Source organism: Coptis chinensis, chromosome 5, assembly GCF_015680905.1.
Source record: "Coptis chinensis isolate HL-2020 chromosome 5, ASM1568090v1, whole genome shotgun sequence".
NCBI lineage: Eukaryota > Viridiplantae > Streptophyta > Magnoliopsida > Ranunculales > Ranunculaceae > Coptis > Coptis chinensis.
In genome coordinates, this window is record NC_141460.1 from 22,289,154 (window position 1) to 22,361,242 (window position 72,089).

A 72,089-nucleotide genomic window follows, 5' to 3' on the forward strand; every position below is an offset into this window, starting at 1 on the left:
AACCTTATCTGAAAATAATGGAATTGTTAAGTACAAGGACCACGGTCGCCCTCTTTGTCAATGCACCTTAGGAGATTCCTATAACGACAACGGCGTTATTAGACACGGGGGCTAGTGTTAACTTACTCCCATTTTATTTGTATAAACAAATAGGTCTAGACAAGATGCAACCCACTAAAATGACGCGTTGCAATTAGCTGATCGGTCTATTAAGTATCCTAAGGGTGTAGTGGAAAAATTTCTTTGGTAAAAGTTCAGGATTTCTACTATCCGGCTGATTTTGTAGTCCTCGATACAGAAGTCGCTAACGACTCTGTCCCGATCATTTTAGGGCGTCCTTTCCTGGCAACTGCCAATGCGCTCATTAATTGCCGTGATGGTTCAATGTCCATGTCTTTTTGCCATCTCTTTGTTAAAGTCAATGTTTTAAAACAAGGACACAGTTACCCGATTCGTCTATGGATGGAGAGGTAAGCATGATCGAGAGCTTCGCTCGAGATTATTTCAACAACACGTTCCCCGATAGTCATATGCCCAAAATTCTTTCCTTTGGAAAGTCAGACTCCAACATTTTCATCCCTACACTAGTCGATACACATATTATTGATGAGGGCCGGGATAGATGACTTCCTCAAAGATGTAGAGGACTACCATAGTAATGTGGATATGACCAATCTAGATGAGGAATTCGATGAGTTTCTTCGAGTAGGTGACGATTCACCCTATCAAGATCTAACTTGCACAACATCCACCTCGATTCCCTCCTTCCACCCTTTCAAAGGAATCTCGAAGTTTGCACTTTCGATCCTTTTGTTTCTCCCCGGCTTCATAATTTTTAAATCCTCCTAGCAAACAGATACTTGGAAGGACAAACTATTTGACACCTTCATCTTGAGAATTGAGGCAGTCCCTACACACACAATGAATGAATTCGGTGCTAAAACCACATCCTCATTATTATGTACGGGCTGTCTTTCTACAACTTATCCATATCCACCATATTCTCCACAACCATTCACTTTTCCACACTTATTTACTAAAACACCCACTCATTCAAAAATAAAAAGAAGGTGCATGATAGGTTACACAATAGGGTTATCCGACTTCGTTTTCATTCCACTAGGTCGCGCGTCGTAGGAAATCTTGGTGCTTGATTGTGTTTGGATATGTTTTCTGTGATATTTATTTATGGAATGATCCACAACTATTTAGGTTGTTGATATATGATCAACTGCATGTTCATACATATATTTTAGATAAAGTCTCGAAAGTATCGACTATAAAGCGACTCAAACGTGTTTGGTGCAACTCCTTTCACTTTAATATATTGGTGAGTGCACCATTAAGGTAACCGGCCCTCCCTATGGAGTGTGTGACTGTAAGTACCGGATCCTAAGTCCACGGTTCACATAGTTCACGTTTTTTCCACTCTTGCATGTTTTTTCGGATTTTTGAGTCATGTTTCTCTATGGTGTGAATTATGTCTTTATTGCTTATTGTTTTTCCTTCTTAAAAAAATAAATAAATAAATAAATAAATAAAAAATAAAAAATAAAAAATAAAAAATAAAAATAAACATAGTAATCTAGAAAGTCTCGAATCGATCGTAAAAGACCTCCATCGCTAAAACAAATTTTCTAAGCTTCGTTTAAAAAATTTGTTGGGGGTGGGGTGTTAAATGTTCCGCATACTAAAATGTTTTATGTCCCATTAGAGTTGCTTAGGCGTTTAATTGTATTACGATTCGGATTGACATAATCTATTAATTTAGAGTTCATTCGTTCAAGATAACTTACGTCATGCACGCACTTCGAGGCGTTTTCCACTATCTCGTATGTCACCTAAAAGTCGGAATAGAGTGTTTTATGGATCATTGGATAGGAAATTCTCTCCTGATCATTTCCATATCTCATTCAAAAAAATCGGACCGTAACGGCGGAATTTTGAATTGAAGTTCGCAAAAAAATCGAAAAAAATCAAAAATTTCGATTTTGGGCTTGGGCCCAACCCGTGCCCAACCCGCGCCCACGACCAGCGCGCTCGCGCCCTTACTTTCTCACGAACAGTTCATCGTTTTCATCTTCCATTCCGCCATTAACAAGCTCCAAACCTAAACAAAATAAAAATTAAAAAGAAAATACAATAAACCCACGCCCAAAATCAAATCCTAACCCCAAATCTTCTCTAAAACTAAAACCACACCACCTCCACCAATTTAACCCAACAAAAACCACCGAAATTTACAAATTTTGGTGCTGCCGCGCCACCACTCCACCACCACCACTGTTCTTTCAGTCGGTCAAGTTAAAACACCACCACCACTGTTCTTTCAGTCGGTCAAGTTAATACAATACAAACTCCCATTGTGTACGCCAGGCATCCCTCAAGACCAACCAGCTGGCTACAGCTCAGTGGATTGGTCGGAATGTCCTAGGAAAGGACAAGGTCAGCGACATCGGTCCGACCTGCCTCCATCGCCTTATGGGTACTCCAGAGCGAAGCACGATTTCGTATCTTGGACTTTTTTTCGAGCATGATTAGGGGGTCGGAAAGTCTTTAGCACCTCTTCCGTGTTAATCACCAAGATCATCTTTGAAGATGAAAGCGACTCCCCGTCGATAGGATTTACATTACCCCCCGCACCGTAACACGCTGCATATCTATAGGGAGTGTGTCCAACAAGTTTGGAGGAGAATGAGGGATAGAGAAGAAGAAGAAGAGGATGGTGGAGCCGAGAATGAAGAGGAGGGGGGACATCGGGGATGCCTCCAGGATGAGGAAGACTTGACCGCTTTGATCACGGATGCCTTCGGAGGTGTTGGTCTCGATGCGTAACGCATGGCTGTGCTTCAGGGGCATCGTTCACTAAACACTATATGTGCAGACCTCCGGACTCGACAGGGCGACTATTCATCACAACGAGATCCGCACCCGCAGAGAGGATGAGAGATGGGGAAGCAGGGCTGAGATGGAAGCCCAGCGCCCGGTTTAGAGTGGATATGCTTGCACGCTTCCCACCTCATCTGAGACTCTCGGCTCGAGGACACAGCCTACGAGGCATGAGCGCCGTCGACCAAGGACGGCTGCTGCTGGACCTTCCGGAGGAGCCAGGGGAGCCACCACTAGAGAGTGTGCCCTCCGCCACCGCTGATGGCGAGGTGTTTAGAGAGTCCGAGGATTGATAGTGGTTGTTGTGTTATTTATTTTGTTGTTTTATTGTAATGTAACTTTTATTTTACATTATTTTGAATTTTGTAGTGAAAGGTACTCGAATGAAATTTTAATATAAGGGGTTATTTTCAGTATGTGTGGTTGTTTCATATTGATCCCACCTTCCCAACTTGTTTGGGGGTGGTTTTATCAATTCAAGCTTTATTTTTTATATATAACCCTAGTGTTAGAATTTATTGCGGAGTAAGGTGAAAATATGGCCGTTTAGGCATATCTATGAGTGAGAATCATTGTAGGATGAAATCTAGATTAAATAGGTACATTCAATCATAAAATCAACCTAAAAGATCTTTGGGTTTGAATTAGAATAAAGAAAATGAGTTGTTCCGTTTTGGGTTTGGAAATTTTAGGATCTCCAGGAAACTGCCGTAATTAGTTTTGGCAACTTTCGACCCATTTTAGCAACTTAAAACCTATATAAACTTGATACAATCTATCCTCACAACTCACACTACACCTAAACTCCATCACGCACCTTTCACACCCGCGATTCCCCGCGTTTACGTCTCCATTTTTGCAAATCGCAGCTTCGGAGGCCAGCATTCGGAAGGGAGCGGAAGGGCCTCCTCTACACTTCGACGAAAAATTTTACTCAGAGCGCCAGCCCGGCAAGGCAAGGCAAAGCGACTTCGCGCTAAAACACTGGAATTCCAAAATACAAAGAGCGACTTCGCGCCCTAGTTTGGCCTTTCGCTACCGACTTCCGTGGACGAAAAATTTCAGGTTTTCCGCGAATTGCCGGTTGTTTTGGTACTGTTCCAGGCGTAGTTTTGAGATGACATCTCCTATAATAATACCGAACAGTCTTTGAAGATTTGTTCCAAAGCACTACTTACGGTGCTTGGTTTCAGCGAGGTGATCACATACGTTGGCCGGGAACCTCTTATGGTAACCGGGTGAACTTTATTCTCCAAAGACTTGCATCTTATTTTTATAATAACTGCATTTTCTTTGAGAGACCGGAAGTGTTCTCCATCAACATTGACGATGAACCAATGGAAATTACCGGGTTCTTGCTAGCATTTGTTCTTGGACTTGCTATGCCCGCCAATACAAGACCCATGGTGCTATTAGGGTCGATAATATGCATGTCTACACTTATGAGTCTTTGCACGAGGCTTATGGGGCGTGCATTTTCCGATTGAGAGGACCAAGGGGACTATAACGTTGCCCCTTGGCAGCTTTGTCCATGAACATAGGAACTGTTATGTTTTGGATTATGCTAAACATTTTAGGGGAATGGCATTTTTCTTCTGTGAATGACGCCACTTGTAGCGTTTTCCTTGCTTTAGCCACGGGACGCCGGTTCTATGACCTTCCCAGAACTTTGATGTCTAGTTTAGCACGAGCCCATACCATGAGGCATAAGTACCTTCTTATGCCCTGTTCTAATTTCACGATTATGCTATGTTTCTTTCCTGTTTTTGTACACGTTTCACGGATTGGATTAGGGTAGACACGGTCGCGACCCACCAATAGTATTATTCGATCTTTCCGGTGCAATGACTTGGCAAGGGTGGCGGATACAACCTCACCGGGTTGCACCCTACACCCCATCGGACCAAGTGGCACTTAATAGGTTAGCAACCATAGATGATAAATGGCGTGAAGCCTGGCAAATTATCATAGCATGGCGGGCCTTGAAGGAGCCTCACTTCTTTATAGAAGTAGAGGATGACGAAGATGACGAATACTGGCCGGGAGTGGAGGTAAATTTTAGTTTCGTTAGTGTCCGCTTATGTCCCAAGCAATTTAATTACGTTAACCCCATAATGGGTGGAACTCTTATAGAGTTAGCGTAAGTTTTTATTTCCTATATTAGTATGCGTTCTAACCTTGTTTTGCGGATGTTTCACAATTTCACGGCAGCTCAATGGTACTTTTTCCTACCCTCTTTATTTAAATGCTTTGAGGGAATGAGCATGCTTCTTGTTTGGGGGCATAGAAACACGCGTGTAATTAAGACATCTGCTAGGATATAAATATGTATAATATGCATTTGCTTTCTAGTTAAAATTTCAAAAATTTAAAAATATAAATGAATAAGTTATGCTATACACTTAGGAGTATTGGTATTGTTTCTTTCTCCATGCTCTTAACAATCTATAAGTCTCACGTAGCTGTTGCGTCAGAATAATTGTTAGAAACTTAGGTTAATATATAGGTAATAATCTTTACATCTATCTATAAATATATTACATGAGTATCTATGATTGTTAGCGAAGAAGTTTCGAAATCTAGGCTAGAGTACTTATTCTACAAATCCTGTGAGAATATAGCCTAAAGCCTTATATGAGTGAAACATTTGAGAAATGACACAAGGGAGAAGTAAAATCGGATAGAGAAATCACACGCCCACTTGCTTGATCACTAAACCATATCCTAAGTGAGAATTTAGGCCCTCTTGGATCGATATAGCGAAATTCAAACCTATGAATTATTTTCGCTAGTAAGCCTAATTGAGCCTTTCATTAGCCCTTCCATAAACCACAATTCCTTTACCTTGTTACAAAAACAAAACAAAATAAAAAAAAAAAAAAAAAAAAAAAAAAAAAAACCTACCCAATTTAGAATAAGTCTGAGAATAGAATGATGAAGAAAGAATAAGAGAAAAACCTGTGTAAACAAAAATTAGTTAGTGCTTCAGAAAATAAAGAAAATAAGTTTCCATCCAAAGAAAAGAAAAATAAAAATAAAAATAAAATAAAAAATCCAAAAATAGAATAAAAGGGAGTCAAAAGCCAAAGAAAGGAAAAAAAATATGGCTAAGGATGGAAACAAAGTGTAGAAGCAAAAGTAAATAACAAGGTTTTCTCTAGTTACATAATATGAAGACTCTATTATCTCAGACTTGTCCTTTTGAATATCCATTTCCTTCCTTCTTAAACCATCTCCTAATCCCCGTAACACCTAATAAAGACCTCTAGCTCAATTAGGAATAGGTTAGTGTGATAGTAAAGTGGCGGATGTGTTTGATCGACTCTCGGCTTCTGTGTGTCATTGAGATTGTAAGGTAAAGTGTGCCCATGTACCTTTGGAGTAGCTTAAACTTGAGTGGAAAAATCAGAGTGTTGTTTCTTGACTATTATTGTGAGAACCTACTTAAGGACGCTTATTCGAAGTTCTCGAAAACAAACCTGCTAAACATTTTATAGTACTACTCATTGTGTATATGTTTATTGTAGATGATAGATTATTATGCATATATTAGCTTAGGTTTCTGACTTGGTTATTCTTATTCAATTGCTAGAGAGATGTATAGATAGTTGAGCATGAATAAGGAAACAATAGTTTTATTTTCTTAGTCGTTGTAGTATAGATGAAGTTTGTGAGTACCTTCATTGGAAAACTCTCACGAGGCTATAACTCGTCCACTAGGGAATTCCTAGTGGTTTAAGGCCTTGTTGCATATGGTCAATGCAATCGCACTCAGCGAAACGAGAGTAGTTAGAACTCTTTTTTTTGGTCACTTATTCTAATTTTCATCATCTTTGCTTGAGGACAAGCAAAATCTTTGTTTGGGGTGGTTTGATAAGAGCCCAAAACTGTAGTTTTAACCCCTTAATAATCATACTGTTAGACCAATTATGTGAATAATAAGTAAGAGTTAATACTGATTACGTGTTTTTATTCATTTCAGGCTTCAAAGTCCATTATGTGCAGAAATGTGCCACTTTAGCGAGATAAAGGAGCAAAAGTTAGCAGAACTTCCGAATGCCATATCTTTGAACTCAGACCTCGGATTGAGACCTACCTTATGTCAAAACGACCGGCTCGGAAAGAGCTTCGCAATGGTCCAAGCCTTGATCCAATCAGAGGAGCAGAAGTGGACGAAAAGTCTGTAGAAGCCAACTGCAGCTGAAGAGGCCTTTTTGGACTGAAAGAATTGGGTTTTGGGCCTGATTCTCTGGCCCAAAACATGGCTCCAAGCCCATGCACGATTTTTGGATCTGGATGTATAAAAACAAAAGCTTGACTCATTGTTAATGGCAGTTAGGTTAGGTAGATAGTTAGACCTAGATTAGTTAGCCTCCATTAATTAGTTTTAGAACTTAGTTTAATTAGTTTCAATTCATTGTATTAGATTAAACCTTTGAATCTTGTTCTTCATTTGATTAGATCAATAAAGTAGTATTTTTTATTCAATTTCGATTTTGTCATTTCCATTTCTAGATCTAATTTCAATTCTTGTTCTTAATTCATTTTAGTCATTACTTTAGATTTCATTATTGTTTAATTAAGTAAATTTCAATGCCTTATATTATGTTTAGATTTAATTTAAATGGAAATGATTGCGGAATGATTCAAGGCTAAACCTCCATTAGAGGGGTTGATGAAGCCTTGATGAAAACTTAGTGGTTAGTATAGAATTGGTAGTAGAATCTATTCCACTCTAGAAGGTCGTGTTTCGCCATGAGAATGGGTGGACGACCTCACATGCTAGTTAGTATCCGGTAGGAATGCCATGAACACTAGGGATTAGACTCGAAATTCTTGCCGTGAAAACATAAGAATCGAGATACGACAATCTATACTAGGTTATTAAGTTGGATTCGAGGTGGATTTAATTCCCCTCTATTTCTTTATCTAGAGTCAACAATCGTATTTCGTGAGTAGCTTCAGTAGATTATCTTTAGTTTATATTTTATCTTGTTATTTATTATATCTAGTTATTTAAAATAACGCGTCTTGTTAGCATAACATTTCGTAAAGCTCTCATTGACTTAAGACTGATTTCTTAGACTTAGAAGACAATCCATGCTAGGGAACTAGGAGTGGAACGAACTTCCTACTCCACTTAGTGCAATTCGCATCGAGAGTAGAAGCTTTGATAATAGAGTGTAAAAGATTAGTTTTAGTTTACTTACGGATTGAATTCGTTCATTTCGTAGGTAGACTATACATATACAGTTATCAACTGCAAATAGGCTTTTAAAACATTAAAAGCCGCTTTAACACCTGCACCAATTATACTGCCTCCCGATTTGTCTAAACCTTTCGAACTTATGTGTGACGCTAGCGATTATGTTGTTAGTGTTGTGTTAAGTTAGGCTAGAAACTAGATGATAAGTCCACCATTATTTATTATGCTAGTAAGACTTTAAATGATGCTCAAAGAAATTATACTACTACGGAAAATGAATTTTTAGTTGTGGTTTATGCTTTAGATAAGTTCCTTCCTTATTTGGTTGGTTCAAACACCTTCGTGTATACCGACCATACAGCTCTTAGGTACCTTCTCACCAAGAAAGATGTTAAACAGAGATTGATCCGATGGATCCTTCTCCTACAAGAGTTTACCTTAGAAATTAAGGATAAACGAGGGGTCGAAAATGTAGTTGTCGATCACTTATCTACACTAACCAATGACAGTGATAGTGACTCTGAGTCCATACCTGATTCTTTCCTAATGAGCACTTTTATTCTATTTTTTCTGCACCTTGGTATGCCGACATTGAATATATTTTAGCTTCTGATATTATTCCTGATGTTTGGTCAAAAAGTCAACGTAAGAATTTTTTTGTCAGAGTTAACTATACTACTGGGATGAGCCCAACCTTTTTAAGTATTGTGCGGATCAGATTATTCGTCGTTGTATTCCCCAGTGGGAATATAATGAGATTTTATCCTTCTGCCATGATGATCACCCGTAAAAACTCATCTAGATTACTCTAACCTCATTCTTACGGTATCAATTATTTATTTCCTACTCTCACATATATATTTATGCAATATATAGAGTACGAAATCGTTCTACTTTTAACTCTCTAGACTTAAACGAATTCAACTAATCAAATACAAAAAACAATGGTGAGAGTAATGTGTGATGTGATTTATTTAAACTAAAACTAATTATAAATTAAACTAATTTAGCTAAGCAATTAAAAGGTGAATTTAATGAATTGGAAGAACATAGAGGGGGAAAATTCCACCATGCAATTCGATTGGCTATTAGTTAGTCATCGAATCGAATATTGATCCCTAGTGAATACCAAGTCCTCTCGAATCAAGATTCCACTAGCATGAGAGTTTAGCTCCACCACAAATCTCTTTGATGGTGGCTCTAAACTCTAGTTCATTATTATGAGATTTATCTCTAAACACTCATAATAATTAATTTGAAATTCTATTCTAAATAACAACTATTCTAACAAGCAATCATCCTCACATGGCTTCTTTAACCCCCTCTAATGGAGGTTTTAGCCTTGTTTCATTGGATGAACAATATCAAAACAATAAGATAAAGACATTAAAATAAGGAGACAAGAATTGAATATTAAACTAAGGGTTTTTATTGAAGGATTTAATGGAGGCTACAAACTAAACTATTTTAATCTAAACTAAACTACAAAAGGAAAGAGATAGAGAGAGAGAGAACCCTAATTTATTCTAAACTAAAGAGGGAGTAGCCAATCTTTGTTTTAGCATTAACCCTCTTTATATAGGAGAGGGTTAGGTTACAATTTCGTGCATGGGCTTTAGGCTAGGTTATAGACCCATAAATCAAGTCCATAACCCAATTGGGTAAATCCAAGACTTTCAATTCTGATTGTGTTACTATAGTACGCAATTTCACCAACCTATACTACTTTGATCGAGTCAAGGCCTAGAACATTGGAAAGATCTTTCTGAGCCGGTCATTTTGATATAAAATGGGCCTAATTCCAAGGCCTGAGTTCAAAAATATGGCCTTTTAAAGTTTTATTAACTTTTCTTCAGTTTTCTAATCCGGTTTGACTTTCACTTAACAGCTTTGACTTGAGCTTTTTAAGGGCTTTTTCTCCATGAAACTTGGGCTTTCTTCATAGAACATTCATAGCAATCACTTTAGCTCTTTTTAGTGCCTACTTAGTAACGAATTGACATTTATTCAACTCCGAAGCCTGGAATACATAAAAGCACGATAACAGTACTAACTCTTACTTATTAATCACATAATTGGTCTAAAGCAATATTGTTAAAGGGGTTAAAACTACAGTTTTGGGCTCTTATCAAACCACCCCCAAACAGCATTTTACTTGTCCTCAAGCAAATATGAGAAATTAGAATAAGTAACCAAAAATGTAGTTCTAACTAATCTCGTTTCGCCGAGTGCGATTGCATTGACTATATGCAACAAGGCCTTAAACCACTAGGAATTCCCTAGTGGATGAGTTATAGCCTCGTGAGAATTTTCCAGTGAAGGTACTCACAAACTTCATCTATACTACAACGATTAAGAAATAAAACTATTGTTTTCTTATTTATGTCTCAATGATCTATACATCTCAATAGTATTTAAACAAGAATGATCATTCTAAAACTTAGACTAATACATGCATAATAATCAAATCATCTTAAGATAAACAACTATACAATGAACTATGATATGAAATGCAATGGCAGGTCCGTTTCTGAAATTTTTAGGTAGTGTGCCTAAGTAGGTTCTCACAAGGAATGTGTCAAAACACATAACACTCTGATTTTTCCACTCAAGTTTGCTAACTCCAGTGTGCAGTAGGCACACATTTTCTCACAATCTCAATGACAATCCAAGGAAGCCGAGATCAATCAAACACATCTACCACTTACTATCACACCAACCTATTCCTAATTGAGCTAGAGGTATTTATTAGGTGATACGGGACACAATATAGGAGATGTGTGGCTAATGGGATAGAAACATTCGCAAAAATTAGACACTTTTAGGATGTAAATTACGCACTTTTATTCACACCAAACTTAGGCTTTCTTCATAGAACTTTCATAGCAATCACTTTAGCTCCTTTTAGCGCCTACTTAGTAACGAATTGACATTTATTCAACTCCGAAGCCTAAAATACATAAAAACACGATAACAGTACTAACTCTTACTTATTAATCACATAATTAGTCTAAAGCAATATTGTTAAAGGGGTTAAAACTACAGTTTTAGGCTCTTATCACATGACAAAGTGTGTGGTGGCCATTTTAGTGGTATGAAAATGGCAGCTAAAGTTCTTCAATGGGGTTTTATTAGCCTACGATTTTTAAAGATGCACAAGTACACTGCAGGACATGTGTTCGTTGCCAATAACTTGGGCATATCACTAAACATAATATGATGCCTTTAAATCCAATTATGGTAGTGGAAATTTTTTATGTATGGGACATTGATTTCATGGGTCCTTTTCCTGTTTTCTATGGTTTTATTTATATTCTTGTTGTCATGGACTACGTTTCCAAATGGATAGAGGTCATGGCTTGTCGTAGCAATAACCATACGACAGTTGTGTTTTTTGTTAAGGAATACACTTTCTCTTGTTTTGGCATCCCTAAAGCCATCATCAGTGATGGCGGAACGTATTTTTGCAATAGAGTTGTTGCTTCTTTAGTTAAGAAATACGGAGTTACCCATAAGGTGGCAACTCCTTATCATCCGCAAACTAGTGGCCCAGTAGAAGTCTCTAATAGGGAAATTAAAAAAATATTAAATGACAGTCAATCCTGATCGGAAAGATTGATCTAAGCGTCTAACAGATGTCTTATGGGCGTATCGGACAGCTTTTAAAACTCCTATAGGAATGTCTCCCTTTAGACTTGTGTTTGGAAAACCTTGTCACTTGCCCGTTGAATTGGAGCACCATGCTATGTGGGCTATAAAAAGCATGAACTTCAATATTGATGAGGCGGGTGTCAGGCGCAAATTGCAATTAAATGAGCTTGAAGAAATCCGTAGCGATTCTTATGATCTCGCGAAGGATTATAAAGCTAACATGAAACGTGTTCATGATAAACAGATTTTGTGTAAAGAGTTTGTAGTTGGTCAAAAGGTTCTACTTTACAACTCACATTTGCATATTTTCCTAGGAAAATTAAAAACCCGTTGGTCTGGTCCTTTTCTGGTTACTGAAGTCACCCCTCACGAGGCAATCACTTTAGTAAATCCCAAGGACAACAGTATATTTCAGGTCAATGGCCAACGTTTAAAACATTTTCAAGGTCCACAGATGTGGAGAATGTCCATTTACAGAACCCTGTCTATGAGGACTGACTTTGATGTTTGGTGTACTTCCTTCCATTTCCATATATATTGGTAAGTTCACCATTAAGGTAACCAGGCCCTCTCTTTGGAGTGTGTGGTTGTAAGTACCGGATCCTAAGTCCACGTGTAATGTAATTCACGCTTTCCACTCTTGCATGTTTTCTTATTTTTTGAGTCGTGTTTCTCTATGGAGTGATTTACGTCCTTATTGATTTATTGTTTTCTTTTATATTAAACCTTATTCATAAAAAGTAAAAATATATTAAAACCCAATAAACATTAGTCTAGTAAGTCTCGGGAATCTGACTTTAAAAACCCACGTTTAAAACAAATATTCTAAACCCTATTTTCAAAAAATTGTTTGGGGGTGGGGTGTTTGGTCTTTCCATTCTTGATTGCTCAAACTTCCTATTCTTGTTGGTTATTCCGTTAGTCGTACTTTTATTCGTTTTGACACTATCTATGAATTTAGATTTCTTTCGATCACATAACTTATGTCATTCACGCATTTTGAGGCATTTTCCATCTCCTTATTTGTCAACCACGGTTAGATTTAATTTTTTTTTTTATAAATCATTGGATTGTATTTTCTATGTTGATCATTTTCATAGCTCATTCACCAAAATTAGATTATTGATGAATCGGGAATTTTAGTTTTAAGTTATACGAGGCATAAGACAGGATGGGTATTACGGATTTGTTTTGGGCTTAGGCCCAAAAATTAAAAACCCTACCAGGTCACGTGCCACACACGTGACTCCCTATTTTAAAAACCCACGCATTTTTTCCCCTTCTCTTCCTCGCCTCCATTATAGGACACCGCCTGACCAAAGAAAAACATAGAGCGCGCACGCCCTTTTGTTCAAACCATCTTGAGCACGCCTGCGCCCTTACCTCCACACAGCTACCCTCCCAATTTCAACTGAGTTATTTTTTACTCTCCCACACCTAAACCATCACCACAAATTCTGTTTCCAGATCTCCATGGCTCCGAAAACCCCAAAAATTCTTCCTGAACAAGTTTTTTCCAGTGCACAGTTTGCACCTTTCTTCGATACCGAAATGCGTATTAGGAAGTAGGAAGGGTTGTGGTATTCAACTGATAATTTTTATTACCCTGATTTGGTGTTCTCTTTTTACAAGAAGAGGGAGATTAGTGGTCGTAGGATTTTTCTGGATGTAAATGGTAGTCGTAAGGAGTTGACTATAGCAGTATTGGCTGAGATTACTGGCATTTAGGAAAGAGACATCATAGTCACCATGCAGGAATCTCAGCTTGGGGGTATCGGTACGCTGATGACAGAGACCATGTTGGAATGACGTTACAATGCTGGGTCGCATTGTGTTCGTCAGTCGTCTCTGAGAAGAAACCAACTGGCAGTGGCTCAGTGGGTTGGCAGGAATGTTATTGCCACCACGAAAGCCAGTGACATCAATTTGAGTTATCTGCACATTCTCTTGACCCTTCAGAACAAAAGGTATGGGTTTTGCATCCTCGAATTTTTATTGAATGAGATTATAGCAGTTGGTCAACTTACCGGAGCTTTCCCTGCATTGATCACAAAGATTATGTTGTTTTGGGGATGTGTTTCGGATTCTAGTAAGGTTAAGTTGAAGTTGCATGAGAATGCACGTATTTATCAAGAGTGTATTCAAAAGGAGTGGAATATGCCTGAAGTTTTGGCTGCTGAGATGGAATCGGAGGAGGAAGAGGAAGAAGATGCAGCCTATTTTGATGCAGAAGCTTTGGAAAGGGCTACTACAGATATAGCCCGTTTCTCATTACTTCATCGTGGCCTGCGAACTCTCCATAACTAGTATGAGATGATTCGTACGGGCCAACATTCTCTTAGTGACCCCTGTGAGGCCAACCAGGCTAGGCAAGGTACCATTATCCGTAACCAAGATAAGCTTCAGCAAAATATTCAGTTGCTCAGTGATAGTTACAGGCTAACATGGAGACTCTCGCTCAGACTCATAATGAGCGTTGGGAAGCCATGGATATTTTAATGGAACAACAGCGCACGTTTCAAGAAGAAGTTCTACGATGCCTGTCACCTCATGATGGTTCTTCTTCTGCTAACTCCGGAAGGCGTGAGCATCATCGACATAGAATGGATGGCTCTTGCCCTTCCTCATCTCGTGGCTAGTTCCTTTGTATTTTTTGTAAGAATATTTCCCTGTTTTAGTAGAATTATTATTCCCAGTTGTTAGTTAAGTAGTTAATATTGGATTATGTAAGTGGTTGTTATTTGAGTTTCAAGTTGGTTTAATTTTTGTCCACGCATGCTATCTATTTTTCATGAATCTCACCTTTCTGACTTGTTTAAGGGTGGCATTATTTGTTTAGCATTGTATTTTACCATATCCACATGTTTTTGGAATTAATATTGAAATGTTTAAGGAATATAGTTTATGTGAGCATCCTGCTAATATGGTGTAGCTAGAATTAGCTACTGTTGTTTGGTGCAACCTCAAGGGTTAGAAGTATTAAGTTTGCTATTTGGATTCCATGCATAAAACCATATAGAATTGGTGTTGAGTCTACTCTCGGCTGTTTCTATTTTGGCTTTAGAAGCCCTTTTCTTATTCCATCTCTTTCCTTATCAATTTGGGAACCTTGGAGACCTTTGTTTAAGACACTACTATTCTATAAATACATGGCACGCCATGTAATTCACTCTGCACCTCTCACATTTATATCACAGGTCTCGCTCATAGCGCACACGCCATTATATTGCATTAACATAGAGTGCGCCCGCGCTGTAATTCCAGTATCATAGAAATTTCTTTTGTCAGAAGAGAATGTGCCCGCCCTCTGCCATAGGCCATTCTGAGCGCGCCTACGCCCTTACTTCAACATACCTCCAGTTATTTTTTCTAGGGTTTTCTGCAGTCACTTCCAGGAGTTCATTAGTGTGCTTATTTGCTATGAAATCTCCTCAAATCATACCGGAGCAGTCCTTTGAATAATTGCTCGAGAGTGACACCTATGGGTTTTGGATCCGCAACATGATTGTGCAGTTAGGATGGCAGCCTCAAATGGTAAGTGCTGATGAATCTTATTCTCCTACACTTACTGCTTATTTCTATGATAATTGTAGGTTTTTTTATCAACCAGATGGGGAACAAGTGTTCTCTGTCACCATTGATGATAAAACAATGGATTTAAGCAAGTTTTTGTTAGCCTTCGCTATTGGACTTTCTATGCCTGCTGCCCAAAACTCATGGGGATATATGGCTAATAATATGTACATCTACAACTATGAATATTTCCATGAGACCTATGGGGTGGAGATTTTTCGTGTAGAGGACCAAGGGCAATATAACGTAGCCGTTGGTAGCTTGTCCCTTAACTTTGGCACTATTATGTTATTTATTATGCTGAATATTTTAGGGGAATGGCGTTTTTCTTCTGTGAATAACGCCACTTGTACAACTTCCTTGTCATAGCTGAGGGACGTATGTTGTATGACCTTCCCCAGACTTTAGTGTCTAGTTTAGCACGAGCCCATAGTTTGAAGCATAAGTATCTTCTTATGCCTGTCTTGGTTTGCCGCATAATTAATACTATGTTTCTTTCCTGAGTTTTGTACCCGTTTCACGAATTGGGTTGGGGTTGACATTATGCGAGGCACTAATTGCATTGTACGCTCTTTCCTGTTATGATTTGGCCGGGGTGGCGGCTACAACCTAATTGGGTTGCCCCTTACACCCCATCCGACCAAGTGGTGCTCAACAGGTTAGAAAAAGTAGATGATAAATGGCGTGAAGCCTGGCAGATTATCATGGCTTGGTAGGGCGCAAAGGAACCTCACTGATTTATAGGAGGGGAGGACAACGCTTAGTGCTGGATATAAGGTAAGTTTTACTTTTTGTTAGTGTCTGTTTATGTCCCAAGCAATTTAATTCTTGTTATTCCCATAACGGGTGGAACCCATATAAGAGTTGCGTCTGTTTTTCTTTACCTATATTAGTATGTTCTCAATTTGTTTTGCAGGTGCTAAAATTTTCACGCGTTTCCATGGTATTTTCTATCATTATTATTTCTATACTTTGAGGACAAAGCATTTTTTGTGGGGGTGGGCATAGAAACACACGGAATTTAAGGCACCTATTAGGATATATATGTATAATATGCACTTTGCTTTCTAGTAAAAAATAAATAAAATAATAAAAATATAAATAAAAAGTATTTATACTATGCACTTAGGAATATTGATATTGTTTCTTTTTCTGTGATGATAGTAGTCTAGAAATTTCACGTTAACTCTTAAATTAGAATAGTTAGAATAGTTTTTAGAAACTTAGGTTAATATGTAGGTAATAGTCATTGCATCTTTCCATAAATATATTGCATGAGCATCTATGTTTGTATTAGCAGTAAGTTTTTGAAATCTAAGCTAGAATACTTATTCTACAAATCCTGTGAGAATATAGCCTAAAAGCCTTATATGAGTGAAATATCTGAGTAATGACACAAGGGAGAAGTAAATTCCAAATAGAGAAATCACACGTCCACTTGCTTGATCACTATACCATATCCAAAGCGAGAATTTAGGCCCTTTTTGGATCGATATAGCCAGAAATTCAAACCTATATGAAATTATTTTCTGCTAGTCGCCCCTCTAAGCCTTTCTTTAGCCTTTTTCATAAACCACAAATCCTTTACCCTTTTATATAAAAACAAAATAAAAATAAAATTAGCCTACCTATTTTTTAATGAGTCTGAGAAGTAGGATGAAATGGAGAAAAGAAAAGAGAAAGACCTGTTGAAAACTAAGAATTTGTTAGTTACTTCAAATAAGAAAAGAAAATTTTCATCCAAAGAAAATAAAATAATAAATAAATAAAATAAAAAGTTAGAACTCCAAAACAAAATCAAATGAGTCAAAAGCAAAAAGAAAAAGAAAAAAATGGCTAAGAATGGAAACAAAGTGTATAAGCAAAGTAAGAACAAGGTTTTCTCTAGTTACATATTTTGTAGATCCTATTATCTCAGACTTGTCCTTTTGAATATCCATTTTCTTCCTTTTTAAATCATCACATAATCTCCGCAACACCTAATAAAGACCTCTAGCTCAATTAGAAATAGGTTGGTGTGATAGTAAATGGCAGATGTGTTTGATTGACCTCGGCTCCCTTGTACGTCATTGAGATTATAAGGAAATGTGTGCCCACTACACACTAGAATGAGCGAAACTTGAGTGGAAAAATCAGAGTATTTTTGTCTTGACATATTTGTGAAGACCTACTTAAGGACGCTATTCCAAAGTTTCATAAACGGATATGTTATTGCATTTCATAGCATAGTTCATTATATATATGTTTATCCGTAGATAATTGATTATTATGCACGTATTAGTTTAGGTTTCAAATTGATTATTCTTTATTCATTGCTAATGAGATGTATAGATATCTGAGAATAAATAAGGACACATTAATTTTATTTCTTAGTCATTGTAGTATAAATGAAGTTTGTGAGTATCTTCTCTGTAAAACTCTCACAAGGCTATAACTCGTCCACTAGAGAAGTCTTAGTGGTTTAAGGCCTTATTGCATATGGTCAATGCAATCGCACTCGGCGAAACGAGATTAGTTAGAATTATATTTTTGGTCACTTATTTTAATTTCTTATATTTGCTTGAGGACAAGCAAAATGTTGTTTAGGGGTGGTTTGATAAGAGCCCAAAACTGTAGTTTTAACCCCTTATTAATATTACATTTAGACCAATTATGTTTATAATAAATAAGAGTTAGTACTGTTTACGTACTTTTGTGTATTTTAGGTCTTGGAGTCAACTATGTAAAGAAATATGTCACTTTTGCAAGAGAAAGGAGCAAAGGTTGGTTGTTAAGAAGTTCTATGGTTAAAGCCCAAGTTTCAAGGTGAAAAAAAAAATTTAAAGCCTTGTCAAAACTAAAAAGTCAAAGTCAACGTGGGTAGAAATAGCGCATAAAAATCAACAGAACTTCCGCAGGCCGTATCTTTGGACTACGACCTCGGAATTGGGCCTATTATATGTCAAAATTACTGTCTTTGAAAGAGCTTTCTAATGGTCTAGGCCTTGAACCAATCAGAGGAGCAAAAGTGGACAAACAGGTTATTGTAGTAATTTCCAATAGAGAAACTCTTTTTGGACTTAAGTAATTAGGTTTTGGGCTTGATTTAGTGGCCCAAAACATAGCTCCAAAGCCCATGCACGAAATTGTAAACCTAGCCCTCTCCTATATAAAGAGGACTAAGGAAAAACTCTAACTCTCTCCTACCTTTTCTCTTTAGTCTCAAACCTAGTTTATGTTTTATTAGCCTAGCCACCATTAATACAATTCAAGTTATTTTTAATACAAGTATTTCTTTAATTATGTCTTCTTATTATTATTATTTATTCCATGATAGTCTAATGAACCATAGCTAAACCTCCATTAGATTGAATCTTTGATGAAGATATGATGTGTTAGTATATAATAGTTGTATTTAAGAGCTTCAAGTCTAGAGAGTAGTTCATTAACCATGAGAATGGGTTTCAACTTCCTCTCATGCTAATTATTAGTTGGCTAGAGATACCATGAATAATTAGGAATAAAAAGACTTAACCTTTATGTTGAACCTTATGTGAAAACATAAAGATTAGGGTTGCAACAAACTCTATACTAGCATGTTAGGGATTAATCAAGATAGATTTCAAATCTCCCTAATTTCTTATTCATATTCACATCTTATTATTTAATTGTCATAGTTTAATTTTGAATACATTCAATACTAGTTTTCACCATATTAGAATCATTACTCTCATGCTATTGATTGTTAATCATTAAGTGAATTAGTTATTTTCTAAGCAACTAGGAGTGGAACGAATTCTTACTCTAGTTTTATTGCATGATAATTGAGAGTAGAACTTTGATCAAAAGAATGAAAGTATATTTTACTTCTTCCTAGTATAATTAGCTAAGTAGGGGTAAAAGAGTAAATTTAATTCTATCATATAACTTATAATAAATCACTCATTTGTGATCTTAGTTTTTTCTCTCGTTCTTTCTTGAGGACAAGTAAGATGTTATTTGGGGGTGGTGATTAGCTCCCAAATGTGTGTTTTATTACCCTTACATTATTGTATTACAGCCCTTATTACGCATAATGAAAAGACAACTCATAACTTTTATTGCCTTTTTCAGGTTACAGATAAATTCAAACCACTTATCATAAAAGTTGTGTATTAGCACCAAAAAGAGTCTTAATCACGCTTATTATGAAGACTAGAAGTTGCTATGAAAAAGTGCTGAAAATGTCAAAGTCAAAGTCAAAGGTCAAAGATGAAGGACTCAGAACCAAAGAGCTGAAAGTCAAAGTCCTCAACTCAGAAAACCAGAGATAGATGTCCTCAACTCAAAAGATGGCTTTCTCTAAAACCTATCTTGATCAAGAAAAAATCAAAAAGCAAAAGCATAAAGTAAAGGGTGAGGTGTCTCAAATGTAATAGAGAATGGCAAATCAGTCATTGACATAAAGTAGAGGTATAAAAACTAAAAGTTAAGGAGAGAGAAGGCACCTAAACTTAATCTATTGTCATTTAGGATTTATTTTTCTGGTCTTTTTTCAATTAAGTCATTTACTTTATTGTTCTTCATTTCAATCTTGTTTTTTGCTTTGTTATTCAATCAATCAATCTTCTTTCTTGTTGTTATTTATTTCAATCAATCATTTCCTTTCATGGCTTTCAAGTTTATGTTATTTCAATATTTAAAGCAACTTAAGCTTTCAATGTTCTTCATAAACTAGTAACCAATACAAATCCTAAACTAAAGATCCTACCTTCCTTTCTTCAACTCCCAACCATTCAAACTCTAAACAATCTATGGTGAACCTCACTTCAATCACTTTTGAAGATACTCAACATATACACAAACTTCAACGAGCTACAACACGGTTTGGGTTTCAGGAAGTACATACATGGAGCTCCTTATGGTCCATTTGTTCTTTGGAACACACATAAAAAGCAATTGCAATTGAAGCACATAATCATATGATCATTGGCCCGGTAGCCCTATAAATATGAATTTTAATAGATAATTGATGCATACATTACTGACAATTATGCAATATTTTGTTCAAATTGAACACAATCATTTGAACAAGGCAACTGAAAGAAGCCAAAAACAATTTAAATAGGAATCGTACATCAAATTAAATTACTATGTATGCGTAAATTAACATTTAAAATGAGATACCAACTTAGACTACAAAATTAAATGGCGTGACAAAGTCACGGGCAATTTCTAGTACAAATACAAAATAGAAACTAAAACGTAAACTAATGGTAAACTAAGTCTGACCCAATTCCCAAAACCAAACTTCTGAAAAAACCAGAGATAAACTCAGTCGTTCTTCAAGAAGTAAAGCCATAAAGGAACAAAACTCACTCACTCTACCACTTTAATCCGCAAGTACAATCATGCCTCCCAGAATTAGAAAGCATGCATCTGGTAGTAGCAAAAAAAAAAGAAGCAAAAAAACATAACAATTTATTTAATCTCTAGCAGGAGCTATTCATAAGTATTTTTCTAGCGGTAAAGAAAAAGATAGTTATGATGAAGATTTAGTGGATGAAGAACATGAAAATTTGGTGGATGCAGCACATGGAGATTTGGTAGATAAGGAACATATGATGAATGAGACACATGAAGACTTGATAGCTGGAGACAATGAAAATTTGGTCGCTATAGACAATGAAGATTTGGTAGATGAAGATGATGGGGATTTGGTTGATGAAGAACTTAATCAACAAACAAATATAGCTGACTTATTTGGGCTGGTAAACATTGATGACCTGCGAAATTGGGATAAGATGGATCAAAATTACAGACATTTATTAGTGGAAAGAGGCCCTAAAAGAGGTAACACTATCGATTTTCCTAAAGATGATCTTGGTAGGCATTTTTCTTTTACTCATTATGTTCGACACTTATCAAATTGAGAGAAGCAAGATAGAAGATGGCTTGTATATTCCAATGCTTTGGATAGGGTATTTTGCTTTTGTTGCAAGTTGTTCAAGCACGACGGAAATAATACTCAGTTGGCGAATAATGGATTTAGAAATTGGAGAAATCTTTTACAAAGGCTTAAAAGTCATGAAAAAAGTAGGGGTGGCAGTTTTGTACACGACCCGCTAACCCGACACGAATCCGACACGAAATTAACGGGTTTGGGTTGGGAAAAAAGGTTTTTGGTCATTTAAGGGTTGACCTGCCGAAATAAATGGGTTGGGTTAGGGTCACATATGTTAACCCGAGTAACCCGTTAATAGACCCGATTAGTTTTCGGGTCTAATGGGTCGGGTCATCAACCCATGACCTGTATAACTTGTTTTAAGATAAGTTTCATTATCCCAACAACCTAAAATATAAACGACTAAAAGGAGAAGTATTAGCCGTCATATTGATTCATTCAATAAGTATATGTTTTGTTATTCAATTTTCGTTGATATGTAATTGAATTATTGATAGTTTTTTGAGAATTAATACATATATATTTTTTTAAATATGCTTTTTTGATAAATAAAATCGTGAAATACTAAATATTTTGCATACAGGTTATGTGTGAATCCAATCCAAAACTGATCCAAAATCTCATCTATCATCCCAACTACCTAAATTAAATTACTAAAAGGATAAGGATTAGCTGTCATATTGATTCATTCAATAAAAATATGTTTCATTATTCAATTTTTATTAATATGTAATTAAATTATAGATGGTTTTTGAGAATTAATGCATATTTTTTTATATATTTTTTTTTTATAAATAAAATCGTGAAATACTAAATATTTTGCATACAAGTTGTTTGTGAATCCGATCCGAAACTGATCTGAAATTGACTTGCTGGCTTAGCCGGTCTCCCATTGGGTAACCCATTATATAGGCGGGTTGGGTTTGGGTTTGACAAACTCGACACGATTAGCAATTGGGTCGGGTTTGGGTTTGCTCTCCTAACACGTGACCCGAATATGACACGACATGAACCCAACCCAACACGACCCATTGCCACCCCTAGAAAAAAAGTAGTATGCACATCAGTTGCATGAGCAATTGGATTGAATTAGAGATAAGATTGAAAAGGAATGAAACGATTGATAAACATATATGTGCAAGAACATAGCAATAAAGAGAAAGAAGGTTGGGGTCACATATTACTAAGGATACTCTCTGTTGTGAAAGCTCTTGTAAGAAATAATTTGGCATTTCGTGGGACAAAAGAGAATATTTATCAAGAGAACAATGGTATTTTCTTAGACATAATTTAGATGATTGCTAAATTTGATCTTGTAATGCAAGAACATATTCAACATATTCAAAGAAAAGAAATTCATTGCCATTATCTTAGTCACAAGATACAGAATGAGTTAAAACATTTGCTAGCAGAGGAGACCAAAAGTATCATTGTAAAGAAGATCTAAGAAGCAAAATATTTTTCTGTGATACTTGATTGCACCCCAGATATAAGCCATAAAAAACAAATGTCAATTGTTATACGGTGTGTTAATGTTTCTACAAGTCCAATAAAGGTAAAATAATTCTTTTTAGCAATATAAGTGGACGACACTTCAGGATTGGGACTTTTTAGCACACTCAAAGATGCACTGAACTCTCTTAAGCTTGAAATTAGTGATATAAGAGGACAAGGATATGATAATGGATCTAACATGAAAGAGAAACACAAAGGTGTGCCAAAGAGGTTGGTTGAAATAAATCCAAGAGCAATGTACACGCCTTCTGGTTGCCACAGTCTCAACCTTGCTCTATATGATATGGCTAACTCTTGCTCTAAAGTTGTCTCTTTTTTTGGAGTGGTACAACGCATATATTCATTGTTTTCTTCTTCTACAAAGCGGTGGAAGGTTTTCAAAGATCATGTAAAATACAAAGAAAAAAAAAGGTAAGAAAGGTCTAAGTGTTAAGTCATTGTCTCAAACTCGCTGGGAAAGTCGCGTGGCAAGTGTTAAAGCAATAAGATATCAAGCCCCAGATAAAGGATGCTTTAATTTTCTTGGCAGATGCTAATGGTGACCCTAAAATAAAGAGTGAAGCTGAGTCCCTAGCAACACATGAGATGAAATTTTTTGAGTTCTTGCTTGGTATGGTTATATGGCATCATTTGTTATTTGATGTGAACTTTGTTAGCAAAACATTGCAAGAAGAAGACATGCACATTGATGTTGCCATAGATCAACTGAAGGGACTTATTTCTGCATTAGAAAAGTATAGAGGAGCTGGATTTGAGGAGGCCAAAGCTGAAGCTAATGATGTTGCAACTTCTATGCAAATTGAACCTATTTTCCGTGAGAAGCGTATTATTCGAAGAAAGAGGCAGTTTGATGAAAATGTTGTCAAGGGGGCGCCACTATCAGCTGAGGAATCATTTAGAGTCCATCATTTTGTATTTATTTTGGACCAAACTCTTTCCTCATTGAGAAGTAGGTTTGAACAATTCCAAGTATATGAAGGATTATTTGGGTTTTTATTTAATGTGGAAAAGTTAAACTTTGTAGATGCTAACAGTTTGAAGGTTTCTTGTAAGCACCTTGAAGTGTTTCTAAAACACAAAGATGTTTCTGATATTGATGGAGAAGATTTATTTTCAGAATTAAAAATCTTAAGAGAAATTTTGCCAAAGGAGACAAAGAAGGCTATTAATGTGGTGAATTATTTGAGATTAAGAGATCATTGTTTTATGAATGCTTGCATAGGCTGCTTATAGGATATTATTGACTATACCTATTACAGTTGCTTGCTTCTGATGAAAGAAGTTTTTCTAAGTTAAAGTTGATCAAGTCGACCATGTCATAAGAAAGATTGAATGGATTAGCGATTTTATCTATTGAAAAGGCTGACTATTCAAGTGTAATTAGTGAATTCGCATCTAAAAATGCGAGAAGAATAATTTAAGTTATAGGTTTTTTTTTGCCCCCCTCCCGGATTATATTGGCAGACGAAAGTTGAATAATATAAGTTTAGTTTTTTTTTAAGTGGAAATTTTATTGATACTGATAAGGAATTTTACAAATAATTAGGACAAGCGTGCAACAAGCTGCGCCGCAAGTTTTTTTTTTTTTTTTATCAACGCATATAGGGCCACATTCTAGTGCATCGCTTTGGGCCACGAAAATGTCAAGGGTAGCACTGCTTGTCAAGATCTATTGTGTATGTGAAGACATTTCTGTTTTTGTTCATTTTGAGTAGTATAATGAAAATGATTGTTACCATTTTTTTCCAGTTGAACTTCCCCACCCCCCAGCTTAAAAATCTCAGATCAGCTTAAAAATCCTTGATCCGCCCCTGCCAGGCTGCCAAGGGACAGTTGTGAATTGTTAGGTTAGTAGAGTTGAAATATATATATTTTTTATATTTATTTATTTTGCGTTTATACTATTTATATACGATACTCATTTTCGTTTGTTGGGCATTTCTTTATAATATGAAGTATTTATACTTATATACAATGGATACTCATTTTCATTTGTTGGGCGATTCTTTATAATATAAAGTATTTATACAATTGTTCAAGGGCAGTTGTTACTGTTGTATTTTTCTTACTTATTTGTCGACTTGTCTTTAGGCTGAGTCCAATGGCCCCATATCCCCATAAAAGTGGAGTGGGAAGTGGTGGTTTTTACTTCTCATCCGGATTTCACTCTATATATATAGAGTGATTTTGAGGACTGCAGAGTGCATTCTACGCGAGATCAATTGGAGTGGTTTGGAAAAACACAAATGGCACCACCTGAAGTGGCACAGAAAAACAGTAATATGTCATTTGGCGCCATTTGAAGTAGAGTAGTATTGTTTGTATCCCCACCAAATTTGGATGGTATCAAACTACTCCCGTGTTAGAGTGTAGTATGTTTCAATCCATTGGTTGAACAATTAGTACTTTGTATCCTCAATCAGTAATTTGCATCATCATAACACTGTTTAGAGGAATATGGATAAGGAGTTCTCAACCATTGGACTCGGCCAAGTAGTGACTTCACAGTAGGCCCCTGGAAGAAATTCCTGGCTCTGCCCACTGTTTGCAAAAGAATACAGACAATCGATATCCTATATATGCTATCACAGGCCAGCCTTGGTGTTTCGGTTTATTTCTCATTAGCATAGTTTAAGCCAAAAATTAACTTAGCTGTTCAAAGTTTGCGTTAGTTCTTGTCGGTCATGACGAGGAAAACACAACTGAAACAAGGAAGATTTGACGGGTATCTATTAAACCAGTCCAATGAATACAATACACATTGATTTACAAATCAATGTCTATCTGCAGGATCTCAGTCAGCCAGTCAGCTTCACAGCTTTGTTCCGACCAGGACCTACAATTTACAATTCCAAACGAATACTATTAACTGCTATGTGCTGTGTCCATTTACATCATATATATCAATAGCCGCCTCCCACTATATTGTACATACATACACATATAAATACCTAATACATTACAGAGTACGATCTTCGATAATGTCAACAAGCAATGCACGTTTCCAATGAGGACTTCGCAAGCCACAACAAGCCAGGATCATTCCTCTTCAAGACCATGTAAGTTTCAGACCTTCCAATTTCGTCGGAGACTAAATCTTCATTGAAACCAACCAGAAATAGAACATCCATGGCAGCTGTTGGCATATGAAACAGAAAAATGTCACAAATTAAAAAGTTCGAGCTCTATGCACAAAAAACATTATGGAGGCACTTCATGTTTTCTTCATTAAGTACTAAATAAAAAACTGGTTGGGGTCTATCATCAGAAAAGGTAGTGCAGTAATTAAATTAAGTAGGGATGAATAGAATAACAGGAAATGTAAATTCCCAGACCACCAATGAGGATCACTGGGAAAGCAGAAACTAACCTTTATAATTAGCGACACTTCTCCGAAATTGCGGATTAGCCTGCAGGCCAAATCAGTCAGTAATTGTATAAGGAAAATTAAGCAGAATTTGTATTTAAGAGCTAGTAAGTCCAGGGAAATGTATTATGCGGCAAAGAAAGTACCTTCCTTAGCCGTCTGTATTTTGTCTCATTTGGGTGTTCAATCACATTCCTAGCAGTGCAAAATAGTCAATTACTCAATTCATCATGCATCAAAATAGCTTAAAAACCAAAAGCAGTACATGCTTGCACCAGTAAGGTGAATTTAGGATGAAGAAACTTACCTAATGATCTTAAATAGAGTCTCAAGGACTGAAGTGGCCTCTGTGGGGCTAACTTCAGATTTCAGCATTCCAATGGTCTTCTGAAGTCGAGTACAGAAAGCATAAACTGGGTCTTGGATTCTCCGCAACTCCTGATCATTTGGATCAGTTATGTCATAGGGGGTGTTGGAAGTATCCATCATACCGTCCGGCTCATGCTGCAGGGCTCCATCGGCAATGGAATTGTAATGTCCATGTTCTACACTGTTTCCATCTTGCCCTGGATCTCTTTTCAAACTGGACTCATCAGGATCAGGTTCAAATTCAATTTCGTTCACCTTATTAGTGTCTTCACTTAAATCAGTTTTCATTCTATCATCTGGATCACGACCAGGTTCACCAGAATTACTGCACCCTGAAATAAACCCGTCCATCTCCAACTTACCAGAATGAGGTACCTGAGAGACCTTCCATAGGGATTCATCATCCACCTTCTCATTTGCTAGAGAATCATCAGAATCTGGTTGAACCAATCTATTCTTTAACACAGCCTTGCTTGTCTCAGAATCATCTGGATCAGGTTCAACACGAGTTTTAGGGCCAGTAAACTCTCCATATGTTGTTGAATGAAGGATGCATTTATCCGTTTCACAACCATCAAGATCAGGGTCGTACGAGATTTCACTTGTATGAATTCCTGAATATGGTTTGGTCTCCATAGCTTCACCAAAGCAAGAATCAGTATGATCCTCAAGCCTGTTTTGATCATCCACGTCAAAATCATGATCAGATTTACAATTATGAATCTCTTCATTTGCCCTCTGACTCTCAAGATCATTATCTTTCATTACAAAATCAATGGGATCAGGTTCCACATGCATCTCACATGCAGTGTCATCAGGGTCAGGCTCAGCATCTACTGCATGTCCTTCCAAATTGGCAGAGGATTGACCAACTAAACGACGATAAGCTGCAGCAACAGAAGATTCACGGGCAGTGGCCATATCATCAAATGTTTTTCCCCCAAGCTTCTGAGAACTACTTTCAGTTGTCCACTCATCGAATTCTTCTTCATATCCATCTGAACGCCTGAGGCCACTCAAGGTGTGACTTGTCGACCTTGTCCAATCTAAGCTAGCAGCTTCTTGGTTAAGCTGCATAGCAGAACCTCATAATCAGAACAAGTTTTGGTACAACAAAACTCACAGATAGTCAATTTTCAAACAACTAGAATAACATCTTATCTACCTGTTTATCTAGAGTGTAAAAGTCAGCATCATGTTCGGAGTAAACCATGTGAGCCTGAAATGAAAAGACAAAAACAAATAAAGAACAGAAAAGAAAGGAAGAGAACAAAGCTTAATTACTACACGCTATAATCAATAATTACAAACACAAGTAAAGGAATCACCAAGTGCTCTCTAATTATTCACGCAATTGAACAAGTCCTGTATAAGTGTGTAACACTAATGGGAGAAGTTGTAGCTGATATTGACATTCTTATTTTGTAAGTACCGAAGATACAGAATTGGCGAACCATTCTGTTTCAACTGATTTCTTGACGGGTTTGGAAAAAAGTCCCTGGGGAGACTGGAATGTATTGGGTTATTTGGTCAAGTGGCGGATTACTCATTAAGATACAGGTCATTCTTTTCCAGAGGACAGCTGGCCTGGAGTATGGTTCTCTTTATGGGGTATTTAGTTTGAAACGCATTAAATGACTCTTTGAGGACACAACTATGGAAAACCAAAAAGTCATTCTAGCCATAAAGGGGCTCTTCTTTGTTATTGGAGCAAAGTGTTCATGGACCTCATGAGCAATCCTTTTAATCACTTTGTAGCTGAAATGGGAGAATTTTTGCTTAGAGATCCTTGTCTGGGGTGTATGTCGGCTGGTATCTTTTCTGGTTGTTTGCGCTCCTATTTTTCCTTTTCTTTTTCCTTATGTAATTGTAGATATCCTCGACCAACTTTTTTGTTGATCTAATATAATCTTTCACTTTAACGACCAAAAGTAAATATATAAAGCAACAAACATGAAAAAAATATTCTTACAAGTTCATGCAGCAGAGTTTTCTTGATGCTCTCGTACTTCCTCAAGCCTTTCAGATCATCAGTCCGAAGGCGTAATGAGATCTCCTCACCATGATTCTGTAACAAATTACAATCAAACATCACTCCTCGTTTATCCTATGCACTTTAATCTACTTTCTCTGTTTAGCATGAAATGAAGCATCACACTATTACCTTGTTGAGCCCAAGAATGCATTTGGGACTGACACCAACATATCCAACAGGTGCCAGCTCCGTCATAACTCCGACCCGCCAACGATGCTTCAACAAAGCACAAACACAAGGGAGCTAATAAGAAACAAGCAGCCGAGTAAAATAAATGGTAATAAACTAATTAAAAGCCGCATGATTATTACAGGAAGCATACCTTGTTCATGATAGCAATGATTCCTGGATCAGCAGCAAGCATATGCATTCTTTTTAGTGCCTCCGAAGCCGGAGGGTTGAGCTGTAAGAAAAAAGATATTACATATGCAATTCATATACAAGACTTTGGAGAGATATAGATACTTGTTTGATAGGTAACATAAAACAAAGATAATTTTCATTGTGAAAAACTTTACAAAAAAATCAATGTTTGGAAATTGGGATTTAAAAGAAAGCCAATTGCGAAAATAATACTGGGAATGGTATTTCAAACAACTCCTTCTACCTACTCTGAGATAAAGACTGACACTGGTTTTTAAGAAGAGTTGGCAATTTCTGATAACAAAAGAATAAACTATAACCAAAAGCAATGTCAAATGTACCTCTACTCCTGGAAGTTGAAGTGTGCGAAAATCACAGAAAATGTAGGCTCCCTGTGGAAGTTTCAGAGAACTCTTTGGTCTCGACATTCTCATCCTAAGTCTTCTTTCCTCTTCATCAAATCCAGCTATGCGCAGGTCTGCTTTAGTACCATTTTGTGAAACCTCTTCGATTTCATCTTCAAAAACACCCATCATTCTTATAGACTTTACCTGAAATGGAAAAAGAAAACTTAGCTTCTATGGAAGCTCATAACAGCATGTGTACCAAATAATGAAATAATATTATCAAACAGAATAAGCACGGATTATGAATATAGCACATGCCTCGAGAATCGAAGACTCCTTTAAGCTTAAGCTTGAGTGATCATCAGAGAAAGGAGATAGCAGTTTTGAGCTATTATCCGAAGTTCTTGGTATAAGAAGACGCATTGTATCAGATTTGACATTAGTTAAATTCTGGAGTTTTTGTCCAAATTCTTTCAGATAAGCTCCTGAATTCATCTCCACATTTAACCTCTTCCCTCTCCAAATAACCAAGATACTGAGCATCTTATGTTCTTCCATATTCTGCATAAAGTAAAGAGGAATATGAGGAAAAAAAAGTCATCTAAATTGGTATTCTTATAATGTTCAGATTCCATTCAGGCACTAATCAAATTTTGAAATGATTGACATGCATTTCGCTAATCACAATTCATAACCACATACATTTCAGTATAAGGCTAATACTAGAAATCCCAAAGCACTTAATTGGAGGTCAAGCAACTATATTTGATATTTCCATAATGACAAAAGGGGAAAAAAATAGACTCTACTAGCACAACGAAAGTGGAACAGAACACAATTCTCCTATTTAATGTTCAAAGAGAATATATTAAATTGAGCAAAGTCTAGTTCTCACCAAAATTGAATGCCATAACATACCATCCAAACTTAAGAGCGTGAAATTCAGAGACTTTACCTCAACTTAAAGAGTTGATCAAGAATTCGTTCGCGAAGCGTATCTTGTCTTAGAAGTTTAGGACAGAGACTCAAATAGACACGTTCTTACGTCAGAGCTTACGTTGCCAAAATCGAATTCGGGTCAAAACCTGTGACTATACCCGTTTAGTTGTCACTCGTGCAACTTGGTTAATTGTTTTGTCATTGCTGTGTTACAAGTATGCCAACCATGCTACACATCGGTGTTGTTTTAAGTCTTTAAACTTGTCGCTCGCTCTAACATTTCTCGGGTAGTATGATTTTATGAATTCTAGTTGTAATCTAAAAAACAATATAAAAGCATTAGGAGAGATTGAATATAATTTAAGTGTTCTAAAAGAGGTTTTCTAAATTATTTTAAATAATATGAAACTAATTCTAATTTCAGTAAAATGAAGGAGTTTTTTTTAAATTATTTAAAAAAAAATGAGCTAGTTAGAATAATTAAGAGAGGTGGCTCTAAAAATCTTAAAATAGAGATATTAAAAATACACTATTCGGTTGAGAAGTGTGCCTACAGACCCGGCTATCATATAGTGTAGAGATGTCACGTTAGAGTTCAAAATATAACAATTATTATTATTACTATTACTATTATTCAGAAAATTAGTCTAGAAGAGTTAGTTATAAATATTTAGTAGTCCTACGACCCCTCTTAAATTTTTTTAGAATTTAATACCCCAATTTGACCAGAATATGGAACTGACACCTGTTACCCAATTTTACCATGAATAGACGAAAATATCCTCACTTATAAACAAGCATAACCGACTATCTACCCAGTAACGTAGTGGGATGCAAAACAAAAAAATTAATTTCACACAAAAAAGGAAACTCAATCAAAAAAAAATTTAGATATGAAAAGTTACACAATTTAGGCAACTAAATTTCCTCAAAAAATTAAGTTTGTGAGAGATCAAAAATGAAAAAGATGTCAATTTTGAATCGTGATCAAAGGTATGTAATTAATTTGTTTTCAATTTTAACAAAGATTAATATTATCATATATAGAAATTCATTAATTAGTGAATTCAACGTATAACATCTTCCATTAATTTCTTTCAAACTGTTTACTAATTAACCAGCTGTCATTTGTTTACTAATTAACCTTGATTTGTTAACATTAGCTGTCATTGTGAAAAAAAAACAAAGAACTTAATTGTTTACAAGCATTGCTTACTTTGTAATTAGTAAATAAAGGTTTCAATTTGTTTTAGGAATGTGTATGCCAACTTTTTAAAATGTGAAATCTCTGGCAACATTTAAAAATGTAAAATCCCTTCATTGGCTCAAAAACATACCTAGAGTTTAACTGTCCAGTAGGTAGTAACCCATATTAGTGTTTGGCTTGGCTCTTTGCTTGTTTCATTGGGCTTTCATTGTTAGTTTGAGACACTAGAAACATGTTTTTAGCCCCTTGTATATAGGAGAACTTTTATTTTTAAAAAAAAATGTATATAGGAGTTCCATATCAACCTGTGTTAGTTCTGGCACCTTATGTATAAGGGGCCGGGGCTTGCATTCTGCATATTTCATTTTTGTTGCCTTCCCTAGAGTGCTGATAATGACTTTGCATTTTAAATTACATATGGTGTATCACAAATTAAACTTGTTGACACTAGCCCCTACCTTAAACCTCTACACACTTCACCCTAAATCTTTGTAAATTAGAGCCAAAGAATAAACTTTAAACCCCAATAAACTAGACCCTAAGCCTGAACCCTAAAAGCATCTAGACACTAAACCCTAAGTGCATAAACCCTAAACCTCAAGACACCAAATCCTAAACCCCTATAAACTACACCCTAAGCCTAAACCCTAAACCAACTCATTGCATTTCATAATAGTTGATCGAAACTACTAAATAATAAAATGCATTTTGTGAAAAATGCATATCATTACGCATATACATTTAAAAATGCATTAGTATTTTAAAATAAGTTTACTACGCTGGTGGTTTATATTTGTGCATATGCATTTAAAAATGCAAAATAGGTGGTTATAATTGATTATTTCTAAACTATTCTAAAAGAGGCTCCCTGACCCAATTTCTTTATTGTTAATCTGCCTTTGTTATTCTTCCCTAGTCTAACTAAATGATTGAATTTACAAATAAATAAAGTGATCGAGTTGATTAACAAACATCGCAATAAAGAAGGCAAAAAAATGTGGCCTACTGATTCACCGATTCAAGTTATGGACTGCCCCCAACAAGAATCATCGTATGCCCATATTCCCAATACTTTTAAAGTTTATGTAAATTATTGACTCATTATGAGGACTCTAATATCAATTATGGTTTCAGGGTGGACTGTGCAATTTATGTATGCAAGTTCATGCAATGGTCGTATAAAAAAAAACAATGCCTTCTTATTCACATCAAGCAATTGTGGAGAAAAAATTCAAAAAACTCGTGCAAAGTTGACATACAAGATCCTGTTTGACAAGAAAAGAAGTTGGAGCTTAAAGCCTGAATAAAATGCGGTGATTGGAAAGGAAGAATGAATCACTTAAAACTGAGTGTTTCAATTTTGGATTTCAAGTTTAGTTTATAATGTATGTGAACTTGAAAGTTTGGAATTACTGTAAATTGTTCCACTAGAAATTTGACTCCTACATCGATGCTTCTGACAAACACACAATTTGTTGTTATACTAGGGAATTATTTCGATCTGCAACGGACTTTATCTTTGTTTATATAAGGTCTGCTGTATTTCTTTGCAATTAAAAGATAATTGTTGGCATTCTTGAATAATCTATAAACTATCAACATTTAGCAAGCTAATATACACAAAGAAGACAATTAACTCAATGAGAAAATATCCTACATTCCAATGCTATGTTAAAACTATACATTTTTACTTACAATACCTACAAATATCGTTGCAGTACTTTGAAAAGCTTTACATTTATTTTTCTTTATCTCAGCACGAATTCAAACTATAAATCAAAAGTAATGGAGGTCAAAAACAAGCTATGCATTTCAAAATGCTAAGCAACATGACAGAGCCATTACTAATCCTCAAACCCACTAAACACCCATAAATCCTAAACACTAACCCTAAACTTTAAACCTAGTAAACAATAAACCCTTCAGTACCTAGACAATGCTCTGCAATTCACATTTTAAAATGAATTCACAGTTTCTTGTTGTGCATATAAAAACACTAAACCACATTTTAAAATGTGATTCCCAAATTTTGCAAATTTTTTAAAACAATGACTTCATATTTTAGCCCTAAAAACTTAACCTTAAACTACCTAATCAGCAAACTAAAAATCATTTACTTTGACCCTACACCCTAAATACCTAAACCATATACTTCAATTCACAAATTTTGCTATGCATTTTAAGATGCAAATTACAATATTTGCACTGCATTTTAAAATGCACTATGCAAATCTTGGTGCAAATAATTCGTAATTCAAAATTTGACAAATCTCACAATTTTCTTAAAGTATATGAACATAAACAAAAAACAAACTTTAATAATAAAATAATATAACACTAATCAATTGATATAACAAATCCCATATAGAAAGAAATAGAACAAATAATACATAAATGTTAATAAATTGACTAAGATATTTCTACAAGACAAGTAGCACGATTATGATAAACCTTTTGATTGCACTTACTGCACTTGCGAAACTTCCTAATTTTCACACCCTTACTATCTATTCTTTTGTTCCTTCTACGACCTGGAGTTCTCCTAGTTTCAGGGGGCAAAATATGAGCACCTTTATTTACCTCTAGCGGCTTCTCGTAATCAGGAACCGGCACAATGACATGTGAGTACGACTCACGAAATGCATTCACTAAAAAATATGAATCACATAACTTATAAACGTCTTCACCAATCCGCAAAATGCATTGTAAAGCATGTGCACATGGGAAACCCTTGAATAAGCCAACGTCCACAACTGCACCTAAAATAACTCAAATCAACCCAGTGAGACCTCTCAGAGTGAACTTCAAACACAAAATCAGATGATTTTGTCACTTTCCATGTCCGACCTACAGTAATGTTCTGAGCCAACACCTTCTCCATTTTAGGACACAGTTTAGAACTCCATCCCCTACATTTTTCTCGACGCTTAGACATCATATCCATAATCTTAATACGAATTTTATCAACCATTGATGTAACCGGCATGTATCGTTCAGCAGCTATCCAAGAATTGAAATATTTGGCAATATTCGAACACATATCTCCGTACCTTATTCAAAAAGGAAATTTTACCAATAAATAATTAAATTAGATAATTAAAAAAAAATAAGAAACAAAATCAAATAGTAGAATATTAAAATGTATCCAAATAGCAATAAAAAAAATGTTCTTATTATGTCTGTATGAAATATGAGTGAATTAACAATTCAAAAACAATTCCATTTCAACACAATATGTACTTATATGAAATATGAGTGAAATAACAATATAATGCATTTTAAAATGAGAAAAGAGTCTGACCTTTTAATACCGGAGTACTGATGAAATTTCTGAACACTGAGATTGTGGAAGAAATAAATTAGAAATAAAAAGAAGGAAATTAAGTGAAGAATATGAATTAGAGGGTTGGTGTAGTTTTTTTTTTTTTTTTTTTTTTTTTTTTTTTTTCCTATGAAAAATGGTTAAAGAGTAAAAAGAGAAGAAGGAAAAGTTTGAAAAAAAAGGTTTCACGGGCGGTCTCGAGTCATATCCCCAAATTCAAAAACATTTTAAAAAATAACGACTTTTAGTAATAAAAATAGCCAAAAGGGTATTAAAACCCAAAAATAATACTTCCAGGTCTTTAAAACTAATTTTATTTTTGAAGCAGTTATGTAGCCCAATTTCTTGTACCACTAAGTTATTTTGGTTGGTAAAATAGAATTATATTTAAAGTAAAAGTACAACTGCACAAGTTAAATTATAGCTCAAAAAGTATATGTCTACTTTTAGATTTGAGAAATATTTGTGTTATTTATTTTTTATTGATATGTAATTGATTTTGGAGATTTAATAAATGTTTTTTGTTAGAATTTTATTTTATTTTTGTTTTGAAATAAAATTGTAAAATACTAGAAATTTTTCGTATAGGTTATCTGTTTAACCCGATCAGAAATTGATGGTTGGCTTGACATGTCACCACTCATATAAGCGGGTCGGGTTTGACAAAAGTGAGAGTCGACACAATTGGATCGGGTTTGGGTAATGGTCTCTTGACATGTGACCCGAATATGACATACCACACGAATCGTCTTCTCTCATTTCTCCCTATATGATCCTGAACAGACAACGGATAAGCTTTTCAAACAGAAAAAAAAATGGCAACAGTTACTCCATGTACTACTAGTTTCCTCCTTTTCTCTCAAACTCACAACTCATCATCATCTCCAAACTTCCCTACTACTCCATCTCCTCATCTTCGCTCACATTCCAAAAGCCTTGCATTAACTTCAACTCCAATTGGAGCAGCTTCAACGGTCGAAGCCATAGTGAGCCCAAGTCTTGCAAATGCAAATATAATGTTTTTCAAGTCAGGTTACAATGTTCAGATCATGGTGGATGAAGGTGAGCCAGAAGAAGTATTGTTAAGGAGGTTTAGAAGAGAAGTATCCAAAGCTGGAGTGATTCCGGAAACAAAGAGGAGAAGGTATTTTGAGAATAGTCAAGAGGAGAAGAAGAGAAGGACTAGAGATGCTGCCAAGAAAAATCGCAAAAGGTACCCAAGTACTGAAGTACATACATGATACATGCCATTCTTTTTCTCTTCTTTTAATCTAGGAGCAAATTATATAAGTGTAGCTTGACTAATTCTTCGTGTGGCGGCGCAGACGATGGGCGCCAAGAATTCCAACACCAACAGCTGGAGATCCAGCTCTGCCGAAAAAGGTTGAGGACGACGACAACTGGGAAATGCCTGAAGGAGGCCTGCCTTATTGAACTGGGATTACCACCCACTCTTCCTTAACAGGGGAGTTGTTCAGTTTTCTGTGATCACTTTTTGTGTGTTTTTGTAAGAGCTTAAAACAGAAGATATGTCATACATCGGAGGACTATGGTTATTATTCAATTGTTGTTGTACTCATCTTCTCATTGATTTTTTGTTAAGTTTCCCCATCTGTACTGTCTCTAGCACTAGATTAATGAGTTTGCAAACACTCAAGTGGATATTCTGATTTCTGAAGTTGTTAGCTGCAGAGTTTACGATGCTGAAGAAAAGGATAACTATATATCAGTGCACAAAAGGAGTATTACAGCCATTCTAAACGTTAAATTGAACAGAGAATTGCCCTCTTGGGAACTTAATACAATCTATATTCCGGTGGAAGAAAGACACTAAAAAATTAAACCAAAAATCTTCACTGTAGGTATGGCATCATTATATGATGCGTAAGTCTGAGTAAACAGAGATCTCGAGTTCACTTGTGATTGGGTTGTGTTTCGCCCAGATTGTTTCTTTTGCGCGGGTATAGTCTGGTGCATACTATAGCGCCGTACTCACTGCTCAGTGTACTCTTACTTCTGAGTGCAATTAAATCTACAGATCCATCAAAGGCCGGAAAGAGAATACTGGCAAAAGATATACGACCAAATAGAGGTGCCATTTTGTTATATAACACCATGGAGCTTACCTGAACTCAATTGACCCAGTAAATTAGCTTTTGCCAGACCCGTCACAGGCAACTCTATGAACAAGAGCTTTTTATAGAAATGCATGCCAAAAGGTTTTACCAGTCGCTGCTTGAAAATATGTATGATACTAAACCATCAAATGCCACCCGATTGATGTCTGGAACTTCCAAGGAGCCTAAATCAGTCACAAGTCTATGAAGGTAAAAAGTTCAGTTAAGGTAGGATGAGAGCTGACTATAATGAAATGCCAGTTTCATATATTCATTTGAAATGAATAATACGTTTTACAGTCTAGAGTAAGTGAATACCATCACGTGAAGGCGAAAAAATTGACAGTATAAGAACGAAGACATCCAACCGTAACAAGGTTTATGTGTCCTGAACGCATCAGCATCCTTACTGCAGGAAGTTTGGAATTACCCATACAGCGATTATTTAGCAGCTAAAAGCACGGGGAAAAGGGAAAGAAAACAAAAAAACAGATTGGTTTTGAATATGAATAACAACACTTCAAATATCTGCACAGAAACTAAACTGATGATATTTGTCTATAATTTTGTTCATTTCTGTTCCTAAGAAAATAATATGGTGGATGCTGCAATCATACTTGGGGGACGAGTAGGGAACCTTGATCTTAATTCATGCGGGAACAAGGTCTCTCTCTCTCTCTCGGATAATGAGAGAAGTTCAATGACCTTTTCAGCAGCATCTATCTGTTTTTTGCGATTGTCTTCAATCTGAATCACTTGCCTGTGGTACAAAAAATAATTCTTTTATCACATTACATACACCCCTGCATTGTGGGGCAACACAAACAATTCTCGTATATGATACCCGTTTCCGTTGCATCCCAAGTCAAAAAGTAAGAAAACACGAGATGAAATTTTCGAAGTTAGATTGGGAAAGGATCTTACATGAGGAACTTGGCAAGACTTTTAGATGTACAAGCACTAAAGAGAGCTTCAGGGATAACAGCTGAATCCAGAAGAATATTTGGGAGGGAGATATATGGTATCTTTGCCTTGTAGCGAATGAACCATTCTGTCACAAAATGAGCTCTATAGGCAATGACACAGGGCAACCTTGCAAGTAGCAATTCCATCGCAACTGTACCTGAAGTACTCAAAGCAGCTTTGCTTGCCTGCAAGCAACTTAATCTGTTTTGTGAGATCACTTACAATAACTTTTAAAAAGAATAATCATATCATATCAATGAATTTAAAGCATTAAACAGTACGCAGGGCAAGTTAGCAAGGTTCTCTTATCATGAATTATTGCACAGCAAGTTGTAAACTCACATTTTACTGCAGAATTTTCGTGATCTAGAAGAATGGAATGTAATTTTTCACCACATTCTGGAAACATTTCCATTAATATCTCCCATGCCCTTACTATGTAATGTTTCCTACCAAAATTGCTCTTGAGGCTGGTTAAATATTCCTCTCTATACTCCCATCTCTTGACATTTTCTACAACTAAGTGGGTTTACCAGGGAGAAAAATCATTTTGAAATCAAACAGACCATAAGTTGATTAGGTACAAGACCTAGAATAGATACTCTGTTGCACGCATGTGCAATTCCATTTATTGACTACATTAGGAATGCTTGCAAAGGTGCATTATCTTGCATTAGCATTTCTGGTTGGAACACTGTTTTGGTGTTTTAGAGTAGAAGGCCCCTCAACCAAATAACATCATATTGGTCAAAATTCTCATGAAAGCTTTGTGTACCACAGATTTTGACTAGAATCATGATCTAATTATATAGTGGGCTGCTATCAGAATATGCACACCTGGTGCACTCACCTTCATTTTACACAAATATTACAGAACAAACTTTTGCTCCATACAAGCTAAATGACAAGTCACACTCATATACATCCCCACCAAAATACCATGAAAAGAAGTTTCCGGGGTCTTACACTGAATGCATCAAATTTCAGGTTTGCTGATTCACCCGGTATCAGTATCGAAGGCACAGGCCATTCACGGATGGCAGTACCAACATAATTCTCCACATGCTTGTTTGGTGCCACGGGGATAACAGTTGTTAACTCGGGAAGAGAATCTTTTAGTAATCCCATAGCTTCAGAAAAAATCGGAAGCATGCGGGTCACCTCTTGTAGTCTGCTACCAGGAAGCAAGGTAAGGACAGTGGCTCCTATCAAGATTAAGGAATGTTTAAATTTATATGAGAAAACAGTCACAAATTGACTATGTAACATGGACACACCATATTTCAAAAATAATTCGTGTCGGATACGTATCCACGTGTCCGTGTCGGACACATATTGTATGTGATATACCTCAATTTTTTATATTTCGCCATGTCAGACACTTCGTATCCTTGTCTGATACGGACACACCTATCCGTGTCAATGTAACTTAGCAAATTGATATAACATTTCAGAATTAAGTAAATGCAAGCAAACACACTTGTAATTGTCAAATCAGAACCACACTTGTAAGTTGTAATTGATTAATTGCTTGGTCGATCCCTTGTGATGCAAATGCTTTGCATGTAATTAGTTCTGTGTGATGAAGAAGGAAGAGCAGTATACAGTAATACAGGCACAAACTTGATGCATATGGGTTATCAGATAGTCGCTTAGAGATATTTGTAAGGTTACTGAGAACGATAAGAAATATTGTTATGAGTTATGACGTAAGTTTATGTAAGAATATATCACATAAACTATGATATACTCTAGAAAATTAAGAGAATAATTTTTAGGTATTATCATAGGATCATTTAGAATATATATTCAGATTTGTTCAAGCTTATCAATTGCAGTTTCCTATTTTAATTCTTTTAGTTGATCAATGTAATATATCCATTATCAATCAAATTCTTCTTATTCTAACTTTAATTTAAGATGTATCACATCAACATTTTTTCTAATCAAAAGATCTTGGTTACATCATTTTTAATCAATGCTTTCTGGCAGTGGTAGCAACTACCATAGCTACCATCCACCAGATTTTTCTCATAGTCAAAGTGAACTTTTCCTAGTGTTTCAGTTTTGCAGCAGTCAAATCAATCTTTTATTGTCAATGTTCATTCTGGCAATCCTAATTCACCATGCCCATTCAAGCAAACTCGATGTTGACTCTGGCATTTTGGCTATCTTCTTTGCTCGTAGTGATATTAGAATCAATTTTTATTTTTATGTCAATGTTCATTCTGACAATTATCTGTCTTCTGTTGGCATTCCGCCGAAAGATCATATTATAACTATTTATCCTTCATATTATAAAGTCGAAGCCTTTACTGGCATGATGGCTGGTGGTTGGAGAAAACTCTTAAGTTAAGCATGCTCTGGCAGGAGCATTCCGAGGATGGGTGACCTCCTGGGAAGTCTCCTTGGGATAAAACTCCGCACTGCATGATCTGCAGTGCCATCCCCCCCCTCCCCCCCACAAACAACCTGTCCCTTCTTTTGTTAGTGGTGAAAGTTTTGGGGAGAATGATTCGCATAGCTAATCTGACGCAAAGCGTGTGCCATAACCCTTCAACCCTCTCTCTTGCTGCACCCCTATCATCTCCAACAACACACTAGCTCTCATATCAACAGTGATCGACATCACCTTCCTTCTCAAGGATTTTGGACAACCTATATGAGCACTAATGCAACATGAATTTTCATGTTTAAATTTGAAATGCTGGTCTTCGATCAATAACCACAGCATTTTTGTATATGTTATCTTTTAGTTCGAGTTGGGTATCTATTGTGATTCACTATTGGCATCTGTAGTTTGAGATTGTGAACTTTCTTTGGCCCAATTTTTCATTCATGGGTTCGCAAACCGAGGTCTCCAGTGCAACTGCAACAACATGCCATGATTTTTTTTTTGTCTGAAGGGTTTGCTACTTTATTATGGATTAAGATATTTGATAAAGTCCTTCAAAATAGTATTGTTGGTCAACACTGTATTAGTCATCCGATCCTAATGGAAAGGAAAACAACATAAAAACAGAAACTGAGTTGCACTACTTTGCAGCACATTCAACCATTTGCATCCGATCCATTTGAAGCTGTTTGCAAGAGTCAACTAAGCTATTGCGAGTGTATTCCCTATCAAGTATTCATGTAATACAATGACATGAAAGGTGTTTCTATATATTTGCAATTGTTGTTCAGTTGCAACCAAGTGACTAGAACCTGGCTTCACATTGGTGGGAATAGGACAACATGTTCTAGTTCTCCCAATCATGAACTCTTTGGAATTCATATGCAATGGCATCTAATTGCATCCCATTACCATGTGTTAAGCACGGTGTTAAGTTGATGATGTATAGATATTTCTAAGCAGCCCAATGGAACTGCCAATGGGGAAAATACATGGAGATGGATAAACAGTGAAAAACATAAACGATTTACACATCATCCAAGAATGTGAACCCTCATGTACTTTCAGTAGCCTACTCCACAGGAAATAAAATAATGTGTTGGAAAGGAAAAGCAACTTGAAGTCCCACAATTTACCTGATGGTATTCCATATTTTCTTCGAAAGATTTCACCATCACCACGCAACTTCCATCCATTTGGCGTGGTAGCCGTTTCCTTCATATGAACATAATTCTACACATTAGTAACATCATATGCGCATTAATTTCAAGTACTGAAATGAGGTCGAATTTCAGTCAACATCTTAGTGCATGCACGAAAACACAAAAAACTGGGAATGCGGTTTTAAAAATAATAAGGAAATGAAGATTCCTTTGTGTGGTACTGGAGGAAGATGCTTACTTAAGCAAATTCTAGAAGCAAACACGTGTACTTTCCCCTCAAGAAAGAACTATGACTAAAAAAGTAACAGGATTGAACGTGTAATTATATAAACATGGTTTCTTTTAATAGCTTTCACAAAACATTACTATACTGATGTACTTTTCCACAGAGTTAGCTAATGCAGTAGGAAGAAGATTGACTTTATACATACTCTATCCAAGTGTAGCATATCTTCCAGTATGGGATGACCAACATAGGTTGCAGCCAGCCCATTTGATCTGCAAACTTCTTCCTCAAATGGAAGAATACACAATACATGGTCCACAAACTCAGACAGCCCTGCAAGCCTTGCTTCACCTCCTTTCCATGCCCAGAATGATGGTGCGACATAATGGAAATGTAGGGGCCTTACTGATCCTTGGGCACTAACATTAGCTGCACAAATCATTCCCCCATTTTCCTACACTATAAATTTGTATAAGCAAAATTTGAACCTGTAATTCAAAGTTCAAACTGAAGGTGTATGTGCCTTACTCCGTAACTTTCTTAAGAGACGGAAAGAGAAACCTTTGGAATCCACTGTCACTACAATATGAGGTTGAAATGAAATGGCAGCCTCTGTTGCTACTTCTAACTTCGCCTGTCATTTCAGAGATTAAATCAAATAAACCAATTGAAGTCAACTCCATTTGATATGGTGAAAAGATAAGGTAAAGAAGCAAGGCTTTAGATTAACATGAGAAAGCAGGGAAAGTCAATAGGACATTGTGCAGTTCAGTACTTACCTTAAACTTACTAAGATGAGGCAACAATTCCCATATCCCCATTACAGCAATGTCTTCCATGGGAAATAGAGACTGCAATCCTTCATTGGACATCAGAGACCTGAAAAGACACGGAGAACTTGATTTCAATTACTAATTAATCCAGACACCTAATACACGAAAACATATTTCTACAGGTTATAAAGAGAGCAGATGAAACTGGCGACCTTTGCTTGTGGGTATCAAGAAGAAGGACAATGGACAAAAATACGGGAGCAATATCTCTTATACTACATACTTACGTACTGTTTGTATTTGTTGTCTTAGAGTAATATTAGCTAATGGATGTGAGCATATTGATGTAGGCAGGTTATTTTGCTCGTTTCTTATGGAAGATGACTCCAACAAGTTAATCTGTACAAAGAATACCAACCTAGAACAAGTTCCACGGTTCCACCATATCTAGTTCCCAGGCAAGTTTCTCAATAAGTAAATAAGAGTAAATGAACAATCGCAATTACATTGTGCTTAACCACTTTTCTGTCAAGGTTGAACACTTGAACGACATGACTATTAAAACGAACCTTGACTCAGCTCGGTAACTCATAGTAGAAACCATGCATTAACAAACAATTATAAAGTGTTAATTGGTCTACTTTAAACATGTCCTTGCTTCAAGAACTTATATGCCACCATATTTACTTTTAACCATGGTTCTTTGGTGCATGGATACGAGTCAATGTGATGTATAACACTTTTGATTTTTCAGGTCAAGTCTTTGTATCATTTATCTAAAGACTGAAAATAGCAGAAACCAAAAGAGAAAGAATAGCTTACCCACCGACCCCAGCAAAACGTATGGGAAAAGGAGAGAGTGTTTTGAGAGAAGACATGAGACGAGAAGCAATTGAGTCTCCAGAAACTTCTCCTGATACTATAAACACTCTCAGCTCTCCATCTTTAGCAGCCATCTCCATCACACTACTGGTACTAATACTACTTGTTCTTGTATTTGAAAAGGTTCTTGAGAATGACTTCGAAAAGCTTTTATTCTCGCTCCTCGTTATTAGTTTCCTCATCATCACTCTACTAGTAAGCGCCATTTTTTCTTGACTGGAGTTTTTGTTGGGGTTTTAGTACAGTTTGTTTGGGCTGGACTTTTTTCAGTTTCGTTTATGGGCCGAGCTTGGGCTTTGGTTTCAGTTCGAAAATCATGGCCCATTTACTTTTGTTAATCTTGTGCGCATTGTGTACTTGCGGTTTTTTTTTTATCCAAATTGCGAAACAGAAATATTTTTGAAAAGAATAATTTAAAAGAGCTAGTCTTCAGTGCGCGTGATGTATGGCTACGCACAATTCCTGACCACATATTTTCCAACCCGTAACCGGTAGCCGAAGTGCCCACCTAAGGGTAGCGTTGGCATTTCACATATTTTCATTCATCCCCAATTAATCGTATTTTCTATTCTTCTCAATTAGATTGTGCGCCCAAATCTTCTCACCCCTTTCACCTCTTCTTAAATTCATGGTCAATTATTTATTTCTTTTCACTCTCTAAAGTTTCTGACAAGGAAGTAGAGCAAAAAAAGTGGCAACAACCAACAACACACTACGGCTTGAATACGTTCGAACATTGAGGTTAGTTTATCATCCAATCAACGAAGTCGATTTAATCTTTCCTCTTCTCTTTAAGGTACATTAGAATTTTTCATATTTAGGTCGTTTGTACTAAAAAAAGTTTTCTTTATTTAGGTAGGCTCTATGTGAATCGAATAAGGCTCGATGATGACGAAGAGTTTCTTAGAAGTCTATGTTTGAAAGTTTTGCATTATGATGAAAGTGATTCTCACGGATGTGGAATCAATTTGTTTCCACGATGGAGAATGAAAATATTGATAGTGATAGCGATCTTTGAAGAGTCGATACATATAGGGCTTTATATAGAAGACAAAGCAACATTTTTATCTATGCAGTTCAAGACCTCGGGCCGAGGCCTACACTATTTATAATGAGTATGCAAAATCGGTTGGCCGGTGTTCGTAAGGATGTTTATAGAATTCATCCAAATGGAGTTGCTATTAAGCGGAGATTTGTGTGTTGTTCATCAGAAGGTCAGCGACATGCGAGATAAACTCAATCGATGACACCAAAAGAACACCCAGACGGTCACTAGGTTCAATTGTAAAGCTGCATTGTTGTTGTTTTGATTCGGAAGCAAAGTTGTGGACTGTGAAAGAGTTTATTGGGGAACACACACATCCACTTGTACCGTATCCGAGTTCAATGTTTCTTGGTCACATAGAAATGTGAGTCGAGAAGCGTTGGAATTTGCTACATGCCTAAATGATGTCGGTGTTAAGTAAATGCCAAGTGATGGGTCACTATGCACATATATTTGGAGGTTTCCTTAATGTTGGTTTTCTGAAAAAAGACTTGTATAACAAAATGGGAAAAAGAGGAGAAGTCATTTGTATTGATGGCGGCCGCCAACACACCGCTTGCCAACTTAGAGGACAAGGTGAAGTTAGATCCTTTATTTCATTACAACTATGAGTTAAATGCGAGTGGGCAGTTGGTTGGGGTTTTGTTTTGGATTCCACCTCCGCTGGATTTGTAGCTTTGGTGATGTGTTGTTGTTTGATTCAACGTCTGGGGAGCAATCGGTACCAGATGCCGATCGTTGTGTTCTTTGGAATCAACAACCACCTACGACTATAGTTTTGGTTTTGCTTTGATCATAAGTGAGTGTGGCGATACTTATAAGTGGGTATTGAAATCATTTATTGACGCGAATGTGTGGTGAACACCCTAAATCGATCATTCTTGATGGTGACGGCGATTAAGTAAAGCTTTGAAATCTATTCTTCGGATTGAAACACCGGCCGTGGCTCTTGGCACGTATTGAAAAATTGCATCACCAATGTCAAAATCCACGGATTTGCAAGCGAGTTGACTCTATTATGTTTATGAAATATTCTCGGGGAGAGTTGAAGAAAGGTGGAGGCGACTAGTGGAAAAATACAAGTTAGTCATAACACATGGGTGATGAAGGTACGGAAGAAAAGCGGGCGAGGTGGGCGTAATCGTATCTTCATGGTGAGTTCTTTGGCGGTTGCGAAGCAACCAACGTTCTTGAGTCTATTAACTCTGTTATAAGACATCATGTTAAGCCGGGATGCGGCTGTTTGAGCTATTTGGGAAAATGGAATTGGCGGTTGCAAATATCCGTCACCGAAACCGCGAAGAAGAGGTAAGGACTGCTGCGACGGAAGCCGAAGCCTTTCATTGGTAGCCACTTGATTGAATATGCAAAAGCGGGAGAATCCATCTATACTCGAGCTGCTTTTCTTGCTTTTAGGAAGCGATTCTGGGAGGAATCGATGTACACTGCGAGAAGATAAGCGTGATGTGGGTGACAATATTCGTGTATACACCATCGGCCGTCATCCGAGCGGGCAAAAAGATGAGTGTGGAATACAACCTTTTAGAGCGGGATGCTAGATGTTCATGTGGGCTATTTCGGTCGTTTGGATTTCCATGTAGACATATCATTTCAGTTTACAAACCACGAGGACCTTCGTGAAATACCCCGAGAGCTGTTTTTAAGGAGATGGACCACGAGTTGCTAAATCTGTCATTCAAATAACGATCAAGTTTTTTCTTCGCAGTCGCTTCCATTATTCGATCACGGTGAGCTTATAGGGAAATGCAAGAAGATATGTTTGTGGGCCTTTCAAACAGCCAAAAACGTGAAGTTTTTAAATCCATGTTATCATCTTTTTCTAGAGCTTCGAAGGCAGTCCACAAGTTCCCTTTGAAATGCCTTATATTCCACCAGAAAGTGGTACAATGGATGGCATTCCGTCTTCTAAAGGCACCGCCCGAGGTAGAGATGCCTTTCACCCCACCTAAAACCGCCCATCGTCCATTTGTTAATGATCCACCACACGTAAAATCGAAGGGTAGGCCGCATAAACGTAGTAGATTGAAAGGTCAGAATGAGACAAGAAAAAAGAAGTGTAGCCTTTGTGGTATCGTCGGGCACACAAGGCCCACATGTCCACTTTTGCATCAAGCGATGGGGGTAAGTTTCTTATACCGTTGCCATATTTCACTTATGCATTAACATTAAATAGTTACAAAAGTTTGTTGATTCGATTTGTATTCGTTCAATATCTTTCTTGTGGTGCCTTTGTTTTACAGGTCCAAGTGCTAAAAGCTTAACTATGTCGGCGTCTTTGCGGGGAGTTGCCGATGTGAGTGAGGATGATGGCCGGGTTAAATAGAGATCTTGGATGTAAGTGATAATTTTTTGGCGTTATCTTCTTTTTTATAAACGCAAGAAAATGTTTCTTGTTTGTTATTTTCATGGGGTTCAAAGTAATGTTGCTTGTTTGGTGGGCGTAGTGGAAGTTGGTAATGAAGCAGGAGGATCTCGAAAGACCAAGCAATGTAGCAAGTGTCGATCTATGGAGCACACAAAGTGTAGGTGTCCTGATTTGGAAGGTATGACACAATTTTTACCGACGTAATTTTTCTAGTAGGGAGTAAACTAAACTTAGAGTGTACCATTAGAGTGACTATTTTTCTCCTGTTGAACTTATAGCGTTTCCCGTGGATGAGGTTGGGAGGAAGGTTTCGGAGAAATTCAATGTTGGAAAGTTTTATAGTGACGACGGGAGAGTCTTTTTCCGTATTACGGATGGTTGACGTTAGGAAAGAGGAGTACAATCTTTGCTAAGCTTTAGAGCGATTGTTGCTAATCTTCTAACAAGATTTTTGTAAGCATTTTTGTAATATCGCACAATGGTGAAGATTTCAAGATTGGCTTCTAAATTATTTTGTAGCGGTATCTATGGTGTTATTTTCTTATTTTCTTTGGTTTAATCAATGAAATAGCACAATATTCTAGAAGCTATATTGACAAGCATTGTTTGTATATTACATTTGTTTCTTATTGTTGGGATGTTGGGGTTGTCCCTCATCAGTGAGACATATGTCGTTAGTGTGACATTGATATGTTCATAAATGGATCATTCGTTCTTACAAAGAGCGAGGAGGAATATGCCATAAACAAAGATAACATAACATTACGGTATGACATATATAGTGTCATATCTATCGGTGAGTATCTAAAATTATCGACATAACTCCTAGGAGGTCGGAAGATCTAAAATTATTGTGAATATACCTCTTTGGTTCCTCCTCCTCGTATGATGAGGACTTGCGATTAGTACTAATTACGGTAATGAGATTAAGAAACCAATTCTTGATTGTAATGCGTGGGGAGAAAGGGACTATGAACATCTCATTATTCATAGCTACCGAACTATGAACAATTCTACTTTCGGTATGTTTTACGATATCTTTATGCGTCTTCTGAACAATCAATGTTCATAGTCATGAGCTATGAATATTCTTTGTTCATACCACAATTCGACTATGAACAATGATTGTTCATAGTCGGTAGTAACTATGAACACTCAATGCTATGAATAATGAGTGTTGAGCTAAAACAATGAGTGTTCATACCACAATGGACTATGACAATGATTGTTCATAGTCATGAGCTATGAACATTCTTTGTTCATACCACAATTGGACTATGAACATAATGAGGAAGGTTGGAGCTGAGGAGGGATATGTCATATGTTTAACACATAACATTCTAGTATGACAACAAATATAGTGTTATATCTATTTGTGATTCTTATGATATACTACGAGCGAATATATTATAAAACTCACATAACATTCGAAAGTATGACATATATAGTGTCATATAAAATCATGATTCTAGCTAATAATACTACCAAAAGTATAAAACTCTTATTAGCATATATTATAAATAGTGACATAAAAATTGAGTATGACATATATAGTGTCATATCTATCAGTGAGTATCTAAAATTATCTAACATAACTCCTAGGAGGTCGGAAGATCTAAAATTATTGTGAATATACCTTTGGTTCCTCCTCGTATGATGAGGACTTGCACGATTAGTACTAATTAGTGATGTAATGAGATTAAGAAACCAATTCTTGATTGTAATGCGTGGGGAGAAAGGGACTATGAACATCTCATTATTCATAGCTACCGAACTATGAACAATTCTACTTTCCGGTATGTTTTCAGATATCATCATATTACTGAACAATCAATGTTCATAGTCATGAGCTATGAATATTCTTTGTTCATACCACAATTCGACTATAAACAATGATTGTACATAGTTCGGTAGCTATGAACACTCAATGCTATGAACAATGAGTGTTGAGCTAAGAACAATTAGTGTTCATACCACAATTGACTATGACAATGATTGTTCATAGTCATGAGCTATGAACATTCTTTGTTCATACCACAATTAGACTATGAACATAACAGAAGGTTGGAGCACTTGCAGAGGAATATGTCATATGTTAATAACACATAACATTCTAGTATGACAACAAAATATAGTGTTATATCTATCTGTGATTCTTATGATATACTACCAATAATATATTATAAAACTCACATAACATTCGAAAGTATGACATATATAGTGTCATATAAATCACACGATTCTAGCGATTCTAAGCTAATAATACTACCAAAAGTATAAAACTCTTATTAGCATATATTATAAATAGTGACATAAAAATTGAGTATGACATATATAGTGTCATATCTATCGATGAGTATCTAAAATTATCTAACATAACTCCTAGGAGGTCGGAAGATCTAAAATTATTGTGAATATTTTGGTTCCTCCTCGTATGATGAGGACTTGCCACGATTAGTACTAATTACGAATGAGATTAAGAAACCAATTCTTGATTGTAATCGTGGGGAGAAAGGGACTATGAACATCTCATTATTCATAGCTACCGAACTATGAACAATTCTACTTTCGGTATTTTTAGTATATTATGCGATTTATGAACAATCAATGTTCATAGTCATGAGCTATGAATATTCTTTGTTCATACCACAATTCGACTATGAACAATGATTGTTCATAGTTGGTAGCTATGAACTATGAACAATGAGTGTTCAATGCTATGAACAATGTTCATAGTGTTGACTATAAGAACAATGAGTGTTCATACCACAATGGACTATGACAATGATTGTTCATAGTCATGAGCTATGAACATTCTTTGTTCATACCACAATTGGACTATGAACATAAAGAAGGTTGGAGCACTTGCAGAGGAATATGTCATATGTTTAACACATAACATTCTAGTATGACAACAAATATAGTGTTATATCTATCGTGATTCTTATGATATACTACCGAGCGAATATATTATAAAACACACATAACATTCGAAAGTATGACATATATAGTGTCATATCTCACATAATATATTAGCGATTCTAAGCTAATAATACTACCAAAAGTATAAAACTCTTATTAGCATATATTATAAATAGTGACATAAAAATTGAGTATGATATATATAGTGTCATATCTATCATATAAAACTCTTACTAGCATATATTATAATTTCATATATTAGTAACATAATATTCGAGTATGACATATATAGTGTCATATCTATCGTGATTAGACCCAACATATAAAACTCTTATTGACATATCAAATAAAAACTGAAATAAAACATTCGAAAGTATGACATTTATGAGTATAGTCATATCGATGATTGTAGCACTTATGACATACTACCAAGCGTAAAACTCTTTATTGAATTAAACAATTGGACCACCCATAAAAGTATGATATACTTTACGTTTATAGAATATGAGTATGATATACCATAAAGTATGATATACTACATCCTATATGACATTTTTTATAACATATATCCATGCTTTTACAATGCAATACCGGGTAGTAGGTCACGTACCCTATGTTACTCTTAACATGAGTAAAACTCGTCACACCCCCCGATTGTCTCTCTACACACGGCACGTTTATTCCAAAAAAAAACTGGTGCTCTCTCCACACCCCATTTTTTTTGTTAATATGACAATTATAACCTTAAATAACTCTCTCCACACCCCATTTTTATTAATATGACCATTATAACCTTAAAAAACTCTCTCCACACCCCATTGTAATTCAAACGAGCTCTTCACCGTACTTACTACTCCACGAACACTCCTACCACTCATGCTCTCTGAAATTTCTCCCCCTCCCTCTGTTGTTCTCTTAGGTTAGTCTTGAGTCACCCACAAAATTGTTGTTATTCCCACCAAATTTTCACTTTAAGAATGGACTCATGGTGCTGGAAGCAACGTTCAAGATAAATTCTCCGCCAAAATCAAAATGATAACTTTGATTAGTGTTAAAAGTGACATGGAGTCAGCTTTAACACTACTTGCAATCAAATTATTATTCGATGATGAACTTTACAACAATGTTGAAATTAGCTATCGATATGACCGAATCATTTACAACAATTGAGGTAATAATGTAATTTGAAAGCTTGTATTTTTATTTATTTTATCAATAACTTAGCAAAAAACAATTTTAATCAATAGTATCTAAGATCAAGGGTTTACGAGGTCTTGAAGATCGTCACTCGTTGATCCGATGGTGTTCGGCCCGGTTGGTATATTTGTTGGAGTTGTGGTTGTGATATCAAGGTCGATAATTGGGACTTGAAGACCTAGAGTTTTCTTGAGTTGCGAAAGGAGTGGAAAATTTAGACCATCCGTAAAGCCGAAAATATTGAACAAAAACCAAAGAATATAGGCAATCGGTTCGAAGAAATGTGGTTGTCCATTTGTGTTGAAAGGGAATTCTTTAAAGCGAAGGTGGATGGATCTTGAGTGTTATGTGTGGAACTCATAATCATACTATTGGGGAGCATCTTATTAGGTGGAGTGCATTAAATCGGAAGGTTAAAATTTGAAGAAAAATTGATTGTTGAGATTTGTCTTTGAGTGGTGTTAAAACCGCGTGAAATTTTACCCCTCTTGAAGCGAGAGAGATGACAATAATTTGTCAAACAAAAGCACTTTATACAATTATCGTCACAAGAATCGGTTGGTTCGGTTGAGTGGAAGAAACCAAATGCAAAATTTCTAAGAAATTTAGAAGAATTTGGGTACACGAGTTTCATAGGGATAATCGAAAGAAGGTGAATGTAGAGATTTGTTGTTTGCACATCCCCAATCAATTCATTTGGCAAAGTGTTTTCCGAGGTCATTGTCATGGATTGCCGCATTACAAGACAAATGTCTTCAAGATGCCATTGTTTGAAGTTGTTGGGTTCACATCCACGATGAAGACATTACGTATTGCTTTTGGGTATTTGGAGATTGAGAAAGAAGGTTCTTACCTATGGGTTTTGAAGAGGTTGCGTGATATTACGGACTACAAAGCTACTTACGTAAAGATAATTACGATTGATTGTGAGTTGGCACTTATGAATCGATAGCTATAGTGTTTCTGAATTGCACACTTCTTGTGTCGAGTTCACATCGGGGAGGAACATCGAGACAAAGGCCAAAAACATTTGAGAAATTTGTTGAGTATGAACAATTTATGTTTATGTTGAAAGCGGTTATAATTTCTTCGTCTTGAAGTTGAGTACTTGGAACACCTCGTTGTTTTAAACTTGAGTCACGGAGATCATTATGGTGTTGTGGAATACATAGAAGACCGGTGGCTTCGAAGTACAAAGAAAGGTTTGTCTCGGCTTGGATAGATCTCCATATGCATTTTGGTACTTGGCGATAACCGAATTGAAAGTATGCATTCCTCTTTGAAGAGGCATTTGCGTTCTAGCAATAATGGTAACTTCTGCGAAACTTTAATTTGATTAATAATCTCGACAAACCCAAGTGACATGAAATTGAAAGTTCTTTTAATAGGAGCTTGAATCTACGGGATCAATCGTTACAAACAAAAAACACATATGTGCAACTTAGAGGGTACATTTCTAGAGATGCATTGGATTTGATAGCAAAAGAGCTAATAAGGTCATTTAGAGTTGGGACGGATGAAATTCGTTGTCGTTGTGTTTACAAGAGTATGTATGGGCTTCCTTGTGCGCATGAGTTATGTGAAATTGTTCTAATTGGTAGGGGAAGCATCCCTTATCTTTGATACACCCTAGGTGGAGACAACTTAGTAGCACTCGATTGATCTTCCTAATGGGTCCTTTGATATTCAGCCCGAGCTTGCCGCAGTTGAGGAAAAAGTTTGATTCGCTCTCGGATGAACAAAAGGTTTTGATGCTGAAAAAGTGTGTAGAACTAGGTGATCCAAAGGCAACTTTCGGTGAGAGCCTCGGGTCAACACCAATGTGAGGGGTAGGCCACGGAATAAAAATTGGTGTGAAGACTTGTAAAGATAAAAGGGACACAAAAGAGAGCCTTCGACTTTCGAGTATGCACAAGCGGTTGAGGAACAAATTGTAACTCAAGAAAGCAAGAATAGTAAAGCCAAGAAGTTGGTACCATGCAAAAGAAAACCAAGAAGAACTCATATTCAAGTGTTTGTAGATTTACGAAATTGGGTCTAAATGGGATGATGGGCTACGTGACTTAAATCCATTGATCTGAGACTTCATTGTGGATTGGCAAGATGTTGAACCGAATGGACATTGTGGATTTAAGCGCGATTGCCGATGCTTAGGGTCTAATGGAGGTGATGCATGGATTCTTGTGAGGGCTCTTATGTTGAGAGTTGATTTCCCATGAGGCAGATTATACTTCAATGATGGGTGGAGAAGAGCGAAAAGAAAAGCGATCAAGACAAATCTACGATGTCTGAGTTCCATATCGATGAACCCCAAAGAATGGTTTGAACTTCCTTCAATGGGATTTTTAGCGCTAATACTTTTCGGTGTGTCCTTGTCGTCATTGGGAGAAAGAATGTATGTCATACTTTCCTTTCCTTTGTGGACTGCTCTCGATCCAACTTCGTGTCGGATAAGCGGCAATAGGCCACATTGGAGGAGGCACACATTTTGTGAAACTTCGTGCTTGAAGATGATAGTCTATTCCGCCACTTGCTCCGGGGTGGGAGTCATTTGCATGGAGCTTGGATAGAAGCTTGGGATTGGGCAACTATAATGGAACCAAGGATCGTGAAGTGGTATAAAAGGGTTCCAAAAATGTTATGGATTTAGACCTTTCGTAACTATCCTTGTCTTGCGGGGTTTTTGGCTTTAATATCTATTTTGTGTATGTGTATATCTTGTCATAAATTGAGAATGTATTAGAATATGTCGAAATGGTATTAACTAGTTTTTGTTAAGTGCTCTGTAAATAGCATTAAAATGCAAGAATATATATGGTAAGTGCTTTGTCGGTTTAAGGTAGGAACCAAAGGCGTATCGAGCTTCAGGCGGTGAGCTTTATCACTTGTGTTGTGACAAAAGAACACCGGTGCCTTTCTGACACAAAGTGAGCGAGGGGTGATGGGTTCTAGAACAAGCTATCTTAATTAAGTAATAAGAATTGAGGAATTTGGCGAACTAGCAAGGATATTCTGTCATCTGATGAAATGCAAAAGATTTTTTTTTTTTCTCTTGTAAATAAACATAAGTCGAGTATGTTTATGATGCTCTGCGGTGTACTCTGAATCTGTTTTTATAGCTAATTTTGGCACTTGTTTGAACTTGCATTAATTTAGTGAATTGGCAATGGAGCGAGCAACCCGAGTCAATACACATCTTAATCTCGACAAATGTTTCTTAATCACGTTTTGCACAAACTTTTGTTTTCAAACATTCTTTTAACATTTTTATAAAGTTTGGGATATCATATCTTCATGGAGATTACAATTATCATTAAACCCTAACTATTTTTAAACCGTCATTTTAAACAACGAAAAAGGAGGATCAAGCACCCAAACCGAAAAAGAAAATGTAGCGAAGTGCCACCAATTCCCATTGTTGACAACTCCTCCACTAGAAATTTCATTGCCAACCATCGTAGGCTTAGAGTAGTAAGTTCATCTCTCTTTCATTTTGATTTAGTTATGACATTTTTTCATGCTTGTCAGTGGTGGCGGAGCGAACGATCTTAGAAGGGGGTATGACGGACAAAAACAAAGTTGGTTGGTTTTCTGTCTCGTCCTCAACTTCTCTCTCATTTTTTCTTAAGCCCCAATACCCTTTCTCCTTCACCCAACTCTCTCTCTCCCCGAGCTCGCTCCTCCCCCACTGCCATGCGGTATACTAGTTGAATGTTCTTAGAATTTGTTGTTCTCTGCCAAAATTTTATAAGCTGGTGAAATATATTTTATACCCTTATCTTATCTTCACTCTCTTATCTTATCTTCAATGCTACTCTATTGTCCTCCATACTACATAGTGGACTTTAAGTGTTCATACTCCTAGTGGCTCAAATAGGGGGTATCTCAAATTGACCCATGAACATTGGTGTTCATACTCCTAGTGGACTATGAATGAATGAATGTTCATACTCTTGTTGGACTATGAACATTTGTTCATACCATTGAATTATGAGCAGTGAATGTTCATACTCTTGGACTATGAACAACAATGAATGTTCATACTCTTGTCGGACTATGAACAGCGAATGTTCATACTCTTGTTGGACAGCTTATACATTGTCGTTATATAAACTTTTTCTTTGTTATATAGTGTTGTGCATAGCTTATTGATTGCGTCCATATAATGTCAGTATATAAGCTCTGCGAGTAGATATGACACTATAAGCTGTCATACTTATATGTTATGTCACTTCTTACAAAAAGGCGAATTCGGTATGTCACTTACTTTAAGTGACATACTTTATAAGGTAAAAACTCAATCGTTGACATCTCATTTGCATATGTCGCATGCTTCCACAATGCCATTTCTAGTTGCATATATTTGGCATAAAGTATGATATACTTTCTGTTTATAAAACTATCCTTAATTCTTTATGTACGGGTAGTAGACCCGTTACTCGTACTCTATCAAATTTTGCATAACATACTATACTATGTATGTTAATTAAAAGCATATTTACAATTATTTTTACATAATACATTAAGTGCAGCGTTGGGTATGTACTTTGTTATGTATGGCGGTATGCTATGATATTTTCCATGACATACTATACTATGTATGTTATTTATAATCACATACATCATTATTTTTACATAGTACCTTAAGTAGGTGTTACTTATGACATACTTTCTTGGCTATGGACTATTAGGATGACATACTATCATCAACATAATGATATAGACAATTATTTGTTTTATTTGTTTATACTAATTTTTAGTGAAGCGTTTTTAATGACATACTTTACTACATTATGAGCTAGGATTTTTGGTGAACCACGGTTTTGTCGGTAAAGTTGCTGTTTTTTTAGTGGGGAAGAAGTTGGGTTAGCATTACAAATAGGATTCTTTGGAACCATCATTATGGTTTGACTAGAAAGATGCCTAAAGAAGGTGATGCAAACTGCCGTGCTTAAATATTTTATGCGAGAAGAGTGCGAGAATCCCCGGTTTTACTACGCTATTGATCTAGATCAAAATGGGACTGCGATAAACTTTTACGGGTTGATGGGAGGTCTCGAGTGCGATATATGAGTATTTCGGGGATGTTGTCTCTTTTGATACCACATAGCGTCTGAATGCATACTCTATGCCTTTTGCCCCTTTTCTTTGGAGTCAATCGGCATGCGGTCGATTCAGTTATTTGGTTGTATTTGTTACTTGATGAGGCGGAAGATACATTCATATGGTTGTTTTTAAGGCTGGCTTGCAGCCATGGGTGGTCGTCGCTGCTGCTGCAATCATCACTTACCGGGATAGGCGATGGCTGCAGCCATTGCAAAAGTGTTCCACGATACTCGTCATCGTTCTTGTCTTTGGCATATTATGCAGAAATTTCAAGAGAAGCTATCCTTTACTAAAATTGAGACGAGTAGTGGCCCGACTGAATAACACTATTTCTCTCCTCATTATTTTTTTTGCTAAAGGGTAATTGTATTAGATAGCAAAGAAAAAGCGATTATACATTTTGTGAGGGCCACTGGGTAGACCACTCCAACATACATTTCCTAAATTTTTAAGAAATAAATCTGAAATAAGTAGAGTGTTGATTCTAACCTATAAACAAAATTGGGTCTATTCTCCCACCATTGCTTACGGCCTTTTGCTAGGGTCTCTCCTCGTATAAGATTCTTTGGTTTTGAAAGAAGATGGTGTACAATAATAGAGAAGAATGAGTTGTCGCAAATCCTTGGTTGTCGAAATGTATAATATGCGGGAGAAATGGGTTCCTTGTTATCTCGGTGACACATTTTTTCTTTGGTATGCATCATTTGGGAGGAGTGAATCGATGAATTCTCGTTACGACCAATTCGTAAATTCGAGCACTATCTTTGATGGAGTTTGTACATGGTAATGAGAGATCTTTGGCTTTGATTGCTAGGAATGAAAGAGATCTTGATTACATGGCGAGCATAGTTCACGAATTGTGGCTAAAGATGCTTTCCTCCTTATGCATCTTTGCGAAGGTCTATCGATTAATGCATTCAATATATTTAAGGAGCAATTAGAAGGCAAAGATGGAGTACAAAATTGATGGGGGCGAGATTGTCAACAATGGAACCGGAAGCTACTTGGTGAAATTGAGAGACCCATGATGAAAAGTCCGTTTGGAAAGTGAGTTTCAATAGAGGAACCTTAGAGGGAGCTGTGAATGTAAGTATTTTTCAGTTTATGGGGTTACTTTGTGGTCACATGTTAAAGATTTTTCAGCGTTTCTGAAATCGAAGAGATTCAAGGCATTTTCTTTTGAAGGCGGTGGATGCAAAAGGCACTGCATATAGAAGCGGAGTTTCATCTTTGGATTAGTGGCGGCCATGAAAACCATGAACTTTTGAGAGTGGCTCATTGTATCAAGGTTGCTTCTCAAGTGAAACTACGATCGCGGGGAGTAGTGTTGAGGCTTATTCATATTTTATAGAAAAGATGGATGAAATGGCTAAGCATGTCTCAGCGTTGAATATAGCTTGAGCGAAGGAGGCGAAGATAATGAAGTTGAAGAGTCTTTCTTTGATACCTCCACAGGTTATGATTGTGATATTAATGTTTAATTTGATATAGGTTTAGTGTTTAATGTTATTTGATTTATTTGTTTAATTTATTATAATGTTTAATTTGATAAAAATATATATATAATATATATTTTGACTTCCAAATCTTTATTTCAGATATTGATTTTGAATCCCAACATTTCTCAAACAAAGGGAGGAAGAAAAAGCGAGAGAGATGGAAATCCCCGAGGAGAAATAGCCCTAAACAATCCGGGAAGAATGTGTAGAAAGCTGTGGAAAATAAGACTCGAGAAATTGTCGAGAGAAAAATAAGGCGTAATTTGTGAAATAATGTAAGTATTTTTTGGTTGCTAGGTTGCTTGGTTTGTAGGTTAATACATAATCTATGATATGTTAGAAGGGTGCACATGCTTTGTGCATTTTGGTATTTTTCGACCCTCTACTTGATATATGAAAGTGATTATCTTTGTGGTTGTTCATACCTATTTGGGGTATGAACAATCACTATTCAAACTGATATGAGCTATGAACACTCATTGTTCATATCTTAACATGACCTATGAACACTCATTGTTCATGTGAACAACCATTGATGATGCATTAGCCAATGCATATGTCATTGAACTTGGCATATGTGATGATGCGGTCGGGTTGCCAATGCATATGTCAATGAACTTGGCATATGTCAATGAAGCTGGAAAATCGGGCAACAAAGTCGGAAAAGACATGGGGCGGCCATATTTGATCGAAGCGTCAAAATAAGCATAACCCATTGCTGCTTTGCCGTGGGCACCACCCCTCGGGCCTTAAATCCATCGTTTAGGCATTCAAAATCCGTTTTTTGCCGTTTTAGGAAAGTTTTGTTTTGCTATATCTTTTGATAGGAGAGTCCGTTTTTATTTGGCAATTTGTGTTAGTTATATTTTGATTAGTAGTTTCTTAATATGTGGTTATCCCAAAACTTTCCATTTTTGAAAATTTTCAAGTTTTGTGGTAATCGGGGGTATTTCGCCTATATAAAGGCTGGTAGTACGTATTAGAGTTTTCAGTTTTGGTTTTGAGTTAATCATATTAAGAGTTACCACAATTGGACTATGAGCAGTGATATTAAGAGTTAATCATATTATGAGCTATGAACATTCTTTGTTCATATTGTTCATTGGACTATGAGCAGTGATTGATCATAGTTAGGAGTGTGACAGTATTACTCTTATTTATAAGCCCATATAAACTACAGACAATTAAGATCTAACAATTAATTATCCTCTTAATTATCGGCTCCATTAATTATTTTTACATAATACATTAAGTACGCAGCGTTGGGTATGTAGATACTATGTATGTTCTTTATAATCACATATAGCGTTATGAAACATAGTACCCTGAGGAAGGTGTTACTTATGACATACTTTCTTGGATGACTATTAGGATGACATACTATCATGTATGTCAAGCGAAGAATATATATATACATTTGTCTATACTAATTTTTAGTGAATTTTAATCACATACTTTACTACATTATAATGCTTTGTGAGTTTTGAGATTTTTGCGGCTCCCTTGGAGCCTTGGAGAATGAATGTTGTTGCAGCGTCAATGAATGATGCGAGTTAGGAAAAATTTTCTAGTAGGGTGGAGTCAATACAATAGCTAACACAATAGCATTTTGGATAGTGATGGATAAATATGATGATCTATTTTGGATGATACTTAGGCACCTAGCTTTTTAGGATAAGTGTGTAACCCGGAACTTATAAATAACTATAAATAATTCCAAAATATAGTATTTGGTTGAATATGGATTTTGTTAGTTGGTTCAAATTTTAGTTTCATATGATTCTTAGGAAATTGAAGAAAAGAGTGGAATCGAAAAAAGAGAAGCAATGAAATCTCATGTAATGGCATCTAATTTAATTTAAGAGAGTGAAAAATGACTTTTTAGTTTGTGAGAGAGTTAGATATGACATTTTCTTTCCTTTGTGAGAGAGTTAGAAAACTTTTTAGATGGTTTCTTTGAGGTTTTTGAGAGAACATAACAACAAAAAGTACCAAATCCAAAATAAATTCTAACTTCATTAAGTCATGATCTCCCAATAATTACATAGTCATAAAAAAAAACCAAAGCACCTAATGAGTAATCAAATCCTCATGAAATTATCCTTAACAAAATTGACATTTTCAAAGACAACATGGACAAAATGGATCATCACTCTTGTCCCCACATTCTAAAATCTAAAGTATTTGTTACTTACGGACCCCAATTTGTGTTGGGCAGACTCCCACAGAAAAAACTATTATTACAAGTGTGCCATTGGTCTCAAAAAATCTCAAAAAAAAAACAATTATTACAAGTATGCCATTGGTCCCAAAAAAGTTGAATTCGAAAACCCCAAACTTAAACGACCCGGATAGGTCGTTTGGGACTTATTACAAACGACTTGGCCACACCGTTTGGGACTTGGTCCAAACGACCCGGCCACACCGGTCAAGAACCCAAAAAACAGAACTTCAAATTTTTTTCAAAGTTCAAATCCCAAACGACATGGCCATACCATGTTTGTTTGGATTTGAGTGAAAAAGATTGGATGTGGCCATGTTGTTTGGGACAATTTTTTGACAAAAAAAAAGAGAGATCAGGAAGAAGAAGAGTTTAACTTTAAATTTTTTTATTTGGCCAACCAATCACCGGACTTGGAAGTTTGGGACTTAGAAAAATCCCAACGATATGGCCACACCGTTTGGACTAAGTCTCAGCGATATGGCCACACCATTTGGACTTAGTCCAAAGCGATGTGGCCATGTCATTTGGGATTTGAACTTTGAAAAAATATAAAGTTCTTTTTTTTTGGGTTTTGGGACTTAAGTCCCCAAGCGGTTTGGGACTTTGGTACCCAAAGCGACCTATCGGTCGTTTAAGTTTGGGTTTTGAATTCAATTTTTTGGGGACCAATGGCATACTTGTAATAATGTTTTTTTTTAGATTTTTTGAAACCAATGGCACACTTGTAATAATTGTTTTTGTGGGATCATGACACACACAAATTGGGGTCAAAGTGATCATCTAAATGGGACTCATAAACAACCAAAGCAACTAATGATCGAACAAAATATACATTTTCAGCACCATATACAATGGATAATCACATTAGCATCCGGTATCCACATTCTAAATTTATAGGCAAAAACTAACTAAAGCACCGAATGACCCACGAAAAGATATGCGGTTCAGCAACAAACACAAAATGGATCACCACTTTAGTTCCCACATTCCAAATCATTTTTGGCTAGATGATATAGCAACCATTCCCTCGCGCCTCTCGGCCTTAACACCATGAACACCCTTGCTTTTTTTGTCATCATCAAGGAGCTCTAAAGCTTTAATGAAAGTAATGCTATCTAGGTCGGGCACATTTTCTAATTCAGCAATGATCTTTGCTTCTTACGTATGTTCAACACTAGAACCCGGTAATTTGTTTCTTCATATTACGACCCTTTTCGAAAACTGCAGCGGTTTCCATGCCATGAATTGCCTCTTCCATACCCTCTCCGGTGATTTTTCGCGGTTTCCTAGCATTGGATTGATTGCTTGATCAGCGTTGATCGATTCCTCTTAGCATTAGTTGATGGGACTTGAACATTGTTCATCACCTTTTGCCCGTTCTAAATAAAAGACATATTTACTTAATCGATCGGTTGATAACCTTAATACGGCGGTAGTGCGACATAGAAAATGGCGCCAACAATACATGTGTTTACCAAGTTACCAACTAAAGTGTGTATAGTTCATTTATCCTATTCATAATCCATAAACCAAAATGACAACTGAAAAGGGGTGACCATTTTGATCCTTACCATGGCCCAAAGCGGCTAATTCTTCATCTACTAAGTTGATCAACTGCTGCATTTGGGGGGGAATCCGCGATGCCTCTGCTTCATTTCGGGCGCTCTTCTTTGCCTCTATCGATATATTGATTCAAGAAGAATCTGCGCCTCATTACCTAGACTGCCTAGAGCGGCGCGCAATCGCGCGCGATCGTTGATTTCTTTCTTGAAAGTTCGGACCATTTCCGCCGATTTATGCGAGCCATATGAAACTGAAATAAAAAGTTTTTATAACTCTCACGAGGTACCAATCAACCACCCTACCTCTACTAAAAGCACTGTATGCGGTTAAATGCTACACAAGCTTGAAGAAGCGAGTAGTGAAAAAAATATGTCGGTCGGGGATTAATTGGATGATTTTTCATAACACTACATTTCTTTACAAATAATTATTAAATATATTTAACTTTGAAATACCAACATAATGAAGCCAATTAAGAACCCAATCAATCAATAAACAATTAAAACACTCAATCAACTAAAATAAATATGATTAAAGTGTAGAACTTCTGAGAATCGAGGGTTGGTCGAATCGGCAAAATGTTGAGTTCAATGTTTAACATTGAAATAGTGAACACAATTACTTTCGGCTAATCGGCCATTAGCCCTGTCGGCCGAGTACTTGGGGAGTTTTGAGCCGATTGTGATCGGGGATTAAATTGTTAGTCGAGATTCGGCTAAGCGGTGAGTAGCGAGTACTCAGCTGATTACTTTCGGGGAGTACTCAGCGATTTAATAGCCCGGACTAAAGCTCTATAAAGATGTACAAATGCTCCAAAATAAAATGATTTCCAAAATGATATATTACTTAAGTTTGGTGGCGTGGTGGAGAGAGAGGAGTGAAATTCGGTGATTTCGAGGGGAATGAAATTTTGCGAAATTATCGATGTCATGTCGGAGAAGTTTGGTGGGGAAATCTCGTTGGTTAATGGAAGAAAAATTTACGGAATTTTTGATTCTTGATTTAATCGGGGAGTTAGGAAGATCTAAAATTATTGTGAATATACTGCTTTGGTTCCTCCTCGTAGGATGAGGACTTGCACGATTAGTACCAATGGCAAAGGCGATGAAGCCTCACCTCCACTCTGAACCCTAACATCTTCATCACTCAAAGTTCTCTCAATCCAGCGATCAACATAAACTTCCCCACTCAAACTATCCTTTGGTCATTGACATTGCAAAAAAAAAAAAAGAAGAAAGATCAAATTTTTATTAAAAGCCGGTTTTTTGATAGCAAAGGATGGAAAAAATTTCTTTCTTTCTAAGCTCTCGCCTTTCCTTTGATTGAAGAATGAAGGGGCGAAAACCTTTCACAAACCGAAAAGGCAAAAACCCTTACCTGCCAAACCTCGGCCCGACAAAACCTTTCGCATTCCCATGGCGGCAATGATAACTTCGCCCAAAACACATCCAACCGTGTTCCAAAACTTTATTTTGGCTTTATTTTAGGCTAAATCTACTGTGCGCGAGATGTATCGTGCGCCCTCACATCTGGGCCACTCACACACAAGGGGTGAGCGTGTATTGCATCACGAAGTACTGCATCTATGGTCTCTAAGATGTATCGTGCGCAGGATGTGGGGCCTTTGGATCAGTACTTCGTGATGCAATACACACACAACCCCTGTGGATGAGTGGCCCAGATGTGAGGGCGTACCATACATCTCGGCGCCGCGATAGATTTAGCCCAAAAATAAAGGGAGCTTGTGTAAGTACTCTCCGTTCTACACCCAGTACACGTGTCCACACATCAGGTCGTGTTCCACCAGTTCGTACCAAGTCATCAGGTCGTTGTCCCCTTAACACCAAACCTCTACAATTGATTAGGCTATTTCATTATGAGTGCTATTTGATTAGGACTGCTACAAACAAACAAATTGATTATGTTCTCGTTTAATTGCAGTATAACCGTACTACATTGGCGTATAACGAAACTACATTGTTTATTTAAAGAACAAGCATAAGAAACCAGAATCGATAATAAACTAGAAAGATTGATGTCTGACATGAATGGGAGAATGGAGTGATTGCCGATGGTTGGGATTCTTTTGACAAATAACAACTTCTCTTCACTGAAATCGTACCCAAGGATACTGTCGTTGCATTCAAAAACTGCAATATTTTCTGTGGGAAGGTCAGCGAAAAATGGGTGTGGTAATGTAGTGAATAGTGAATACAATTTGTCAGCGAATCGTCCTCGGTTCCTCCACAACCTGTTGTCGTAATCATGTAAAACCCTAAATTCTAATTTCTCGGTAGCATTGTTCTCCTCACCCCGGAACACGAACATAATAGCAATAGTACCATTAAAGCTGAAGCGGTTTATGCGACTTTGGTGGGGATTTAGTCTGCGGTAGCCAATCCTCGTCAAGATTTGAGGGCAATGTTAAATACCAATATGCCTTCCTCATAAAAGACCGGTGAAGATATCCTTTTGCAGCCACCACGGCGAGCTGAGCTACGATCGTTCATCATAAAATGCCAAGTCAAGTCGTTCAACCTTCTCCATTCCAAACCGGGGAATCAAACAATTCAACATACTTGATCTTGAGATAGCCGTTTTATCTGCTTTCGGGTAGGCCTTCTGAGTTGAATTTGGGATCGGCGGTCGAAACATAATGGTTCCATTGAATTCACCAACATTCCATGGGATTTTGCAAAGAATCTAACCCTAGGTGTATGATTTGATACTCTTGACATACTTTCTTGGATATGACTATTCATATGACATACTATCATGTATGTCAAACATATTGATATAGACAATTATTTGTATATACTAATTTTTAGTGAAAGCGTTTTTAATGGCATACTTTACTCATTATAATGCTTTGTGAGTTTTGAGTGTTAATGAAGTGAGCTAGGATTTTGCAGCTTCCATGGAGCCTTGGAGGAATGAATGTTGCACCACGGCACACATAATGAATGATGCGAGTTAGGAAAATTTTCTAGTAGGGTGGAGTCAATAGCTACACAATAGCATTTTGGATAGTGATGGACAAATATGATGATCTATTTTAGATGATACTTAGGCACCAAGCTTTTTGGATAAGTGTGTAACCCGGAACATAAATAATTCCAAAATATAGTATTTGGTTGAATATGGATTTTGTTAGTTGGTTCAAATTTTTAGTTTCATATGATTCTTAGGAAATTGAGAAGAAAAGAGTGGAATCGAAAAAGAAGCAATGAAATCCCAAGTAATGGCATCTAATCTCGAGTCAAGTAAACAATTAGTAGTTAATCTTACTTATCGATTTTGTTTACAATCATTATCTCTTTGTTTTTATTGCTCTACCTATCACTAGTGCGCAGCGTTTTGCAACATATTAATTCTTGAACATGAACTAAGTAAAATACTTTACTCCATGTAACTAATTGAAGTCATAACCATGGAAATTCCATACGAAGAGTCTTGAGCTAGACCTAATGCCCTAGTAGGTCTACGGTTTTAGCGAATCAACATTTAGAAGAACATATGAAATGTGCATGTTTAGAATCAATAGTAAGAGCTCACTGACACGATGCAAAGACAATAGTGTTAAGGTATTACAAATCTAAAGGCTACATTCTATTGACTTGTTCAATAACCCTAGAAACCTAATACAAATATATACATACCCCAAATATATGCCCTGCTTGAGTTGATTACAATACCCTTACGAGAATGACCTAAATATCCTTATTATCGTAACAAAGGTAATGCAAGGAAAGATGCAAGCAATAAAGCATTTCAAGTTTTTTACGATTCCATAGAGATGGAGGTAATCGATTACAATGCTATGATGCAAAAGAAACTTTCGTGCAAGCAATTAAATTACGTTGAGGCGGTAAAAATGGGAAAGGCTTAGTCAAATGCGGTGTTAAGAGATCGACCTCTTATTTTCTTATAGTTAACTAAAGCTGCAAGAAATCGAGCACCACGACAAGCTCAACAGCTTGTTTAAGAAGTGTGAATCAGATAAATGTAATGTTTTTGTTCTTTTTGTTATGAAAAGGTTAGGGGTTGAGGTGACCCAAACCTGCATTCAATGAGTTGTATCCCAAAGGCAGTCTTTTTCCACAATACACTTTGTAGGCTTTCATTGAGTGGAAGTAGAGTACAAAATTGCATCCCGGGCATACTCAAATACATTACAAATTGAAAAAGAGATGAGCGATATGGAAGATAATATTTATAAGCAATATTGAGTATTTGATAGTTTAATGCGCATGACAATAGAGCATTAAAGCTTATTGTTTTTAATACCCATTTTCTACCAATGTAGAATCACTTGCCTTTAGTTAGAGCTATACCAAGCAAAAGCCCGACCTAGCATTGTTCCCAAAACACTATCCTCCAATATCATCAATTTACCTTTTAAGTCTGTTTGAAACCCTAACTACTCTAGTAAGTTAGCCACATATCCCAAATGATGGGTATGAGATACTAGGAACTGCCCAAGGATTAAAAAGAAAAGAAAAAGGTAACTTAAGTTAAAGAGAATGTACATCAAAATCAAAGAAATTTAGATACAATTCAAACAAATGGGGATATTATATCCAACCATAATTGGGTCAACCATCCAGTCTGTCTCAATTGCTCCGTCTCCCACATTCTTTTCTTTCTCTCAAAAGAGACAACTCACTAACAAGACAAGTAAACAAACCTAATCTCACCTTCACAAACTTGAGACGTGGCTATATGCAATGCAACACATCCCGTGCACCTAGTATAAAATGTTTGGTGCGAGAGTGGTATTGTATCCTGACATGGATATAACACCATGACATAACCGATGTGTACCAGTCCGGTCAACATATGGGGATTGGGTCAGCTGTAGCAATGAAATCACATAACATGGAACAATCTATTTATTTTCCATGACTCTTAAGCCTAAGCAATTTATGCGTCATTTATATAGGAAAAGTTATCGGGGTCCCCTTTGGGGCATCTTGGTTATTGGAGCACTTTTGTGGTGACTTCGATGACCACGAGTCCTCGAACAAGCCAAGTTGCCACCCACAACACAAAAGATAACACAAGTCGCGAAAGCTTTGTAACAAAACTAAACACCTTTGCTTCATCGTGTGGTGCCATTTACACAAGTTAATATATATAACAAACTTAAAGAAACTACAAATTGTCCAAAATACATGATGAACAACAACAAAATTATACGACCCGAGAATATTTAATGTAGTCCTACTCTAATTCTGATAAGTATGGTGGGACACAGAATGAACACCTAAGTGTAAACACACTAAAGCAAACATAGATGACCAAGTGAAGTAGTCCTAGTCTGCATCGGACTCGATCTGCATATATATAAGCATTTTTTTTTTAATTATTGGCTAAATATTGTAGATATTTTTGGTAGTACCCTATCACGGGTTGCATATTTATTTTTGCTATGTATACTTTGGACAAATTTATCTAGTTTTCATGGAATTTAAACCTTTGTACCATATATGTAGAATGTATATGACATGATTTGGTCGGATGGTGAATTTTAACTAACTTAAATACGACACATTTTAATATGGCTAAATCTCTTTGTACATTTTCTTTACCATGGGTTGCAAGTGAAATAAGATGTTTGGTTCTACTATCTTGTGCGTGGTATTGCATCGTTCTTGATCAAAGTGAATAGGTCCGTTATATGGCTAAATCTACCATTTTTCTTTACCATGGGTTGGGGAATAAGTATTTGGTTCTACTATCTTGAGGCCCTCGTTCTTGTGAGTGAATAGGTCCGTTCCAACCAAACTCCAACTTTTTGTCATGCGAAACCAACCAAACTCCCTTTTGTCAGCGTAACACCTGAGCCTAGATGGTTACGTCGCTCACTTGAAAATCGTCCAATTTACTCAAGAAACAAGACTTTTTTTTTGGCTCTATTATTTTTTAGAGTTTATCGCGGAAATTGAAACACCCCATAATTTCAAAGCGAAATAAAATCATTGTGAAGTAAACACCCTTGAACCAACCAAAATTATAGCGATGTATGAAGATACTAATTTCAAACAAATAAGATAAAAATAAAGTATCTTCAAACCAAGCAAAAACGAACGATGTCGATATATTAAATTCACATCAATAACTAACAAAATATAAAACATCCTCGTAAAACATACCTTTGAAGCAAGAAAATCAAAGCGAGAATCAATGCAAGCAAAATCTAAACAAGCGAAGCGAAAAACCATAAATTAATGAGAGAGATGAAAAACAATTTGTTAACAATTAATGGAGAGATGAGTGGAGTTATTCTACTTACCCTAGCTAGTTTAGAATATATATATGGCGATTGCGGTTACTAAAAAGTGTGTACTAGCCTAGTGCGGGGTGAGGGACATGATTCTTGATCTCATTTAAAAAAGAGACCAATCAAAAAAAAAAGGGAGGTTTTGTTTATATATATATATATATGGCGATTAGTGGGGATATTGAGGGTTTCAAAAGGATTCAAAATAATGATAGGCGGGATTTTTTGGTTTCCAAATTTGCCAAATTTTAGGGTTGCTTTGGTTTCCCTCTTTCATAAAATTTTGAAATTTGCATTGACCCGATATGACCCTATGAAATTTGAGTATCGGAAGTCGGAACCGATGGAAATTTGACTAAATTTCGTCAACCTTACCGATTTGGGTCAAAGTCGAAGCTGGTTTTGGCGGATCGAGGTTAGACCACTAGTTCAAATAAAACGAGGCGGTTCTTTGTTAGAAAAATCCGGATCGAGGTTAGACCATTAGTTAGAGAAAAGTCGTAGCGCCATTAGTTTTACACGCACCCACATCGTAGATTTAGCGATATGATTATATAACTGTAATTATAATGGCTCAATTATAATTGAGGCAACTAAAGGAAGTATTTGGTTGAATCAACACGGCGAGGTTAATTGAAAAACTCAAAGTTAAACACGTTTTTTAACATTTGAACACCGAGTTGACCGGTTCACCGGTTCATAACTTGAATCGAGGCGGTTCAAACTTCAAACCATAGTACAAAATATCGGGATATGAGTGTTTATCGATACTCAATTTCTTGATATGTATAAATGGATATATCCCATCTTTGGGGACATTTTACATTGTTTGATGGGAGGGTTCAAAGGTACATATCTTATCTTAACACTTAAACAAACTCAAAATTGTTAGGGCATTTATAAGTTTTGGATTAGGCTAATTTTTTGTGGATATGATTTTCTAACTATTTTAAACATTGTCACAAATATTTTAAAAAAAATATATATATATTATAAACTTGCTAAATACAATATCAACAATGGTGAAAATGAGCGGTCTACAATTAGCCAAATTTTGTAAATTGTTAACTACATTAAACAAGTTTTGAATTTTTGGATTTTTTATTATTTGTGAGAATGTTTAGAATAGTTAGGAGATCATATCAACAAAAATTAGCCTAATTCAAAACTTATAAATGCCCTAACGATTTTGAGTTTGTTTCGTGTTAAGCTAAAATATGTCCCTAGAACCCCTCCCTTGTTTGATATGCAAATATAAGTAGATATATCTAAAAGCAATCTACTATCTATATACTAAAGCGAGAGACCTATTGTATTTTCTATCCTACAATCCATTACATGGGATCTCTTTGGAAGGTTTGAGTATATTTCCAATTCTTATATTTGGAGAGTTTGAGTGTATTTCCAATTCTTATCTATTTGATTAAATAAAAAAAAATACTAGAAAATATGTGATTTGTAGAAGGTAATTTCCTATTCTGAATCAAACACTTTTAGTGTTCAATTCTTATATATTTGATCAAATAAAAAAAATACTATAAATTAGGTGATTTGTAGAAACTAATTCCTATTACAAATCATACAATTTTAGTGTCTATGATAAAACACCGACATATTTTGAATATATCCTTAACATGGCCTCAAAACATAGTTATTATACAAAAATAACATCACAAAATAACAACAAAACAATAATGACAAATATTTTTAAAATATGTATTCTAAATGAAACTAGCGTCAAAAACAATTAATGGGAAATCGAAAACTGGATGCAAATGTATCGAACTAACCTCAAATAATATTTAACAATAAATTGGAAACTGGATGCAAATGCAAACATTAAACTAATCTTAAAAAGTAATTAATATAAAACCGGAATATGGATACAACTACATTAAACTAACCTCAAAGAATAATTAACAGGAAATCAAAACTTGGATGGAAATACATCAAACTAACATGAAAAAATAATTGTTGGAAAATCGAAAATTGGATGCAAATGCATTGAGCTAACTGCTAACCCTCGAAGATTAAATTAACGGGAAATGGAAATTGGTTGCAACTGCATTGAACTAACCTCAAAGAAAAATTAATTATAAATTGGAAACATATAATGCAAATGTGTGGAACTAATCTTATAAAATAAGAGTTAGTCTTGGGTCATCTTTGTATGGTATGCATCTTGATATGGGCCTTTGGATCGATACTTCTTTGATGAAATACACCCACCCTCTGTGTGTGATCGAGTGCCCGAGATGTATCTCATACGATACATCTAAGCGCACCATAGATTTAGCCATAAAATAATTAGCGGGAAATCGAAACCGGATGCAACTGCCTTGAACTAATCTAAAAAAAACACTAGATGCAAAACCTCAATAAGTAATTAATGGGAAATGGGGGCTGGTTGCAAATTAATTGAACTAACCTCAAACAATAACTAACCTCAAATAATAATTTACATTTATTGAATTTGGATTAATACAATAATTATTTGGATGCAAATGCATGGGCCCGACCTCGAAGAACAATTAACACAAAATTGAAAATTGGATGCAAATGTATTAAACTAACGAAAAAAAGAATAATTAGCGAGAAATCATAAATTTGATGCAAGCTGCATTGAGCTGCTCTCAAAAAATAAATAGCAGGGAATTGGAAATTGGATGCAACTGCATTGAACTAACATCAAAATATAAATACAGGAAAAATCAAAACTGGATGCAAATACATTGAACTAACCTCAAAACATAGTTGGGTTATATGTTGTGGGAATATCTCGATAAGTATAGTTTTGCATTTAAAATGGTGTTTATCTTATCTCTTTCCGTATGTTTGGGATATCCTTGCTATTCAAGTAGCTTCAATATATATGAACTTAAGCCTTATTAGGTAATCTCACAAAACTTCAATCAAACTTCTATTATTAAACAACAAAATGAAGTTGAGGGGGTTTTATCAAAGGTGAGTTATTTTTTTTTTTAATGGAAGTGAGATTTTTCCGTTATAAGAAATTTGGTTGAGTAATCAATATAATATTAATATATAATAGTTATGCATATTTGCAAATATTTTTAGAATAATTAATATAACAACACCCGTTTGTAGATAATATTTGAAGATTCCACATAGCGAGCCATGCATAATTTAAAGAATAATTAGCGGAAAATCGGGGCTGGATAATCTTGATGATCCCACATAGTAAATTAAGCATAATTTATTTTTATGTCATGTTTGCAAGGGCATGTACTACAAATGGATTAGTAGAAGTTGGTATTACACACCACATTGGATAATTATAAGAAAATGGGCTTCGATTCAAATACATAACTAAGCTCAAAAGAGTAATTAGCAGGGAAATCGGAAACTTTATGCAAATGCAATAAACTAAACTCAAAAAGTAATTAACTAGAAATGGGAGACTGGATGCAATTGCATTAAACTAGCGTCAGGAATAACTAGCGGGAAATCATAAATTGGATGCAAATCTTGAAAATATATTTAGGAAAATCGGAAGCGGTATGCAAATACATCAAACAAACTTCAAATAATAATTAATGGGAAGCGGAAATTGGATACAAATGTATTAAACTTAACTCAAAAAATAATTAATAGAAAATTAAAACCGAGATGCAAGCTGCATTGAACTAACCTCATAGAATAATTAGTGGGAATCGGAAACTAAATGCAAATGCATTTAAATAACCTCAAAATAATAGTTAGCGGAAATCAAAAATGAGGATATAATTGTATCGAACTAATCTCAAATCATAAATATGGGAAACTAGATGCGAGATCTATTGATCTAACCTTAAAAAGTTAGGCATGTCTTTAGTGCATGGGAGTCATTATGGGCCTTTGGATCAGTACTTTTGCATTGCAATACACATCCCGTCACATGTATGGTGGCCCCGGATGTGATAACACCATACAAAACCATAGATTTAGCCTAAAAAGTTATTAGCAGGAAATGGGAAGCTGGATCCAAATGCAATGAACTAATCTCAACTAAGACTGAAACATTGAAAAATGGTGGCGCATTGAACTAACCTAAATGAATAATACTTGGGGAATTTATAAATTTGATGCAAATACATTGAACTAACCTCAAAAATAGTGCTTAGAATCCGAAAACTTGATGCAAATGCATTAAACTAACCTGAAACGCATTGTATTAAATGGAAGTGGATGCAACTGTATTGAACTAGCCTCAAAGAATAATTAACAGAAAATAAAAACTAGATGCAAGCGTATGTATTAAACTAAAATCGAGGAGATTAACTAGGGGAAATGAAATTGGATTAAAATGCATTGAAATAACCTCAAAAATAATTAACTAAATGTCCGGAATGGTCGGGGATGTAATTGCATCAAATGACCTCAAAACATAAATGTCCACCTTTTTAGCCTTCTCCATTGAGTATTAGGAACCCAAAATGAAAGTGAGTTTATGTAGTACTTGTTGGAAGTAGTAAAATCTCATCTTAGCGAAAGTCTTGTAGATGCATACTACATCACGGGCAGGGTGAGGGTGTATTGCATCCAAAGTCAAGTCAAAAATATGTATTTATTTATTAATTAATTAATTTAACCATTTATTTAAGAATTAAGTAAATTGGATTTTGGGATAGCGAGG

General features: G+C 36.1%; 3 protein-coding genes across 8 annotated transcripts; 1 reads left to right on the forward strand and 2 right to left on the reverse strand.

The window, feature by feature from the left end:
* Nucleotides 1-25,460: 25,460 nt before the first annotated feature.
* On the reverse strand, nucleotides 25,461-30,375 carry LOC147497095 (zinc metalloproteinase-like protein). Of its 2 annotated transcripts, none has more exons than XM_086559814.1 (11): nucleotides 30,194-30,375; nucleotides 29,557-29,799; nucleotides 29,233-29,442; nucleotides 28,851-28,931; nucleotides 28,658-28,744; nucleotides 28,466-28,561; nucleotides 27,659-27,712; nucleotides 26,432-27,564; nucleotides 26,271-26,319; nucleotides 26,128-26,167; nucleotides 25,461-25,893 (listed from the first exon to the last, which is right to left on the reverse strand). In XM_086559814.1, exons 2-11 carry the CDS (start codon nucleotides 29,794-29,796, stop codon nucleotides 25,742-25,744), a joined length of 2,142 nt encoding a protein of 713 aa, XP_086415940.1. In that variant the 5' UTR covers nucleotides 29,797-29,799; nucleotides 30,194-30,375; the 3' UTR covers nucleotides 25,461-25,741. The 2 variants fall into 2 exon arrangements, with proteins under 2 accessions (XP_086415940.1, XP_086415939.1); XM_086559813.1 differs by having other exon boundaries at nucleotides 30,134-30,369.
* A 4,951-nt stretch (nucleotides 30,376-35,326) lies between these two features.
* LOC147497096 (small ribosomal subunit protein bS21c-like) lies at nucleotides 35,327-36,285 on the forward strand. Its single transcript, XM_086559819.1, has 2 exons — nucleotides 35,327-35,919; nucleotides 36,032-36,285. Exons 1-2 carry the CDS (start codon nucleotides 35,522-35,524, stop codon nucleotides 36,138-36,140), a joined length of 507 nt encoding a protein of 168 aa, XP_086415945.1. The 5' UTR covers nucleotides 35,327-35,521; the 3' UTR covers nucleotides 36,141-36,285.
* Nucleotides 36,286-36,410: 125 nt separating this feature from the next.
* LPXB (lipid-A-disaccharide synthase B) lies at nucleotides 36,411-43,434 on the reverse strand. 5 transcript variants are annotated; one of them, XR_015195034.1, is made up of 11 exons: nucleotides 43,169-43,434; nucleotides 42,353-42,452; nucleotides 42,102-42,207; nucleotides 41,779-42,002; nucleotides 41,321-41,399; nucleotides 38,756-38,994; nucleotides 37,748-37,974; nucleotides 37,441-37,583; nucleotides 37,142-37,232; nucleotides 36,933-37,025; nucleotides 36,411-36,832 (listed from the first exon to the last, which is right to left on the reverse strand). XR_015195034.1 is itself a non-coding variant. In XM_086559818.1 (10 exons), the coding sequence occupies exons 1-10, from the start codon at nucleotides 43,432-43,434 to the stop codon at nucleotides 37,014-37,016; spliced, it is 1,467 nt and encodes a 488-aa protein (XP_086415944.1). In that variant the 3' UTR covers nucleotides 36,411-37,013. The 5 variants fall into 5 exon arrangements, 4 of the variants coding, with proteins under 4 accessions (XP_086415944.1, XP_086415943.1, XP_086415941.1 ...); XM_086559818.1 differs by having other exon boundaries at nucleotides 36,411-37,025; nucleotides 37,461-37,583; XM_086559817.1 differs by having other exon boundaries at nucleotides 36,411-37,025.
* Between the last annotated feature and the right edge of the window lie 28,655 nt (nucleotides 43,435-72,089).

What these genes read in the sequence shown, in the direction of transcription:
- LOC147497095 (XM_086559813.1), bottom strand. Translation starts at nt 30,154, where the DNA reads ATGTTATGGCATTCAATTTTG. An exon ending in AGGAGTCTTCGATTCTCGAG is followed by an intron (nt 29,443 to 29,556) that starts GCATGTGCTATA and finishes TTTCCATTTCAG; the next exon opens with GTAAAGTCTATAAGAATGAT. An exon ending in AAGTGTCGCTAATTATAAAG is followed by an intron (nt 25,894 to 26,127) that starts GTTAGTTTCTGC and finishes ATATGCCAACAG; the next exon opens with CTGCCATGGATGTTCTATTT.
- LOC147497096 (XM_086559819.1), top strand. Translation starts at nt 35,522, where the DNA reads ATGGCAACAGTTACTCCATGTACTACTAGTTTCCTCCTTTTCTCTCAA. An exon ending in GCCAAGAAAAATCGCAAAAG is followed by an intron (nt 35,920 to 36,031) that starts GTACCCAAGTAC and finishes GTGGCGGCGCAG; the next exon opens with ACGATGGGCGCCAAGAATTC.
- LPXB (XM_086559815.1), bottom strand. Translation starts at nt 43,434, where the DNA reads ATGGCGCTTACTAGTAGAGTGATGATGAGGAAACTAATAACGAGGAGC. An exon ending in CTCATCTTAGTAAGTTTAAG is followed by an intron (nt 42,208 to 42,352) that starts GTAAGTACTGAA and finishes CTGAAATGACAG; the next exon opens with GCGAAGTTAGAAGTAGCAAC. An exon ending in AAAATATGGAATACCATCAG is followed by an intron (nt 38,995 to 41,320) that starts GTAAATTGTGGG and finishes TAATCTTGATAG; the next exon opens with GAGCCACTGTCCTTACCTTG.